Source organism: Haliaeetus leucocephalus, unplaced genomic scaffold (genome assembly GCF_000737465.1).
Source record: "Haliaeetus leucocephalus isolate CR32 unplaced genomic scaffold, Haliaeetus_leucocephalus-4.0 Scaffold233, whole genome shotgun sequence".
NCBI lineage: Eukaryota > Metazoa > Chordata > Aves > Accipitriformes > Accipitridae > Haliaeetus > Haliaeetus leucocephalus.
In genome coordinates this window covers 531,950-604,038 of record NW_010972669.1, presented here as the reverse complement: position 1 = coordinate 604,038, position 72,089 = coordinate 531,950, and the positions used below count along the sequence as shown (strand labels likewise).

At 36.8% G+C, this 72,089-nt stretch overlaps 1 protein-coding gene across 1 annotated transcript; it reads left to right on the top strand.

Annotated features, from left to right (window-relative positions):
• The first annotated feature begins 17,166 nt into the window (after nt 1-17,166).
• On the top strand, nt 17,167-57,118 carry SLC27A6 (solute carrier family 27 (fatty acid transporter), member 6). Its single transcript, XM_010567969.1, has 10 exons — nt 17,167-17,680; nt 26,635-26,841; nt 28,833-28,991; nt 30,142-30,266; nt 41,060-41,254; nt 49,909-49,999; nt 51,816-52,014; nt 52,624-52,721; nt 54,740-54,870; nt 56,942-57,118. Exons 1-10 carry the CDS (start codon nt 17,167-17,169, stop codon nt 57,116-57,118), a joined length of 1,896 nt encoding a protein of 631 aa, XP_010566271.1.
• The last annotated feature ends 14,971 nt before the right edge of the window (nt 57,119-72,089 follow it).

The window sequence follows — 72,089 nt, the reverse complement described above, 5'->3', positions numbered from 1 at the left end:
TCACAGGAGATCATGTATCTTCATATGGTCACAACGATTGGTCACATATGTTGTTCTCATAAGCCATATCTGTTGGTGGGATAAATATCAGGAATACTTTATTTACAGCTGAATTTCTTTTAAAGTGAAGATGTACTACATGACTTCTTGGGGCCCCTCCCCATGCTATGCTTTGTAATTTTTATTCAAAAACAGGAGGAGTTTTATCTCAGGACTAAAAGTAATCTCCTCTGTATGCATCATAAGGTCTAGGTGACCTGCCAAAATTCAAGATCTGTAAGATTACTGTGGTAAGAATAGGAACAGACGGCAGAGTCAGGTATTTTTCCGTACACATTCATCTGCTTCACAGTTCAAAGCCTTTAGTCATCTCTTCCAGCGTTAACCTTTCTTTCATGTTTTTGCTTCTCCTTAGGTACTTTCCATGATCATATCAGACTTCAGCATCTTGTCTGTTTTGTTGCACTGTTTCTTTCTTGTATCAGCAAACACCCAGTTCAAAACAGTATCAGTATCAGTCACATCTCTTCATTTGTTATTTCAAATTCCTGTATGGATGACTTTGCTTTTATTTTGGAGGAAGACATGCATTCAATTTTGAAACTGATATTACCTAAGAAGCTAATTTTCATAAGAGAATTCCACCAGGGACTGCACAACAACCTTAACAAATTACAACAGTTGAAACTCAGTGTTTAAACCAGAGTCAAAACACCATTACAAAAATTAATTTAAAATAATATGGATTTTTAGTATAGAAAAGCTTTTAAATATATAATTTCTTAACCTATGTCACAGACAGGTGTGAAACAACAGTGACCTACAGAATAAGAAGACCCTTAAATAAATTGAAGGACTGAGTATTTCATATGTAGACCAAAATGTTTCTGGCAATAGGAAAAATGTCCTATAAAGACAAAAATCCCTTAACACATTAACAATTTCAAAAATAAATAGAGAGGACACTAATTTCTTTATTCAAAACCTGGAATCCTTTTAGCTGCAAGGATACCAGGACTTTTATTTGCTGGTAATGCTGCCTTTTTTTTAAGATCTGAAGAAAGTAGATGATAGCTACATGCTTTTGCCATGCTAGAAGCAGAAAGAAATCCCTTCTGGAAAGAAGTTCAGAAGAAGATGTGTTTACATATGAATATATACACTACAGCTATATTTACACAGAAGTGTATGTACATACTACAAGCGATTAAGTTTGTATAGGCTTGATGCTGCCTTGTGTTAAGCTTACGTATCAGTAAAAAGGACAGAAAGAGGTATCTATGATTTGTATGCAAGCAAACTATTTGGCAAAGACATGCCTCTTCTCATTTTTGTCAAGAAACTTTTGAGATTTAGAGCTTGTTTTTGTCACTGATCATTTTTTCCAATATAACACTTGAGTGCTGATCAGATTCTGCAGTCTGTTCCATACAGCAGCTGAATACATTTCCTACCATCAAGGCTTCTGCCCATGTTGGAGTCATACACCTAACAGTCCTGCAGTCTCCAGAGAATGCTTCCATCTGGGCTCATGTGCCACACCACAAATTCATCATTCTGCTGTTCCTGTACATGATTTAACTTGCTCAAGAACCATCCCTACCTATGAATAAATCTGGTTTGGGGGGTTGAAAAGCAAGTTAAATATTCAAAATATTCCCTGGGAGACCAACTCAAGGAAAGAATACACAAGGGAGGGAAGGCATTAAAAAGAAAAACCAACACTCCCACTGACTCTTTTGGAAGAAATAAAAGCAGAAGTTTCTTAATATCCAGCCACAAATCTTTGGAGTCTTGACAGCTAAGAAGCACAAAAACTTGGAAACCTCAGATGTCCAGAAACCTTGGAAGTTTTTACCCCTGTACGGATATTGGACAGTGCAGGAGCCCCAAGCCTCAGGCAGGCAGGTAAACAAACTGCCAGAAAGCAGGCTGTTGAGGGGCAACTGAAGTGATGCATGGCATTCTATGTCACGTTCTACATGCTGATTTTAAAATACCCCAATGGTTTTACGTGGCATTGCTAATATTATCTGGCATTGCTAGTGTTCTCCTAGGCTTAAAAGCATTTGTTTGTCTGTTTTCTTTGATAGGACCTGATTAACTATTAAATTTTTACATGTCAAACAAGTTTGACATCTTTGAACATTTTCTACAAATAGGGGTTTTAATTAAAAGAACACTTACAGAAATCAAATGAGAGATCTCTGTAACTGTTAGAGTATTACGCAAAATACCCTGCTTTAAACTGCAACACAAATACAGATCATTTTACAAGCTTAAAAGAAAACATAAATCCCATTAGCAGAAAAATGTATTTATATTGAGAAGGAAAAACTGAAAGGTTCCTTTGCTGCTGGGAAGAACGGCCGGAGTCAAGAATCATACTCAATGTGAGTTAAACATCTTGCTCGTTTATTGTTCAGATGTCTTGACATTTATACAAGACTGACTTGTCCACGCGCCTTATACAATACTCTAATTGGTACAATACCCCGGTTCACGCGACACTATCTTATCCTCTATTAGCTGTGCAAGCTTCTTCACGAGGTGTCCAGCAGTTACTTATCTCATTCTTCAGCATCCAGGAGTTGTTTGTCAGGCTCTTCTTATCTTCTTTTTTCCCAGTGTACAAGGACACAGTGTCCTTGTCTGCTCCAGCACTTTGTAAACTTATGCTTCGTTCCCACGTAATGGCTGGATTGCTCACATGCCTTCGCCCAGCCAAGAAATCCTCAACACTTTGCATCTTGTTCAAAAAAGTTTGTAACTGCTGTTTTGAAATATACAAAGAAGGCACATTTTACCACATGCATGATGGTTAAACTTTGACAGTCAACACCAAAGGAACGTCACAGCTGCTGAAAATATGCCAATATCCTTCACACACAGCAGAGAGGAACAGGGGTGAGCAAAATGCAGTTCAAGTATTCTGATATGTTGATGAGTCCTCATGCAATAAAGCAACATGAAGACCACAGTTTGGTACCTAAACATATTGAAATTAGACAAAAGAAAGAAAAGTTCTAAGATGAGGGATCATCTTTCTTTAATTGCAGGAAAGATAGGCTAATCCCAAATGGACATAAAGAAAAATCTTTCAAAGTGTTTGATATTGCTTTATTTTGCTATGACTTCTATTCAACAATCATATTTATACTATCTTCAGAGATCCTACAGATAAACTAAAATTCTGAGAAGCCTCAAGTCAAGGGAAAGGGAAGGTGCTTACAAAAAAGACTAAATGTGAGTTTTAAACTGTTCCAAGTTTCTGGGGATCTGGACTTAAGTAACGTCTCTCTCAAAAATTAAAAAACATGACAAAATTTTAAATATTGCAGCGTGTTTACTATTGGACAATGCTTGCTTCAGTGTTTGTTTTAAGATGAAAGTATTTGCTTGAATTTTATCAAATTCAATATAACTCACCAAAGATTTCTTTTGAAAGCCTTGAAGGAATGTATCTAAATTAAACAATGTTGGCATGCTGTACTGTAAATAACTACATATACAGTAGTCTTTAAACTAGATCACTCAGGAATTTGGAGCAATGAGTGAAGCAAAGTGTTTATGAAGTAATTCACAGCCTTTTTAATAACAGAAATCTGATAACAACATAGCTCCTGTTACTTTTTACTACCCATGTATATTGACATATGCATTTATCCTTCACATAGCAATTATAAAATTTCCCCCAAACAGTGACTTTCTGAAAGCAACAGTGGTGCCAAATTAAGAAACTCTTCCAAAATAACCAAATTAATTCAATTTTTGTCTTGATCATTATCATAGTAACAATTGCTGTGTGAAATAATGGGCCCATTTAATAACAGGTACTGGTACTGTGCTTTATATTGCCTGCATCTTAGAGGTCATTCATTCCTGCATATGGTGGCAGTTGTAGCTTTTGAACTAAAAGCACTGAAGAAATCTAGATTATGTTCTAAAACAATCTCCAGTGTAGGCTGCTTCTTGCTCTAAGACACATAATATGCTACAGTCCACAACTGAAATTTAAATAACAAATGGAATTGCAAGAATTAGCAGTACAAAAGCCCCTACGTAAAAAAAAAATACTGTTATTTACTTGTACAATGATATAAAATTTTCACCTATTCTCACTCTGTATGTATGTATGCTTAATTTTTGACATACTTTTTTATTTCTGTTAAGTGGACATCTACACTGACAGATAAATACTAACAATACATATGCATTTTATGTGAGTTACAATATAGAGAAACCTTAACCAAAATTCTCTGTACTTTTACTTCAGGACATAGAGAAAAAGAAAGCTAAAGCCATAGGATTGATCAACTCACCTCAATAAGAAAATCAGGAAAATAGGAAAATAATAATGAGGAAAAACATCAGTATGAATAAATTACGAGTCTCAGCTACCTTCCCCCCAAAATGATAAATATATGGTATAGACAAGGACACAGTAAAAATAAACAGTTAGATAATCTTAACACAAGTACCACTTCCAATGTAAAAAACCCTAAGCATTCTATAGTATGCCTTGAGGCCTGAGCCATTTTTCAGCAAGAAGAGCAACAACAATATGACAAAGGTATTAAGGACTTTCAGAGACAGAAATACTTATGCAGCCTTACAGTGGGGTTTGTGAAAGAGCTGAAAGGGGTGGTGATATGTGGGATATTCTGCTTCTGAATATTAGAGACAGTAAATGAACGTTTAGAGTCTGCCTGTTGAGAGGAAGAATGGAAAAAGGTATTGTGTAGCAGTAGGTCTTTATATTAATTATTTTCTGCCAGCCCTGTCAAACAGCTTTTCTAACACATACAGCAGTATTTAGCAATTTCAACTGACAATACTTTTTAAAAATTGCTATGTTCTGTGTTGAAAAAAACAGTTTAAAAGTAACAGAACTCATGATTGTGAAACCCTTAATAGAGAAGCCTATTAAATGGTCATCTTTTACCTAGATTATATTTAGCAATACCTCTCATATAATTTTTCTGATCTGTTTTTGAAACTTCAAGGAGATGATTCTTGAATTTTTACTAAAAATCAGCTATGTCAGTCTTTCTCAAAATACTTCACTAACCAGTAATTTCTCAATATGGCATTTGCAAAACATGCAAATTAAGTAATTTTGTTATTAAATACACACAAATAAATATGGAGTAACCAAATCATAAGTGCACACAACACTCATTCAGAAAAGGATTTCTAGCAACTTCCAGACGGAACCTTTCTCACTTTCCTAGGTAAGAGCCCCAGATGAATAATAAGGCTCTAAAATCTTTCAGAAAAAGTGACACGAATGAAGATTGTATTTCTGAAATATATAGGCATAGCAAAGACTTCTGGACTTCAACTTCAGAAAAACAAATAAATCAGTATTTAAAGTTGGAATAACTATAAAGCCTCAGGACATGTAACTACAGCATGTTGCTTCTCTCCTTACCACCACTCCACTTCCTTGACCTCTGGCAATGCAAAGAGCATCCACCCAACCTTTGGAAGGCAACGTAGTGCTGAGGTACAGGGGACAGGAAGGGGACAAGGTAAGGAGTGCAGCATGTCACTGGCCTCTCTATCCTTACTACTGCCCCCTCCCCTGTGTCTGTCTTCATCCTTTCTTGTCCCATTGTCAGAAGAAGTCTAAGGCAAAGAAAAACCCAACCCTTGCAGTTTTACTGGGGTGCGAGATCTTCACTAAGCTACTTAGAGAAGAGAGTGCATGAGAGAAGTGACTTATTGCCATGCCTGAGCCTGTACTGTCTAGGCAGACTACTGCAGTCACTGCTATCACAAATGTGAAACTCTTCTTTCTGCAATCTGTGCTTTTTCCTCCTCCAGCTAGGCAATTCTCTGCTTTGCTTATTCCACAAGCTAATCGGGCACAAACTTTCCTGCCTTGGCATTCTGCAGCAATTGCAAAAGCAATTCTTAAGCTCATTTCCCCAAGCTGTTATTTTTCAGCTATCATGGTTTACAGACAGATGGAAATGTAGGAAGACATACTAATCACAAATTACTCCAGTCAGATCATGTTGGCTGGTCATCTTTGTACAGCTTTGCATGGACAGCTGACCTTCTGAAAGCTTCCAGAATTCCTTTTGCTTTCAGTTGAAGTGGAGCTGACTACCTCGTGTTAAAGCAATTTTCAGTGTTGTCAACATAGTGGCACCTGAGTGGACAGTGTGCTAGTTGAGAAAATACAAAATGGGATTACCTCAGCATGTATTACTACTTCACTGACCACTAACACTCATGTTGTAAGGTTATTGTTAACACTGCTGAGGCAGGACTATGAAGCTGTGATTAGCCAACAGGCCACTTATTAAGTGGTTAATGGCCTAGTGTACGATACAGGTTACTAATGTTCATTACAGTAAGTCCTTAAAAAAAAATTGGCCACTGCACACAGACATATCCTTGAAAATGACTTTTCCAACACCCTGGCATGAAATTTATATTTTACAAGACCATTCGTATAGATATAAAAAGTTATTAAACTGCATCCAGCTGAAGTTTTTGGCACAAAAGTCCCTCTCAGAAACAAATGCATAGTTATTTGCTCACATAATGCTGATTTTTTGTGTCTATACTTGCCTTGTTGTTACCACTTTCTTTTTTCTTTTATTACCAGGCTAGCATTTGAAGATACCTACGTATTTACTTTCTCATTATTAAGCTAACCACTTAATAACACAGACACACCCCAGGCAGTTAGAAACTAAGAAAATGGCTAATTTGTCTGAACTGTTCATGGCTTATAGCTTAGAAACACCATAAAATGACACATACAAAAAATTCTGTGCATGTAGTACTGACTATATCAAATAAATGCAAAGTTAATGACATTAAAAGATCTGATTGAGTCACCTTTATTTGTTCCTCATTAACATCATAAGGTTTATCAATCAAGGTAGTTCAACAATGTGACAGATCTCTTCTACATTTCATATGACAAGTTACCTGAATGAACATAAAGGATTTTTTTTTTTTTTTCCAGAAGACGGCTGAAGACGTGAAGCTCCAGCTGGAGTCAGAGGGCATTCCAGCTTCTTAGAATCTGTGAGAATCAAGTGCCAGGCAGTGCCACAATGGGCAAGTGCCACTAATTGGCCTTAATGGTGCTGACCAACAATCAGCTGGCATCCCAAAGGCCCCAAGACCTCTATTTAAGCTCAGGCCCAGGCAGCTACTCCTACCTGAACTATGGTGTCCTGTCCTGTGGATGGACCTTGCTGTGTCCTTGTCTCTAGTCCTGCCTTTGGCCTCATCTCCTGTCTGCACTCACTGGATGTACCCTGGAACTGATTCATCCCCGTGCCTTGTCTGGAACTGTCAACAGCCCTTATGTTGAAGTACCCCAGACCCTGGTGTGTTCAGGTGCAGCAGGACTGTGCTTTGGTCAGGGAGGGTACTACTGCCTGTGTTGTGGGCATCCTCAGCACCCATTTGGTCCTCCAGCTTGTTGAGTAGACCTGCTGTTGCTGCTTGGTGACACTGACCATGTGAAATGGAGTCACAGTAATATGAAGTGGGAGTTTTCTCGTCGCCTCTCTGTGTAAGCTGCCTTCTGAAGGGGGAAAGGAGAATACCAGGAAAAAGGGGGAGCACAAAGAGCATGTCAAGCTCTTTGGTTCAAGCAAGCCTGAAATTAATGTGTGCCAGAAACTGTTATTAGGTGTGAAAAAACACACCATAAAAGAACAATTTGCTTTACAATCGCATTTACCAGGATCTAGGTAGTAGATGCTTGAGGAATGCGTCTCTTGCACCACAAAATGACTGTGGTTTCAGGATTCTGAAGAAATGGCCCAAACATGTGCAGAAAAGTACAGGTACCTGTAACTCTTAAGCACCTAAAATTCTTTTCTCCCTTGCCCATTGTATGTTGGTTCTTGGGCTTTCAAGAGTGTTGTTTCCCCTCTTCATTTCCATACAAGAGAAAAGAGGCACGTGAGAAAACTAAGAAAATGAGCAAACATTTTTGCTACTGAATTTAAACAAATCAGTATTTTAGCATATAGCCCAGTTATACCCGATGACAAAGTATTTCTCAAAGTGGTGTTCCATATAGAAGACACAATTTTTTGTAACACAGGGGGACATATTAAAAAATGGGAATACAAGTACAGAGAAGTACTGCTAGGAAGAAGAGGCCACAGTAACAAACTGTTGTATCAGCTAACATTGATAACAATATCTTCAGTGTCATCAGGTAAAATTTCTAATGCAATCAAAGTACAAAATAATGAAAGCACAAATAAGGGACAGATGTTCTCTGGCATACTATTTAACTCTGTGATGGAAACATGAAAGCTCAGAAAATACAGGCAAGTTGAAAACTATCTTAGGCATGCCTGAAAGCATAGGAGGCAAACACCCTGTTCTAATCCTTTGAAGGATGATTCTGGCAGCCCTTTCACCTAGAAATTCAGCAGGATAATAAAAAGACTGAATCCTTCCAACTGGTAGCTATTCAAAACACCCTGATTAGAAATATGGGGGGTTTTTATTTCCTTTTAAATTAACTTTGGTCTCCCTAGCACATACCCACAAAGCAGAAGCAAAATGAATGGAAATGCTAGGCATCTACCTCCAAGATGAATTCTTAGAGCCAGTTTGTTGTATTTAGTCATTGTTGCAGTTTTGCTCAAGATCTTCATGTCTCAGAGGTATTCCATGCTGTTTTGACACAGGCCAACAGGCCAGAAAATTTCCCTCGTGATTACTGGAAGACTTTCTGCTAGACTCCTATGTTATCCTATTCCAAGCCAAGATAAGATTACATAGAAATATGATTTTATTAATTGACATCTCTTAAAAAATTAATTGGGATACTATGCTCTGCATTTGTAGTCTAGAACAAGAATTATAAGAATAACAAAAAATTAAAGCATTGATTGTCTATATATTAAGTACTTTCAAATCACCCATAACTTAAGGAAAGTTAAACTAGCAGTTGATAAAATACCTATTTAAAGGATGTGAAAACGATGGCACTTCATACTGAGAAGAAGTCTGCTTCCTTCTCCATTCAGTTCACATCCTATCTGGGTTTTCCCCATGTTTTAAAGGCTTAGTCTTCTTGCATACCTTATACCTGAGCCTGCACGAGAATATCCCCTCTGAAGGATTTATATTCAGATTCAAATCTTCATCTGATTCTTACTTAAGAGGTGCTTTTGATCTTTCTCTACAAATGTTTACCTACTCTCAAGAGTCAAGTAAAGTAAGTGTCCCTTTGACAGGTCAGTGCCATTTCCTATACTTGATTAGAAAGGCAGGAGCTGTGTAAGGAGTAAAATCAAAAACATTGGCTTGAGTCTATTAGAGTAAAATGTTAAACTCTTCCATATCATTGTTATATTTCATCTGAAATGAATACACTGGCAACTAAAGAAATTTAAAAAAAAAGCAAAAAGCAAAAAGCAGAGTTTGTATTTGCAGATTGCTATCAGTTCTTAATTCAGATCACTTCTGGATGATGGTGAGGCTGAACCCCAACTCTATCTTTCCAGGATCCAAAAAACTCACTGTTGTGAGCTTATTCCATCAGCAGTCAACAAAGTTGTTCAAGGAGTGAGAAAACCTGAGTATTTCAATTCGCTTCTCTGGGAGGTTATGGCTAAATTTTATTGGAGTACTAATACAGTGGCATAACATACAGGCAAATGGCTCCTAGTATGAGCACAGTTTCATTAATTCAGGCAAAACTACAGATTTACCCATACAGTGTATTCAAAGCGAATTAAAAGACAACAATAAAGTGCTTTGGTTTTGTTTTTTTTTAATGGTCTATTACATTGATAGTAAAGCTTTCTGTTAATAAAATTACATCTACCAGAGATGATATTTCTCTACGTCCTTGAAGGGTTGACACAAGTCTGTAGTGTTGACATGCTGTAATGAATGACTCGAGACCAGACACTTCATGTAATGTAAGTATTTTAAATTAACGTCCTCAGAAAATTACAGAATAAAGAAGCACTCTAAAATATTATAAAAATTATTTTTCATTTCCTATGGATTTGAGTCCTAAATGCTTTCCAATGATCAAAAACTTCCATGATGTCCTGTCCCTGTCACCACCACAACTTTAATCTTTACCTCCTCGGGTCCCTGCAATAACTCTAGTATGACTACACTCATTACCCAAATCCTCATGTGACATTATCAGCCAAAAGTTAGTTTTGTGTGTCTGTTTCAGTGCTATGACTTGCTTGCTGGCCACTCAGCCATCCATTCCTGGTTTGCTTATTACTTGTCTAGTTTTAGATTTAAGATTTTAGACTTTGCTAGACATAAGTTTCACAGATAAACTGCGAAAACTAAGACACAATTATTTAGATATAATTATTTTACTTTAATGGGGATGTAGTTGAATAGTGAGATGTGAAGAGCTGGGAATTGCATTTTCAAGGTAAGTTTATTTTTATAGAGATCTTCTAGATGATATGTTTCTATTTTTTAAAATATAGAAAAGGATTCAACAGATGCTTAGGAAGAATTCAATAGTGGGGGACAATCTGCAAGATAATCTTCAGACTGTGAAGCTGTTTTCTTCCTTTTCCATATTACAGCATTCTCTGACAAACTGAAAAGTTAGTTGTATATTTTTAAGTCACAGACACTCTCTTCTACAAATGTCTATTTTACCGTATTCTTCTGTAAAATTCAAAACTTCTATTCCAGAAGAAAAGTCAACACTTTAAAATTACTTTAATAAAAAACTGAGATAAATAGCTGACACTTCAAAATCTATGCTATTATATTCCCTGGGAAAAAAAACTTCATACATATAAAATACCTTATTTAAAACAACTTTTTTTTTTCTTTTTTTCAAAATTGAAGTATTTCACTTTGTTGACACTCATGCTACTAAAATAGCACAAACTAATTCCCTTAGGCATATTAGCCAGGTTCAGAGTTAATGCAAATATACATACAGCACTATATTGTGTTATCTGGATATTAAAAGGCATAATGTGTCAAAATTACAATATTGAAACTACATTTTTTTTACACTACAGAAGCATTTCTGTAATTTGTGTGTATTTTCTTGCTACATTGAGATGTTACAGCAAAACGTTTAATTTAATCACAATTTTCAAAAAGACATTTTTCTTCCATCTGAATTCCCCTAGAAGAAAATTAAACTCCTTTATACTTCATTATTGGGTCATACCATACTCTCAGGCATCAAAATGTTTTCTGTTGAAGGGAACTTGAGCAGAATAATTCTGCTCAGTGCAGAGCAGTGTACTAAATAATTCCGGGCTCAGTGGTTTGTCTGTGGTATGAGTTTATAAGTTCTTCGTAATGTCAAGAGTAAAATAGGTTCCAGTTAATGACATGTAACAAGAAGCCTATTAATGGGTAAATTTCTTGCTGTACTTTTGGTGCTTTATTTACTTAAAAATAAATATCACCACGTTTAATAGAAGAGTTTTTCGAGGTTTTTTGGAGTTAACCTTTGGAATAGCCTTAATTAAGGCTTCTTCACAGTATGAATTTACCACTTGCAAGTATGTGTTATGTTAGTAATTTTAATCTCATAATAACTTACAATTTTTCTCAGACAACTATTGCTATATTCAATGTACATGGCAGCTCGTGTTTACTTAACAACAGGTCAGTAGTTTGTGTTACACTCATTGACCCATGCATGCAGAAAATTTTATCTTCATTGCTATTAACTAGTTAACAATAAATAAAATTATTAATTTCTTTGTAAGCCTTTCAAATTCTATTCTATTTACTTTTAAAAATACTAATAAATGTGCATACATCTCCATCGGATAAAAACCTGAAAATTTAGAAAGTAAAAATACTGAAGGTGAATTTAAGCTGTCTTAATGTATAGTTGTTTGACTAACCACCAAATCAAGAGTCTAAGAGGGTCTGAAAGTCTAAGGTTAGGCATATAGCTTGGCTAAGTCACTCAGTTTGGGGAGGACATAAGTGATTAATCCAGTATCACACAGGAATTCTGGCACAGGCAGGGATCAAATCCAATTCCAGTATTGCTTCACCTGAATTCTGTCTTTCATTGTCTACTGAAATTTCTTGCCTCAGGTTATACATTTTTATAACAAATGAGAAAATTACTGAAAAACAACTCATACACTATAGAAATTTCCTTCCTCCCTTGGAGAGGACAACAATAAGTAAATTAATGTTAACTTTACAAAGACACTTGGATAATGAGTATAGAGGATTGATATAATTTCTCTGCACAGTTGAGAGGAACAGGGACAATTCAGAGATCACAAAACAACAATGTTCCCTTGAAACTAAGTATTTTATAGTATCAGAGTCTTTATGTTAGGATCTTGGTCATCATTTCTGTTCTTTGGGATTAGCAACACTGATAACATCTAAAGCACAAAACTCTTCCTTTTTGTTCTCATGACTAACGTCTTTGGTGATGTGCTAGTCATTAGTCACCTTAGTAAACGCAATCTCCTGCTCACTTGCCTGTCTGATTTTTCAGCTCACAGCACAGTATATTTAAAATACATCTCTCCCATCCACAAGCCATTCTGTATTTATCTTCCTTTTGTGCTCTATCAATTACCTATCACCTATTGCTTTTATTTTCACTTCAATCAGTATACCCAGAGCTTTTCACAGATCTGACTCTTCGAGCATTTTTGTTCTCATTTCTTGTCACGTCTGCACTACACAGCAGAATGCCTCCCCTTCTGCTTTCTTTCTGCCTCCTTCAAAGTAATCCTTGCAAAGAAAGAGTATCTTTCAAGCTGCCTCTTCTTTCAAATCAACATGTAAGTATACAACTTCCTTAAAGCTCACAGTCTTTCCCTTTATTCATTATTTATGCACATTTACGTACCTGTTAACAATGCCAAACTCTAGTCAACCAAATAACTGTACAGTGGGGTTTTTGCATTACTTTAAGCACAGGTTACTGTACCATTTAATTTACTTATTATTTATTTAAAAAAAAAAAAAGAAAAAAAATCCAAACACTGGGCCATTAAGTTACCTTCACCTAAGAAAAGCAAGCAAAAATTCTATCTTCTCACAAAATGTCTTTCTGGAAGAAGTGATGCTCACCAGCAGAAAAACTAAATAATTCTGTCTTTATACATGTGTACATTTACAACATATACAGATACCTCCATTGCACCTTACAAGTAAGGAACACTACTGTATCAATAAAAAACTATTAGCTTACTGCCACTATCACCTTTAAAGAGCCAGGAAATCTATTTGTAATCTAGTTTTGCACTATTTAATTGCTTGTACTCGTTTCCAATGTCCAGACAGCACTTATATAACAAAGCTGGGCCTGTATATTCTTAATCCAATGAGGCCCCAGTCTTAGTGGTAAAACAGACAATAATAGTATTAGAGCCAGCTGAGAACACAACTCAAACCTTCAAGTGTCTGTTCTCCATTCCTTTGGAGCTAAGACAAATGAGTTAGCCTAGACTAAAAACTTTATGACAAAAATTAGTCAAAACCATATAGCTTTGAGCTAAACTGATTGTCTCTGCAGTTGAAGCTGACAAACAGAACCACTCATGATTTGTTATAGTTTGACTACACAATGACCTAAAGGAGTTATGTCCCAGTAGTAACGAGCATTCTAGTATGGAAAAGTGGTGTAAGAAGCTGTTGCCTCCCACTTGTCAATGTGTTTGTTGCTGTCTCAGCCTACCTTTTTCCCTGAACCTCATTCCATTCTCAGTGCATATGGGACCACAGGGAAGACAGTTCATATGATTCCCAGGGTTTTAAGGCAAGAGCTAAAAAGTTTTTTCAAATGACATGAAGAAATGACCACAAAGCTGAGCTTTGGCTTGAGTCAAGTGGCCAGAATTAAATTTCCATTATTCCTTGTGTTTCTCAGTTTCAAGGGCAGAAAAAATAAAATGAGTAAACTGAACTTTTCCTGTTAAAATCAGTGGGGGTTTGGTACAAAATCTACCTTCAAAAGCTCTGGTTAAATCTAGTCTTTTCTCTCAGCAATAAAGTACCAATTCTCCAACTTCATGATGTGGAACATATGCCAAAAAGCCTGAGAAACTGATGATCTACTGTTTCCATTACTAGCCTACTGTAATAATTTTATCAAACATTGAGGAAGGCAGTGTGCACTGTGATTTAGAGTGATTTATATGTTTTTGAGTTTGTAGAACAGAAATCTGTATCACATTTACTGTGGAAGGAAAAGTCTTCTTGTACTAACATGACAATTCGAGGAATCTGTTTGTGGCATTTGAATTACATCTCTTGAGTTCTTTGTAAGTTCCTTGTCCTACCACCTACTGGGGAACAGGAGACCAGGGGCATATGTGATATGCTGTACCCTTGTTGTCATCCTCTTCCGGTGAGAGGGCAGGTTTGCCCCATAATGAGTCATTTGTGCTGTGGTTTAATCAGAGTGTGGGCCTTCTGGGCTTGCCAGCAACAATACATTCCTCAATTTGACTGCCTGAAAACTGCATTCTTCATTATCAGTACAGATCACCCTTTCAGTTCTGTTGCTTCCTCACCCATGAACATTTCCATACACACTTCATTGATAGCAATTTTGTTTAGTCACAAGGCTCTAAAAGAGGCTAAGGAGATCCTTAGACATAAAGAGGAAGACTTGGGCAGAAGAAGAGAAGAAGCTGACAGGAGTTTCTTGCTGAGGTGAACAGGGTTAGCTAAGAAACCCACAGAAGTTAGACAAAGCAAGCTTTGCAGGAAAAATACCATGGTTCAAAGTAAGTCGTAAGTTTTTTAAGGTGGACTCTGGACAAATTTAGGTCATTTGCTTAATGTATGAAATGTTTAAACCGTAACTGTCACATGTATTTCCAATATTTAAACATTTTAAATTGCCATATGCAAACTGCCTCTGCCCTAAAAAGAAAAGCTGTATAGGACAGTTTACAGGCTGAAAGAGTGACTGATATTCAGAGCAGGAGAGAAAAGAAAAGAAGGGGGGAAAAAAGGAAGGGAAAAAAAAAAGAGAAGAAGCTGTAGACTGGTCGCAAAGGAGAATGGCTGGGGGTTTAGCAGAACAGGAGACAGGGCCACTGGGCTAGATACAGGCTGGATGAATGGGATATCAGGTAAGTGTTTTAGAGAAACAAAGGTCTGTCAGGGCTGTTCCACTCTGAGCGTGGAAGCATGAGCAGTGGCCAGAAGACCTGCAGAGCAGAAATTGAGAGATGCTGTCTGGATGTAGTAAGGCAGGATTCTAGAAAGAACTGAGTGACAAGTTGCTTTTACTGTTCAGGCTTTACTACTCTCCTCAGGGTTTCTACTAACACTTGTGCCAGACAGTATCAAGAAGGGTTAGCATATCCTTTCTGATATGCGATTCCCTCCACGCTATTCATAAAATTCAAGATGAGTTCAGAAGAAGTAACCTCTGGTATATAAACTTCTTCTTTGTTCAGAGCAGGAAGACATCCCTCACTGACTCCAAGGTTCATAAATGACATAGCAGGCTGGCTTAGTATCTGAAGAAGACAATGGAAACAAAGGCTACACTGTCAGCTTTCAGATCTCACAGTTAAGACGTACCATTCCGGGGAAGAAAGAGATTTGAATATCAAGTGCCAACTGGACGGATGATAAGTATATTCTTGCAAATATTGCAGAACACTTGGAGCACTAGTCAAGATAAAACCCTGGAGCACTAGCCCAGTACATGAGGCAAACAATAGGATGGGGTGCAGAACGTGACAAAAGGCTAGATTATTCTGCTGTAATATTGGCAACATGCAGACAGAGGTGTTCATACTGTAAACTACCAGTACTTACGGTCTTATGACTTTAGAAAATTCAGAATGACTTAAAAGCACATTCATATCCTGTTAAAAAATGCATTTACTATAGGCTACAAATTTAAAATAAGCCAGTACCTTCCGATTTTTTGTCACAATGCACTAGAGTTATGGATTCCAACTGCTCATGGCCAACAGAAGGGCAGAAAATTCGCCAGTCATAAAATGACCTCAGCTTCCAACGGTCCATGTAACTCCAGACTCAGCTGCACTAAAACACATGAACGCTACATTCTGCGTCTCACCAAGAGCAACGGCAGTGGATGCCTTTGGATGGCAGGGAGCCATCAGTGCGTTGAAGCACTGGGGGTGACAGACAGCAGCAGGATCAGCACCGTGCCCAGGCGTGACTGCTTCTTGCCAGCAGTGTCCCTTCAGCATGAAGACAATCGGATGGTACACTGACCCATGGCCTTGGCCCAGGCCCCAGCTTCACGTGGACTGAACCGGTCCTGAAGGTATTTCCCAGACCTGGGCTAGTTGCAAGGCCGGTCTCCTCGGTCTAAAACCGCTCCTGAGGCCCAGGTGGTGTGTGAGCACAGGCAGCGGGCTGGCCTGGGCCCCTGAGGTGACAGCGGCTGGACGATGAGCCCTGCTCGACACCTCAGCGCAGAGCCGAGCCCCAGGGATCAACGGTGGCAACTGACTTCCCGGGGCCGAACCGCTACAAGTAACGAGGGAACAGCCCAGGGGGGGGGGGGGGGCGCCCGCCCGGCGCGTCCCACCGTCCCCCCAGGGACCAGCGCCCCGGCCTTCGCTCTGCCGCCGCCCGCCGCGGCGAGGGCCATGCCGGGGCGAGGCTTCCTGCGCTCGGCCGCTGCCTTACCCAGGAGCCAACCTCCCGGCCTCCCGCCGCCGGGGGTGGGGTGAGCGGCAGATTGCGCCTTATGCAACGGGCTCAGGGAGCAGCCGCCGCCGGCCGCCAGCAGCTTGGTGCTGTCCGTGAGTCCCGGGCGCCGGGGAGGGGGGCTCTCGCCTCAGCCGTGCGTGGTGAGGGCTGGGCCTCCCGCCCTGCCTGCCCCGGCCTCTCCCGCCGGGGCGTGCCGTCCCGCAGGTGCAGGGCCCGCCGCAGCGGGGGGGGCTGGGGGGGGCTGAGGCAGGCTGTGGGCGGCGGCCGTGCCGGGGCTGAGCCGTGCAGCGGGGCGGAGGTGTGCGACTGGCGGTCGCCGCCGGCTGCTTGCCTGCCCCTGCGCTGCTGGTGCCTGACCGGGGAGTTGGTGCGGCTTCCCAGGGCGGCGGCGCACTTCTCTGGAGGAGGAGAGGGCGGGAAAAGCCTCAGCCCTGACCGGCTTTCTCCTTGAACTCCGCACCCAGCCCCGCTGCTCACCACGTCCCGACTCCGTGCGTCAAGCCGCCTGGCTGCAAGGAAATGAGTGGCTGGGACGACCTTTGTCCACTCCCAATGCTGCCCACCTGGGTACCGGGCGCTGCCGCCGGAATTGTCTCCTTGCATCTCATCCAGAAACTCCTCTTCCCCTACTTCTGGGCTGACCTGAGATACCTGCTGAAAGTTTTGTTGTACGGGCTGAGAGTGGAGATGTACCGGCTGCAAGGGAGGATCGTCACTGTCCTGGACAAGTTTGTGAAGCTGGCTGAGAAGCAGCCCCACAAGCCGTTCCTCATCTATGAAGGGAAGGTGCACACCTACAAGGATGTGGACAGGAGGAGTAACAGGATAGCGCAGGTCTTCCTGCACCACGGGGCTCTGAAGAAGGGCGACACAGTGGCCTTGCTGATGGGCAACGAGCCAGACTTCATCCACGTGTGGTTCGGATTGGCCAAGCTGGGCTGCGTCGTGGCTTTCCTCAACTTCAATGTCCGCTCCAGATCTCTCCTGCACTGTGTCAGTAGCTGTGAGCCCAAGATACTGGTTGTGGGAGCAGGTAGAGTATACACCTGATTCGTACATCCAAAGCTTTTAATGTCACATCTCCCCCATATATGCCTCTCTAGCTCCTTTATTGAAACGTGATTTTCAGATGTTCACAGAATGAAAGAAACCTAGGGCTAGAAGGGGCTTCTAGAGATCATAAAGCTTAAGCCTCTCAGGCAGAATCAAGTATATCCATGCTTTGGGGACATCCATTTAATCTTTTCTTAAAAAATGTGCATTGCAGGAAAGTTTGCAACATCTAAGTACAGCCTGCTCCAAGCGTTTAGTCACTTACGTAGTTGCTTAAGGTGTCTCACAAAAGATTAAAATGATTATTAAGAATAATTTCCCATTCCTTTTTAAATAGTCCATTTTAAACTTATTTAAGTCATGTACTTTATTCTCCTGTACTATCTCCACATCTTTCTAGTGATCAAAACCACTGGAAACTAGAAGGTTTAAGCTCAGACAGTACAACCTTTGCTGTACAACTGTTTGCAGAGGTATGATAGTCTTCCAAGGACTAAAACCGAGGGGTTTTTTTTACAGGTGTAGCACATAGGAGGCTGATTTGTAATAACCAACTTACTGTTGGCATTGATTTGTAGAAGAAATTGCTGTGTTTGAATAGGAGATAATTGTGTTTTGTAAGTTTCCAAAGTATTACATTTTCATTAAGTGCTTCAAAAGAATTTAAAATGGTGATGTAGGCATACTGTACATTGTATATTCAAATTTGGCTTCAATTATAAAGAAGTATAAACTGAAGACGGATCCAAAACCTAAACATGGCTTAGCATTTATGATCAAGTGAAAGCAAACCTGCAATGCTGTAAGATCACACAGAACCTTCACATTTCGTTGGAGGAGGATATTTCAAAAGATAAAAAAATTAATGTTGTCCTGCCTCTCTAAAAGTATTATTTCAAGTCTACTCTGCCTTATTTCTATTTCACAACTTCCTGCCTTATTCCTATTACACAGGTTGTGGTGTTCTGCATCCATGACAGCTAAATGGTGGAATTTCCTTCCATCTGTTCTCTGCTGCTGCAAATTTGTGGTTTCAAAAATGTATTTAAGATTTTTCCCTTGCACGTTTTTTAATTATAAATTTTGTCATTCTGATAGTATATGGTATGCTGGTTTAAGAATGCTTGGTAATTAAAACTAGCTAGTGAAACAAAAGCTAATTTAAATATAATCACAAAACACATGATAATGATGCTTCTGAACTGACAGTTTTTAATTTTGCCTTCTTACTTACTTAATAATAAAAAAATCTCATTTAACACCCTTTCATTAATATGTACTTTTGAGTGTATGAATTGAGGAACAGAATTAATGTTCAGGAAATTCTTGCTCATTGGCTGTGGTGTAGGAGAACTTTGGATCAAGACTTGTATCTAAGAGTAGTCTTTATTAAAATGAAGGGTTAACTAATGAATGAAAAAAGCATTTGCAAAAAAATAACGGGGTCTGTGTTTCTCCACTCTTGTTACCAGCAGCTGATAGTAAGAGTGACTATGTTGAACTAACTTGTTCCAGTAGTCTACCTGTGCTCACAGAAGAGCTACGTGCAGACAGATAATACAACAGAGATGCCCACAAAATTGGTCTCTGAGCTGATCTTTTGTGTGTTGATCTTCTTTCTTTATTAATGGGTTTTAGTCTCTGCATTAAGTTTGTCAGTCCCTTGAGCCTGCAAAACTGCACAATATTCTTCTTTGGGGCTTAGAGGCTTTTTTTTGTCGGTATCTGTGAAAGAAGTTGAAGTTCTGTTATGTTCTTGTTTATTGGCCATGTCATATGGAAAAGGAGCCTCTCCAAAGGAGTCCAAGTTTTGCAAATGAAGGTTCATATACCATTCAGTAACTGTGAGGACTTACTCATACCGCTCTTGAAACAAAAACATACGTAATTATTGTACATAATAATTTCCCCCTAATGTTTATAAAAATTGCAGGGCAGTATTTAACACTGAGGTTACACAGTTAATTAGATAATTCTCAGAGGTCTGTTCATCCAGTGTTAGTGTGTCTTTCAAGGGATTCTTCCTCAAAAGTAGGCATGACTTGAACTTTGTGTGTTTTGTTCTTATGGCACCATTTTCCACAGGATTGTGAGTAGCTTGAACATAGTATTTTTTTTTGCCAATATTTACACTAAAAGCAATCAACCTGTGGTCCAAGATCTATCGCTGTCATAGTCGGGCATCATGTTTGGCAACTAAGATTGTTTTTTTAATCAGAGATTAGTATGTAATGATATTATTTCTGGATAGTGAAATTCTAATTTTCAAAAATACGGAGGTTTTTCACCCTCCACAAACAAATGTAGGCTTGACTTACCAATTCCATTTCTTGTAACCATTACAAAACTATCTTTGCAATATTTTGGATGACCTTCAATCTTGTTCATACACTGCAGCACAGCAGAAATCATCCCCTTAATGATTTGACCATCAACTTTCTGTGCTCAGCAAGACCAAAGTTGCTCTTGAAATTCTTGTCTGTAATGGCACATTAAATCAGGAACCTGTATTCAAATCCACTTAATATTAAGGTTTCATTTGTGCTGAAGGGAGCCTTCCGCTTTCTCCTGATATCTGGAACAGTTCCCACAGATAATTGTTTACTGCTAAATCTTCCCTGCTCAGAACAGTGATGTAGCCTTCCTCTGCGTAAGATGATTGCATCTTGCAGCTTCTTTTGGTACATCTTGTCATTTTTCTGAAATGCTTTTATTTTTTACAAATGTGATACCTCTATCCAAATAAGCTGGGTACTATTTATGGTTGCATTTTCTTCCATGCCTTGTTCAATCTTTCATGCTGCCTCTTGCAAGAAAGATCACTGTCATTTGTGGAATTTGTACTCTTCAGTTTTGTTTTGTGCCTGTGTATTTTCCAGAGGTTGTGGTTTGGTAATCTGGTCCAATTAGTATCATCTTGTCTTTCCTTCAGCACTTGCAGTCAGACTTTCTTCTGGTCTGAAAATTCTCTGATATTTTGATTGCTTTTTCTGACTTTAGATTAGAGTCGTCCAATGGTACTTAAGTTTTGGGGGTTTGGTTTTGACTTCCATATTCTACAAACTCTCTGCAATTAAATGTTTTATTATTAAGCCTCAGATATGTTACAAAAACTTAAAAATTTCTCCCTCTTGCCTGTTTCTTATATGAAATGGCTATCTCTAAAAGGTTGAATTTTTTCCATGACAGCAATGTTTTTTAAAGTTATTTAGCACAATCTAGTAACTTGTTTTATCCCTTCTTATCCAACCACAAGCTGTAAGGCAAATATATATTCTCTGATTTGTGAATATTTAGACTTTGTTTTCCTTTCCAGTATTTCCACTTGCGTCTGTGGCAGAGAGTTTTTGCTTTAGTTGCTTTGATTTGTCTGTGGTGTTCCCAGATCATTTAGCTCTTGCTTTAATTTATTAACGTAACATTCTCACATTTCCATTCCCAGAAACATTGTCTACCACCACTCCCATTCTGGGGAATGTTTGTTGAAAGAGATCCAAAAGTTGCAGTTTAAAACTGCATTTTTAATGAAACAGCAGTTAAATGACATGTAAGTAAATGAGGAACTTGGTAAAGGAGAAAAAAAAGCAGCTGTATGCCCTTTTTCTATCAGACTGCCATCATTAGCTTACTCTAACAGCAATCTGACCTGTTTAAAAGGTATTTGTCGTTACTGCATTTGTTAAAGATTATGCCACCCTTATTCGTTTAAAAACTACTGGTTAAACAGAGTAAGGTACTGCTTAAAATGAAGGCACCTTCTAAGGCACTGTGCCCTTTCTAGGGAATATTTCTATTCATTGGAATCTTGCTTGAATTAAGCATTACATTTTTTGGACAGTACCTTTGTAACAGTAATACTATTAAACAACACTTACGATCTAGTGACCCACCAGAAACGTACAAATGGAATTTGCCAGTGCATTTATAGTGTGTTGCTACTCGGAAGAGTTCAGCTCTTAGTAGGACATGTCAGATTGCCACCATGACTTCTGATGCAAGGATTCAACTGTGAAAGGATTGCGTTACTAAACTTCATGAGATTGGTTTACATCAGTCCTGATAGCAAAGGTTATTCAGGGAGTGTACATGCCACATGGACACAAGTGGGCAGCCTGCTCTATGTGGCCCTGCTTGAGCAGGGGTGTTGGACCAAGATGACCTCCAGAGGTCCCTTCCAGCCACAGCAATTCTGTGATTCTGCAATTCCTCACAGAATTACATCTCCCAGCTGTGCAAGTATTCTTTACTCTTGAGGCATCAGCAGCACTTTCTGCTGCTGCTGTGTGTTTTCTGAACAGCTTGCCATCTAAGCTCAGAACCAGGGTTTATGCTGTCAGGACTAAAGTTCAGACAGAAGTGTGTCTACATTCTGGAGAAAGAGAGTAAACAAAGGGTTTTTTATATGTGTGAATTAAGGTCATATGGTATTATATACAAGTAGCAGTATCATCTCTCATATGTTAGTCACTGAGTGAAAAAAATAATGGATTTTATCAAACCATCTTTTCTTAACTATTTGGAATAAAAAGCTATTTAGACCTGAACATTTAGGACAAGGAAGACCTGCAGAAGACACTCTTATCTGCTTTGTTAGACACCATATCTCTTTGGTTGCTTGCTTTTACATAGTCTGTGCCTCTGTCCCAGACAGCCTGAGTGGAAAACAGTGCCAACTGTGATTCCCAAGCTGGTTTCTGTTTTGCTCCCTTTACTGCCTTCAGTGGCATTTCAAGATACCAACACTGATCCTGAGCCACAACTGGCTTGTAATTTCTATTATTATTACTTAGTGAGAGTAAGAGCTGAGTGTAAGGAGTCACTTGGGACATCAAATACAGTAACAACTGTTTTCTGAGGCCAGACAGTGTGGGGAAGAGTTTGGACTTGCCATAGCTTACTGAGCATATCAGACATGGTACACATCAAAGTTAAGCAAGAACCATTTCATACAGTTCTCCTTCTGAGTAACTCTGTGTTCAGTACAAGTTGATCTCATAATCTGATGTATTCCTTTCATCAGTGTAGAGCTGTGTCCTTGCCAAAAGGGTGCATTGTTTCTTTGCTAGAAAATAACATAAAAAACCTTTTGTGCAACTTGCAGCCAAGCACAGTAGTTCAAAACCAAAACATATTTTTCTTGCTTTCTCTAAAGATGTAACTGAGTTATGTATTCATGTGAATTTAATGTAACAGTTTCACAAACTTTTTATTGAATAATGAAATGCTTTAAGAGCAAGAGGGGGAATAAAAAGCAAAAAAAGTGGAGAAGCCTATTCATCTTGACCAATTACAGTTTTTTTTTTCCCATAGAAGCCAAATAGTTAGCAAATGGTAAATATTCACATACAAATTACGTAAACAACACACACAGAACTGGTGACATTGCCAAACTTTAGATAAATAGTCATTGCTTCCAAAACAGATAAACCAAAACCTGAATATACTTTCATAGTGTAAAAAGCAAACAAGTACTTTAGAGAAACCACAAGTTTAAATAGCTGAACTGTTTTACCATAATTGCTGTCCTATATGGTAAAGTAGACATACCAGGTAGCTCTAGAAATAAACTAGTTCCTCCAAGAGGACTGTTTCTTCCTGACACATGCACAAGAAGATATGTAAAGACAAATGAGCCCTACACAATGTCTGGCACAGAAGTTCTTTGTTCATGGAACAAAACATTAGTTGACTATCATCAGAATTATTCTTTGGAAATATGTTAGTACAACTGAGAGTCTTCTTCAAACACCCGATGCTCCTGTGTGTTCCAGAAGTAATTTTCAGTTTCTGGCACTTTGAATACAGCTGTTTTAAATTACCCTTTCTTATTCAGGAAATCACTTAATGTTTCTGCTGTTCTCTGCTATCTACCTAGAAATTTCTTTCAAGATAATATATAATTACAAGCTGTTCACATATATTGTTCGAAGTACTAGATTCCTGAGCACAGAAGAAAAATCCTATTGTATAATCTATTCATAGTTCAATAGTAGTTAAAAAACCAAGCAAGCCTTATGCAACAGCAAACCCCATAGACTTTATGAGTGAGTGTTTAGAGAAACAATGAACAGTGTGTATGTTTAAAGATCGATCTTAATTATTTAGAGTAAATATGTTTCATTCTACTAAAAGGGAGCTATGGCTTCCTGTCATTCTTGAATCTTAAATGATTGTGTCTAGAGTTGAAATTAATAGTTGCCATCTTTCTTCCTCTGAAAGAAGGAAAGAGGGAAAAAGAAGAGGTAAGTCCTCTTCTTTGTGACAGACTTGCACTTCATGTTACTCAAATACACAACGAACTTGGTGCACGTCTTATCTAGAACTTCTGAATACTAAAAAATTAGAAATATTTGCGAATTTCTTCATGTCGTGAAGTCCTAAACAAAGATGTATTCTGTAGAGAAGTTAAGAGTTGGTAGGTAATACAGCTTCATCTTCATCACTTTCAAAAATGTAAAAAGCAAAACCATTTAAGGAAATGCAAGAAGGAATTGATTTATCTATGGAAAATAAGGAAATGCCGCAATGATCCCTTTGGCATCTGCAGTATTTTAAAAGGGTGATACGCACTGAGGGTTTTTTTGCCAAGCCTTTTGCTTGTTCAGTTAAACAATAGGTGAGATTTCATTTATAATTACACTTCAGTTACATAGCATAATTTTGCATGATGACTTTTACTGGGCAGTTTTTCTCAATGTTTGTACATCACGGTTGTTATCTGGTAAGGATGCTACACAGGATGGACAGCTGAGGCTGGTTCAAATTATTACTGGAAGTTGGAGGAGCCCAGAAATTCTTAACAATCCTTAACAATTAACAATCCTTAATATCTTTGCTGGCACTGTAGTTGAAGCCAGTGCACCAATAAAGAATGACAGAGAATGCTATATTCTTTTACTATTTTTGAGAACAGAAATGGTGGTCTAGCCACTTCTAACACCTGTGTTTCTTTGCTAGGTTCTCAAACTAACCTTATACCTACATAAACTATCATTAGTACATTTAGGAGACATATATGTATATATATGCCTAATAAGAAGACAAAAATCAATATTAGAAGGTAATAAGTATATAGCTATTCTGTCAGACTTGGTTTATTAATAGCCGTTTTTCATTAGAAAGAATGCTGTTATATTTTCATATTTATTACTTGAAAAATACACCCTGATTTTATAATACAACAGCAAAACAGAACTGATATGCTAATGAACCTTGACTTCCAGTGCATTGGGATTTCCTGCAGATAACACTATTGTCCTTAACATTATTTTTTATTCACATTTTTTTCAGTCTGTTGCTGTGTATAGTCTAAGGGGACTGTACTCCAATGATTCAAACAGGAGGCTATCTATCTTTTAGATTTTCATAATTATTTGAGAGATTCCTTCCTGAAATCATTCTACAGTGCAAGGAAGTTAGGACACGAAACTTTTAATGTCACACTCCATCAGATCTATTTGCTAAACATTCATAAAATATATAGAACTTGTACTCTGTAGGCTTTAGGTTTGTAAGACATATGTTTAGTTGGTGACAGTAGGCTATATCTCTGTTATAGTAATAGAGACTAGTATGTCATTCATTAAAATATATAAACCAGCCTGTCATTAGGAAAGTAGTTTTCTGAAAGATTAAAAATCTTCAGTTATTTTGGTGTAAAATTTATGCAAAGGAGTTCTGTTAAGGGTATCCGTATTTAATATTTGCAGAATTAGCTTGGTGCTGACATCAGGATTTCAAATGCTGGCCCTGGCAATGCCTCATTATGAGGTTCTGGGTGAGGCGTGTCAACTTTGTTTGTTTTTTTATTCATTTATAAAAACTGAGATAATAACATAAATTTATACTCACAGGAATATTTGCAAGATTAATTCCATAGGCTGAGATCCAGCAAAGCACTTAAGTGTAAATGAGTCTTTAAGTATATGAATACTTCTATTGAAAGTGATGTTATTCCTATCCTTGAGAGTTTTCCTGGATTAGTACTTTAATGCCTGTGCAGTGTACTGAGAAAGTGACACATTGTAAAAATGCTTAGAAATATAAACATAAATACCAAATGTATTACTCAAGCATTGGCCTCTATTTGTATTTTTTGTTTTTGTTTAACCTGGGACCCTCTCTCATGGTTGCTTTCCTGATAAGCCAACAAAATAGATCTTAGTTATGCTGCTGGTTTTATTTTATAAAAGTGAGTTTGTACTTATATTCGGGTAAAAGCCAATAGAATTAATGGCTTTTAGTGAATGAACATGTGATTATAAGAAAATAAAATATCTGATGTACCTAAAATAAGGTATCTAAACCACTCAAAGCACTATGTAAATAGCCATATGCTTCTTTGGCAGTGTCTGAATAAGCCACGGGCCTGTATCATATTTCTATTCTGTGTAATTCAGGTACCTACATATATGGCACAGGTTTTTTGTTTGTGTATTTGTTTTTAAATTAGTCACTTCTGTGCTTTTGAAAAAAATACTGCTTGATGAGAGATTGCTGTTGAGGGCATCCAGGCAAACCTTCACTGTAATTACCAGCTATGTATATATACACCTTGCATCTTCAGTAGATTTCTTCATGATTTATTTGAAGTTGAAGCTTAACTACACTTCATTCTGGTCTTACCAATGACCAAGGGTTATCCAAAATGAGGTGGGAAGCAGGAGCTAGTAATCAAGGCTCACCATTTTGCCTTGAGGGCTAGTTGACACTTAGACCTTGTGGGGTCAGCAGTGTTTTTCCCACATTATATCCTGTTTTCAGTGAATTTTCATTCTAGTTTGTCATTATTTTATTGAATTTATTAATGTCCATGGAGGTGACTTTCATTCCTCTTTTGATTATAAAAAATAAAACTTTCAGAGGAAAAATACTTTATTTGCTGGTTTTGTGAAGACATAATGTAAGTAACATTATTTTATGTTAATTTTTAAGATTTGCTTGGGACACTAGAAGAAATTCTTCCTAACCTCCAGAAAGACGTTAGTGTTTGGATAATGACCAAAGACTCCACTTTTCCAAGTGTGCATACCCTTTTAGACAAAATAGAGGCTGCATCTGAAGATCCTGTTCCAGTTAATCAACACTCTGCCAACAACCTCAAGTCATCTGTTTTATATATATTTACTTCAGGAACAACAGGTACATGTCTGCTAAAGAGTCTATATTTTCCTTCAGCTTTCATCTAGAAACTTGATTTTCTGAAACACTAATCTTTTGGTTCATCTTTTCATGGTAGAATATCATATTTCTCATCTAGAAGCATTATGGTAGGAAATAGCATGTTTCTTTTCAGTGACTGTTTATATTCAGTGGTTTATGGGCTTCTCTTCTGTTTTTTTCCTGCCACATTATGCAAATACTATGAGAAGCTTTACCTCTTATTACTTCACAGCTAAGGTGTTTATAAAATGTTTTGCTCTTTTGGTGGGTTTACAATGATAATATTATTTTGTGATCACGTACCACTGCCTATCTAATATAGCTAACATTGTATATAGAACTTCAAAAAACAATCTTCAAACAAGCAAATACACATTTGGTTTTTCTTCATTAAATCACGTTCTATGCAGGTCACTGTAAAGACAGAAAATAGGATTAAGTTACTAGCCTTTTAGTTTAGAAACAGATGGCTGAATTTATTACCAGTGCTGCAGGAGCTAGGAAGCTAAGACTTTAAAAAAACTGATCACTGACATGAAAAGCAGCATGATGTTAAGATAAGCAGATTGGCATTCCCATTCAGCTGAACACAACAGTTTTAGTCACAAGAAGATTTAAAATGAAGATGTGTTTTATGGCTTTGTTCCCTCATACAACTAATTATTTAATTTATTTGCTTAGGGTTCTGGGGTAAAATTAGGAAATAAAAATGTCAGTCTAGCACAAAAAAATTTGGAAAGTATAAATATTGTCAAAAGGTCAGGTATGTTTGTAATGTTGCTAATACAAATTTTGTTGAGCTTGCTGGTTAAAAGTAAGGAGTTTTAGCTAAAAAATATAGAATTCACCAGGTAGGAGGATTTTGTTCTTATAACTGCATTCAGAATATCTGTGTGAAGTCTCAAATTTTAGCTATGTAGAATTTAAAATGTTTTTGAATGCTTGTATGTATTACATTAAATTACGTTGGATTTCTTTTATATACTGTGTAACTAAAAGAGTAAGTTTTGTTTAGTCTGAACAGTATGGAATAACTAATTCTAATTTAAAGTAACTGAGCATTTTCACACTTATTTGATAAAATAAGAGCATAATGTTGCTCCTAAAATCAATGACTGGTAAACTTAGTTACAAGGAATAAATATCTTGAATGCTCTGTAGTCAACTGTCTGTACAGGCGGTAGGAAAAAACTTAAGACTCTGTAGAGCACTTCTTGCTATAAGTGGTTCATTGGCAACATAGGCTTATTGCCTTTTCTCTTTAGTGTGAGGGGTTTTGGAATAGCTTTGAAGTGTAGCTAGAATCTCCATAGATTACACTTCCAGTTAACAGCTCTAGTTCAGTCTTCAAATGAATGATAGCTTTGCTAGAATAAGTGAGAAAACTTTCTGAACGTTACATTTTTTTAAATTTTTAACAGTTCTCACTGTTCATCGTCAGGACTCAGCCTGAAATTTGTGTGTGTGTATGAGAATATGTATGAAGCAAGAACACATCCCCTACTCAAAATAATGGGTACCAGAGTAGTAGCCCAAGCTCTTGCATGTGAGTCTCTGTTGCTGAACAGAAATTCTGTGCTGAATCCGAAGAAACTCATTAAGAAAGACCTAACTGGAGTGGACTTTTTGCTGGATTTTTTTTTTTTTAATTCTACAAGTCTTCCTAGCATTCTAAACCAAAAAGGTAGGCTTAGATGTACATATCTTAGACATGCACCCACTTCATGATCTACTTTGTGTAGATCCCATACCTTTCTTAATGATGTTACAGTCACTATGACTCTTGCCTGAAAGAGATCTAGTATGATGCCTCTTAATGTTAAAGGAAGTCCCTATGTACACTAAAACTTTTGGCCCTTTGTTGGCTCTATATGGAAGAAAGAATTGATTCTTTTGTGATTTTAGAGACCTTACACAGGAAAAAAAAAAATTGAATTATCTTTATGCATGGTTTTGTGTTTTCATTACAGGTCTTCCAAAGGCCGCAGTCATCAGTCACATGCAGGTTCTTAAAGGAGCTGCTGGACTGTGGGCTTTTGGTGCTACTGCAGAAGACATCATTTATATCACTCTGCCTCTTTATCACAGTGCAGCATCTCTTCTTGGCATCGGTGGATGCATTGAATTGGGTAGGGCTCATTTCATTTAACTGTGTTGATAATAGAGAATTAATTGTTATAAAAATGTATAAAACACACTTAGGTTCACTGCCATTAGGGAAACTAATGCTTTGCTGAAATCAAATGAAGAGTCTTTTGGGAATAGCTTTGTATTTCTGTATTTTGGGGATAGAGGAGTGTTGTAATTGCAAAGGATCTCTTACAAGCTATCTTTGTGGTACTGGATAAGAATTAGTTATAGTCATTTTTGTCACAAATGTTTTTACTTTCTTTTATATTTAGGTAAAAAGGAGTTTAAGGACATTTGTAATATTTTGGCAGTTTGTATAATGCATTAGTGGATGTACAGACCAAGCATTGTACAGTGGAATAGAACTAAAATGTAGTTTGGTGAACTTAAAAAGACTGACAAATATGTTTATAGTAAACATTCAGCTTTGTCATATATATTTAGATGATGTATAACTTTTTTTTCCATTTAACTTGTATACTGTTTTGGCACGGACAATAAAATACATATTTTACTGAGACAATGTAGGTGTCCTCAATGACTCTCTTATAAAAGATTATTTAGAACTTGATGGCAAATATTTCCTGTTTCTTAAATCATCGAGGACAAGTCAGAGCAAGGGAAAGATCATTCGATTATGGATTAATTCTGTCTGAATGTGCATCAATGAATACTTTGCTGAAAAATGAAGTTTCAGTGATTATTTGCTAATTATATTAGCAAATATAAGATAATATAATTAATTATATTATTATTATTATATTAATAACATTATTATTATATTATTATTATATTATTATAATTAATTATATTATTATTATTTGCTAAATTATTTGCTAATTCAGGCTGACTTTTCTGGATATTTCCAGTTAAACTCTTTTGAATAATGTTACAACACCAACAAAGAGAAGCTGTCTTCTTGCTTGTAACCTCTTCTCTATTGGTTTACTGTCTCACCAAGGAGGAGACTGGGTTCATCTCCCTTCTACCAGGTTTGAATGCATGTCTTCTAATAAATACCATATAGTTCTCTGAACAAGGCTGCTCTTAGTTCCTCTCATTTTCTGTTTTGTAGGAGTAGTGAACATAGCTAGCTAAGCTGCCATATAGAGAAAATGCTTCATTTCCTTCTCTACTGTTTCCATGAAGGTGCAACCTGTGTGTTAAAAAAGAAGTTCTCAGCTAGTCAGTTTTGGAGTGACTGCAAAAAGTACAATGTGACCGTCATCCAGTACATTGGAGAACTTTGTCGTTACCTTTGCAGCCAGCCAGTGGTAAGTGGAACCAAAATGATGGCTATTCATCTGTAAGTGATGTTTAAGTTTATTTTTCTTAATGTGGTTATGTTAAAAGGGAAATTGTACTCAACCTGTCCCTCTGCCGTTCTTTTTATCTGAGGTTCTCCAAATATTTGATGATCTGTAGACTGTAAAAAAAACCAAATGGCTTGATTCAGGAAGATGTTACAGTATTAAAAGAAAATATTTTGAGACTAAAAACTGATTCAGTATCATTTGGTGAAAAAATATTTCACAAGAGTTTCACAATGTAAGTTCAGAAAACCAGGATTACTGTTCAATGTCTTTTCAGAATTTTCAAAACTTTTTTTCTTGGCATGTAAGCATATCAGAGGTCTCAAGTTTTGTAGGTCATGTTTTAGCACTGTTTTGGCTTGTGAAATGTGCTTGTTTTGAGACCATCTAAACCATATTTTAAAATTTGGAAGGGGTTTGGTCTTGGTTAGCAGCTTAAAGGAAGAATGCCTTTTGTTGCAGTTAGAAAGCTATTCCAGACAGCAAAGCCAGTTTTGTTAAAGTGACATTCCTCTCTGAAACTGTGTTAGCCCTAACTTGAAAATACTTCCTTTCCCTTGGCAGTCAGTGGTGTGATGGTCTATCTACATGGTATTGAGTCCTAAGTATGCTGAACCTGTTGTAATTACCAAGTATAGCTGACTCAGGTTAAATGAATTAACTCTTGATCTGGCTATTTGCTGGTATGTTTCTGTATCTACCCATTGATGATAGAGAGAGCCCAAGATGTTTAGGCAAAGCTAAATGACTAAAATTTGTTGGAATTAATTCAAGATGTATAGAATAATATAGACAGAACAGCTAAAACCTGTTGCATAGCAAACCCAACTGACTTTCTATCCTCAAATGCTTGTGCTAAATGTGTCAAAATGAATATGAAACAAACATTCATAGTCCAGTATAAACTAAAATTCATCGTGCTAATGCTGGTAAGTACCATCCATTTATGAGCTGCAGGTTGTCCTACTGTGTTTCAATACTAAATCCTAAATGTTACATCATACATTATCTTATCTGGTTAAGCATTTTAATAAATGGCTTTACACAGTTACTTATGATCATAAACAGCTTTTATTTTGAATACTGAGTAAAAATAAATAACAGCTTCCAAGTACCTGTATAACATTAAGCAAAAAGAACTGTATCCTCTTTTAATTTAACAAAATATTAAGGAGAACACAGAGATTCATGAAAATGTACAGAAGTTGGATGCAATGCAACTGTTATTTCTTTGAACATTCTCTCTTTGCCTCTATCATAATTTCATTTTGTGATTTAAAAAAAATAATCGGTGGTTTATTTCCTTTTCAGTGAATTTTACTGAAATGACTCATCTCTTAGGAAATGGTGCCAATAATTCAAATTAATTAATCTGAAAATTCTTTTCTAATCCAAGTCCTCATTTTATGATTTTCAGAATAACCTCCTCCTTAAGCAATGTGCTAATAAATTGAAGAGAATGCAAATCAGTCTTGTTTTCCAGCAGAATAACAATTTCCATTAATATCTTGAGTTGCTGACCAGTGAATGGAAAAGGTCAGTGTTCATAAGATACTGGATTTTTTTTTTCCTCCTGAAAATTTTCAGAAGTATGTTTAAATAATGTAGCAGTAAGTCCTAGATCCTGCAGCACTATCCATGCATGCCTCAGCAAAGAGGATGTTCTTGAATTAAAGAGGGCATCGCTGATGTCCCAGTGACCACCACTGACTGGGATGTGAAACCAGAATAGTGATACCTTTCTCTCTCTCTTTCTTTTTTTTGGTTTTTTTGTTTGTTTGTTTTTTAACTTTTTAATAAAATAAAAAGTTACAGGATAATGAAAAGTCAAGTTGAAGACCAAAAGGAAAATCAAAACATATGAAGGGCCTAGCTTTTCTAAATTGTGGTTTTTCTTCATTGTTGTCTAACATGATTTCCCCAAAGTCATATCCCTTCTCTCCAACACTTCCCAACTTTTGCTGTGTCTGCAGCCTCACATATTATTTGTTCTCCTTTTCTGTCCTTTAACTGTACAGTTAGAGAATGGCATTTTGTTTTCCCCGTTTTATCCTGTTCAGTGTCTTAACGCAAGAATGATAGATTAATATACTTCATTTTCTAAACCAAACTCACTCATTTTTAAATCTTTACCAAGCCATCGTAAAGTTAAAGGAGCTGGCACGTCTAAACTCTTTGCTCTGTGAGGCTGTGGCAGGGGGGGTTGGTTTTGATTTTTTTTTGCTAGCTGGCTAAAGAGAACCCTAATGTACCTTATCAAGAAAAACTAAAATTACAAAATTAATCATTTTGACAGCTAGGTACTTGAAGAAAAATAGTAAGTATTTGTCAGGTTATAACTGGAAGAGAAGCATGTTCACTCGAATAAGTGGAAGGATTTTAAGTATGTTATGCAATCCATTATTATTTTTCAAGTAGGTGAAATAATTTGCCAAGTTGTTATCTCTCTTTAAGTTTCATTAACTTAGAAGTACTATATATACTGGCAGCATGAGAAAGATATGGCTAATACAAGTTTTAAAGCTCTGTGAAGATATTATGTGGGCAGTGTTCTCAAGGTTAGAGTCCTATAAAGCCCTTCCAATGAACATAGATTAAAACCATAACAATTATCTTAAGTGCTTCATTTGTTTCTTTAACACTAAACTTGAAATAAATGTTATATTTCTAATAGTTGGAGGCCACAGTGTGGCCTCTTATTTCACAGATTTTGAACAGAACTTTTGGCGAGTCTCTGTGGTAGCATATAGACTCTTGGCTTAATTTCCTTATTAGTTTTGTCTTGTTTGAAGTTTCTGCCTCCCACTCACAGCTCTTAAAGAGCTCTTGAAGACTGTTTTGCAGTAGAATTCTTCTGAAACCTGTTCTGCATCCAGTTTGGTTTAGTAACCTGTTGTCTGGAAAGAACATTGGTTAGAAAAGGAAGTTGCCTTTTTTCCTTAAGTGTGAGTACAGGGACCTTAGATTATGTGACGTTCACAGATTTCGCTGGGCTCCTAAGTAAGTGAGTAATCCTTGTGCCTGCCCTCTTTCAAGCTCTTTTTCTGCAGTCTTTTGATCATAGTGAAAGTACAAGAGCCAGCAATGATGGCTAGTAGCCATCAGTAGCTACAACATGGATCCCGCTCTAAAATATTAGTGTGACTACTCCAGTGAAAGAGAATATTCAGCAAATTATAACATGGTCTTGCTGGCTGACATTGCTCAAAATCTCTGTTAACAATGATCTATGAAATTTCAGAAGTATGGCATAGTGTAGCTCCCCATTTCCTCTCTAAGCAAAGGCCTTGACAATACTTCTTTACTAATCTGTGGATATATTTTCCTTAGAGGGTTGCAGCACATTTAAAATTTAACATTTAAAGTGTATACAAAATCTTCCTAATGCACTTGCAGATTTATTTCAAATTTGAAGTAATGAGCTATTTAAATAATACATTGCATCCTGAAGCTTTTGGAAAGATATGAATGGTAATGCCGCATCTCTTTCCTGCTTTTCTGTAAAGGAGACCTGAAACCTGAAGTGGTTTACAAACAGAGGCTAGAAATCGGTTTCATTGACCATTATGTCCTGTTTTCTACTCTTATAAGCTGTCATACATTATGACATTAATTATATGATTTATGATACCTTGTATGAACTTGGTAAGCTCTCTATTAAAACCAGAGTTCACTTCTACTTGTAATCAAAGTCTATTTCACAATTAATTCTGTCATTGCTTAGAAATTTTCTTTCAATATCTGTCCTGTTTTATGTACATTTGGTATTGAGCCAGTGTTATCCTTTGGCATCAGTAATCTTTCCTATTTCCTTGGGGTTACCTCAAGTGTATAAGACCATTCAGGTTTCAGACTTTATTTTGTTAAGATGAAGCAAGCCAATCTCTCTACTAGATCCAGTTTGGCCAAGGTTTCTTTGGATGGGATTAAGCTGTCTGAAGTGACTTTAGAAAAGATGCTTAAGGATTTATTTTATTAAAACTCTTCTGTGTTAGAACAATAGTAATTTAGAAGGAGAAAACAAGGAAGTGAATGCTGCTGGGATAAGCAAACAGAATGAACACTTATTTCCCTGCTGTTGACTCAAGCATTGCAGGAAGGGGTGTAAGAATGGGATTTATGTATGTTGGATAGCACTGTCTGCCACCTAGAAACAGCCTTCTTTGAAGGAAGGGAATTTGATAGTCAGGTAAGGAAGGAAAAATGAGTCAGCAGGCCCCTTTCTACAATGCAGGTTTTACTCGACATCACATTTTATTCCCCGTTAAGGTTTAGCTCAATTTGTGTTCTCTACTGGAAATTGTTATTTCTCTTATCATTAAAATGTAGAGTGGAAATTTGTCAAGCCCCTTGGAGGTTTTCAACATAAACATTTTATTAAATACCCCAAACCAGTAATGTGTCACAGTTACAGATAACCACATCTGTACCATCCATTTGAAGTCTCTGAATAATCTCCATATGTCATTACAATTTTATTTACTGGGGGGAATTTTGCAATATATTTATTATTCTTAGGGTTTGTTTTTTTAAAATCTGCAACCACTTGTGTATGTCATAAGCAGACATCATTCTTAATCGAAGTTGTTACTGACCTACTACAGTATTAACAGTGCCTAAAAGGAGAATCAAACACTGTTTGTATATGCAGTTAGAGAAAATAGAATTTTTAGACTTAAGGACCTATTCAGCCCATCTGAAATGAAGCTTAGAAATGGACCTGGGATTTAGAAGCTTGTATTTTTTGCCTCGAGACTGTATCAGTTGATCTAATAAAAAATATACTGTATATCACAACAAACTTTGTCTGTGCTTTAAACTGCCATGACTACAACAACAGTATTATTTTTAAAAAGTGGGTTTCAAAGCAGATTATAATCCCGTCCATTTTGGCTACTGCCTTTTGATATTTAAATGTACTGGCATACCTCTCTTGGACTCCATCCACACAATGATTCTGTGTCTATTTTCTCATTCTTCCCACTAATAATGGTAATGGTTTTCAGGTTTTCCTTCTGAAAAAGTCTTCTGTAAAGTTTGTAGAATTCCTTTGGCCTTAGGAAGCTGTGGTGGGTTGACCCTGGTTGGATGCCAGGTGCCCACCAAAGCCGCTCTATCACTCCCCCTCCTCAGCTGGATGGGGGGGGAGAAAAATATAACAAAAGGCTCGTGGGTCAAGATAAGGACAGTTTAATAAAGTGATAGCAAAGGTTGCGCGTGTGAAAGCAAAGAAAAAACAAATGATGTTATTCTCTACTTCCCATCAGCAGGCGATGTTTAGCCGCTTCTCGGGAAGCAGGGCTTCAGTAGGCGTAGTGGTTGCTCCGGAAGACAAAATGCCTCCCCTTCCATCTCCCTTAACTTAGCTTTTATATCTGAGCTGACGTCATATGGTATGGAATATCTGTTTGGTTGGTTTAGGCCAGCTGTCCTGGTTGTGTCCCCCCCCAAGATCTTGCCCTGCCCAAGCCTGCCATTGGGGGGGGGGGACAAAAATGTTGGAGAGACAGCCTTGATGCTGTGCCAGCACTGCTCAGCAGTAGCCAAAACACTGGTGTGTTATCAACACCTTTCTAGCTACTGATGCAGAGCACAGTGCTATGAGGGCTGCTATGGGGAGTATTAACTCCATCTCAGAAGCATTGGTTTTCCATACCCAAAACAGCACTGAAGGCTAGTTGTGATGTCAGCTACTGGTTCCAGCATGGTGGCTCAAGCCTTTTCTGAGTCTTTAAGAGGGCATATAACATGACCAATTTCCTTCCAGCTTCTTTTCCTAGATACTCATCTTTTGGGTTAAGCTAGTGGAGATGCAGAAAATGTCATGGTAGTGAAGCCTAGAAATCTCAATCATAATTTCACAAAGTAAAGCTTCATACTGCTCACAGAATACTGTGTGCAATACGGAGCACAAGAAGGAATCTGTGCATGCTTTAATTCTCTGAATTCTTCCTATTAGAAGAGCTAAAGGAAGAAAGCTCCTGTTATAAGCTAATCTATTAGATTATCAGGAGATTGATCAATGAAAGCATGGTGAGAGTGGCTATACTAAATAGCAACCCACCAGTTCTTGAACTGGAAGGATGTGTCCTGTTCTTAGAATTCCTGTTCCTTTCTTATGGTGCCTGTGTTCAGTACTCTTCCTGCTTTCTTGTACTTGTATTTTTAAATTTGGGTATGTATTTTGCTCAAAAAATCTAGTTGCAATTTATAATTAGGCATTACTGAAAAGTGAATGTAAGCATGCATCTTGAATTTATTACATCTGTCATAATCATGGCAGTAGGATATCTCTCATCTTACACTGTCCCTACTAATTCCCTGATGACCATTTTTTCAGGGCTAATGTGTCAACAGAGAACTGGTGAATGTGTTGTTAAACTCATTCCTTTTAAATACAGGAATGTAAATCCTGTGTGGTCTGTCCATCATATTTTATATTTAACAGATGTTTGCATTTCTCAGGCCCTGAGATGGCTTTTAGTTCCATCAAGGCCATAATACAGGAAACATTTCATGCCTCCTTTGTTTGAAGTTGCCTTTGCTTCTTTCCATTTGGCTTTTCCTGCTGCAGAAATGCTAAAAGTAAGACAATGAACCTGTTTTCTTGCATTCTTTTAAAGCAACTGCTAAGTACATTTTTGTATAGCTACAGTCATGAATCCTTCTGCACCAATTAGTTCACTGTTGATGGCCCTTTAAAAGGCATTTCTTTTATCAACAACTTAATCATGTCGATAGTTCACATAGTTTACAAAGAACACTTAAGGAGGAAAGACTGGCAGATGAAAAATCCCAGGTATGTGGTATTTAGTGTAATAAGGCAGATCTTGACTTGTCAATTGATTACTATACAAATGAAACAAGCACTCAAAATGGAGAAACAGTGTGTCAGAAACTGATTTATGATGTATGCAGATATTTAGTATACGGTTCAAAGGTCTTAGCAGAAGGAACTGAAGAAAAGTCCAGGTGTAAACTAAGAACAGTTCTTGCTTATTAATGCTTCAAAAAGGCATTGAAAAAAATATTTAATCTTTACTGTTAGAAATAAGTGGTTATAGACTGAATCCCAATTTTATTTCAGAATCACTCTGTAGGAAAATAAAATCACAGTGCAGGAAAATAAGAAATAGACATTTTTTAAAACCTCAGAAAGATGTTCTAACATTCTGTTATTCTAAATTCTGTCTTCCTAATTATCTATAGAGAACTATTAATCACATTCAGAAACACAAAGCATGAGCAAATTATCACAGGACACACATTATTTGAATTTATTTGTGATAGTTGACCAGGGCAAGGCACTGGAGTCCTTCATAAATGAGATATTGTGAAGAAATACAGCTTTTAGTGAAGGAAGTGTTAATTAAGTAGTATGCTGTTGCAGCAGGCTAAGAATACGCTTGCAGACAATTGCTGCATACCGACTGTTGCAGGGTAACTGGCTGACATGCCACAGCTTGTTCAGGTGTCAGGAACAGCACAGGGATAGCACAGCTTATCTCCCAGAAGAGATGTGTACTAGGTGACTCCTTGGAATTCCTCCTACTCCTATCATTCTATCTACTGTACCGAAGGGAAGCTAGTTGATGAAATGCTGTCTCAATATGGCAGAAATTCAAAGTATGACTGTTTGATACCATAGCCTGTTTAAAGCATAAGTTCCTGCATATTTATTTCCGTTTTCATACATTAGGACACCCTAAGTGTGCATCACTCAACCATGTTTCTAGAATTTGTTGGAATTATCATCCCTTTTCTTTCCCTTCTCTTATTTATTGCATTTTATTTACTGCATAAGTTTTTGGTCATGGTACCCATGGATACCAACATGCCTGCCCTACAGTTGGACTCTGGCAGTGATTGGGACAATAATACAAATGGTGAATACGTAGATCAAGTCATGAAAAAGCTGATAAAATGGCTAACTCCATTTTATTTACTGTGATGACATCATACACCTTCTTTGTATTTTTGCAAAAGGGCTGAATGCCTTAAGAGAATACTTCCTAAAGTGAGATAGTCATACATCGTATTGTTGATAGGTGTTAACATTGCAAGTACAGTAGAATGCTGAGCTGTCAGGTTTACTCTGCGTCTTTTCCACTAGAGAAACAACTTTGTGCTGTAGTAATATAAACCAGCTAAAATCACATGAGGAATTGAAAGTATTGATGTAACTGCACTTATAAATGATGCTGTATTTGTCCTTTTGAAGAAAATCCATAATCCATGTAGGCCATTGTTTTCTAGTTCATCCTAATTTGTGTCTTTTCAGCAAACAGCCATCAATGCTTTTATTTTTCTTGAAGTATAAATAATAGAAGCAAACTGACCTGCTTATTAACTTGGTCCGTAGAGATTTTGAATGTTCCTAGCCTGATGAATGACCCAGTTAATTAGTGTGTGTATATATATGCACATATTTGTCTCTTCTGTTCATTGTGCAACAAAGGATTACTGCGAAAGAATCTCTTGGACTATTTTTCCTATCTTAGCAGAGGCAGTACATTTGAATAATTCAGTGGTGTCAGCAAGGGGTAACTGCAGTTCAGTTACCGACACATTAATTTCAGTTTAACAATGAAACTGTAGGGAAAATAACCTACTTTGAAAAGTTTTAAGTTGAACTGACTGGAATATTATAAAGATGGTGGACAGTTTTCTGGGGGAAGAAAAAGAATTAGAAGCTTCCCTAACAAAGTTCAAAGTAGCACTGAAACACTTTCTCTTAAAAAAAATGAATACTTTTGTTGTTCATTGATGGTATAGTGATTTTGAATGTGTAATATAACAGACCTTATTATTTCAGATATATGAATATCTACACTGTTGCATTGTGATACTGCATCTGAAGTTGAAAAAACAAGCCACACCAAAAATTACATCTATGGGCAATTTTTAGACACTTTGTTGCAGGCTACGGCCACGGGCAGTTTCATTGTACTATGATGTAATGCAGCACTTCTTAATAATGATTTAGCGTGAAGTCAGTGAAGTATGTGCTTGTGTGTTTAGAAATGACTTTTCTATCTAAAGTAAGTAGGAGAGAAGAAGGGAAAAGAGAAGAATTGGGTTGTTGTAAAAACAGAATGGTTAGTGACTGAGGGAGGCTGGTGAGTGATGTAGGTTTGAGGTAAAATAGCAGGATTGTAGTCTGCCAAGAGCTGTCTGCATCTAGTGAAATAGGTGAGTTTCTTGCTGAATCATCCCAGCAAGAGAACTTAATTTCCAGAAGAAAGACTGTGAAAGTCAATAAAGTAATTTATCTTTCTATGAGTTACTGGTTTTGAAGAAGGAAGAAGAAAACTTACTTAGTCTTTGTGATTTAGAGGAGGAACTTAAAACTTCACTGCTTGCAGTTTTTGTTACAGAAGTGAGAATTCATGATCCTCATGAAAAATTGAGTTTGGCCAAAGCATAAGCCTCAGAGGAACACTCCTGTCTATGTACTCAGCAGAAGCTTCACTTGGTTTTAACATCTGAAATATATAAAGATTCCTGTTTCAGTCAGCTGACCAGATCTCTTTGCAGAAATAATTTGCTGTGATTTTATGCCAGATTAAAGGTGCTAAAATGCATTTTCACTATAAAGACATACCTAATTCATACTGGATTATAGTTGGGAGGGGAAAAGAAAACTAGAATAGAAGAACAGAAAATAGAGACTATCTGCTTTCTTTAGTATATGTATGTGGATGTGTGTGTATACATATATATACACACACACACATACCTATATAAAGAGTGTGAATATGTGGATATATGCGCATATGTATAGAGGTTTTTGTATACGTTTGTGTAAGTGTACATATATAGAGGTATATACAGACAGTGTTGCAGTACCAGAGTGCTATGCAGTTTTAAATGTATGGGGTAAGGAACTGTACCTATATTTATTTTGTGCTGTCTCACTCCTGGGGCATTCTGTATTGCTACTTGCAATGATTAAAAAGGGAGTCTTATTTTAATGTCAGTGTAACTAAAAAAAACAAACAACAAAACCAAACAACATTTTAGACTTTTTGCCTTCTGATACTTCAACTTCAATCTGATTGTGTTTTAAAGGTGCTCCATGCAATCACAAGTTTGGGGAATGTATTCATAAAATTAGAGAGTCTCACTGAACTGGATGAACGCATACTATTGTTTTTCTTGTAATGAAACATGGAAGCTGACAACAGTAAAGACTCAAGATCACCAAGAAGTAATGTATTCCAAGTAACATTGAACAAAGCCTTGCAAGTCTTAATATTGAAAGAAATACAGAAGATGACTTGTATGCAGTGTGTGGGAATGAACAGATATTACAAATGTGTGAAATCTGATTGTTTCTTATAACCAGTCTGAAGACACAAGAAAGTAACTATTAATGTCTGCTGACTTTAATCCCTTGACAGAAATAATTCCTGCATTTCTCTGTTCTTCCCAGTTTTCTAATTCCTCTGAGTGGAAACAGGCTGAGATGATACAACTTTTAAAATATGGAAGCATTTATATAAATTAATGCAGCCTTTATTCAGGAAATAACTTGCTTGTTCAACAAGGTAATAGGTTTTTGATTGCAGTTTTCTACACTCTACCTGTAGAAGAGCTATGCAGCTTTCTTCAACTTCTTAACTGTTGGGGGGTTTTTTGTTGTTTATACTTGATGTATTTAAAGAAGGTAGATTTTCCCCACGATATATGCAACAATCAAATACAGTTATCAGTATATTATATTTTAAATTATTTTTTTCTTTTCTTAACAGAAGGAAGGAGAAAAAAATCACAAGGTCCGACTAGCAGTTGGGAATGGAGTAAGAAATGATGTATGGAGAGAATTTTTAAATAGATTTGGTGCTGTTAAAATCTGTGAGTTTTATGGTGCTACTGAAGGAAACATTTGTTTCATGAACCACACAGGAAAAATTGGATCTGTTGGACGCACCAATTTCTTTTATAAGGTGACTATTTATTTACATTGTACTTTGTAAATAGGAGTACTGAAGGTAAATGTGTTTCTCAGTTTGACCACAGGACATGGGGCTGCAGTCGTAAGTCCAAGGTAAATTTTCTAACTTAGTTATTGCAAGTTTAATTGACCCTCTGTAAAGTAGTGGCTGCCAAAGTATTGCAGATAGTGCTTAGCACCCAACCCAGTTATACTTTCAGCAGTAATACTTGGATTTTTCTTGAAGTTCACAAGAGTCAAAAAGACCTTGCCTCTCTTCTGACAGTTGAGTAAGTTCCAAGTATCATTTCAAACCTCTACTATATTAAAGGACAAAAGAGGAAGTTGGATTTGTTTTAATACCTAAGAACTCATAATCTGTGAAATAAACATACAAGTGTCCTGTTCTGACTTACTTAGCGTTCTATGGATTATATTTAGAGCTGTTTTCAAAGAGTGTATTTATATCACATATTACTATGTAAATATTTGGCATAAATAGGAATTAATAGTAATTAAAATAAAGTAACATATAGGCAGATATAACTTTAACAGATATTTTATACCTAGGTGCAATTAAACATAAGCAACTCAAACTACTCTACAGCTAGTCTGTATCATTATTCAGAAATCTCAAAGATAACACAATACAAATATAATCACTGTTGAGTAATTGTGACAGACAATACTTGCCAAGGGCATTTAATTTAAAAATTCTATGCCCTTTTATCTACCAAGTCTGCTATATTTATTTGGTTTGTACTAGGTTACTAAAACTAGAAAAAACATACATTTTTTTCATTGCTTATTCAATAGTCTCTGGTTTTTACTTCACCAGCTTTGACAATGGAGGTTATATGTCTTGGGAAAGAGGAATCCATATTATTTATATCACGTATGGTGGCTTTTCCTTCATCCTTCTGAGTAAATGAAGAAGAATTTATCTCAGCTTGAAATTCACAGATAGGTTTTTCCCTTTGCATCCTATTAATACTATCTCTTAAATGGTTTGAGAAGTCAGTAAGTAACGTGTTCCAAGCTTTAGCTAACAATATGAAAGATTATTTGGCAAGGCTTTCTAGCAAGGAGACTAGATATTTAGCATTTTGTTGTTATTTACACCACTTTTTAATCTTCTTGAAATAAATAGGACTACACACATTGCCTAGAATTTGCAAATTAACTGAGATATGTATCTAAACTGAGATACCTATCTATATATACAAATCCTGCTGACTTAAGTGGCATTTGTCCTCCTGAGGAATAGTAAAATGTCCTGACAAAACTTTTTTTCAGAGAATGATGTAAAAATATTGTTTGGAAATGTATCAGAGCTATCTTCTGATGACATGCAAATAGGTTTCTAGGCAGCATATGTTCCAGGGTCCACTACTTCAATACAGCATCACCCCATTATGATCACTGCAGACTACTTTACAACTTGGGGCCAGAGGAATTCTTCATTTCTGGGATAGGAACCCAGACTGCAGGGAGGAACCTGGAAACACTCAGAAAAACACCACAAGAGCTAGTGTGTTTTTCAGAAACTGTTGAGAGCTCAGGAATTGAAGCAGACCGACTCTGCTAATTCTCTATTCTACATGACTGATGCTCTGTAGCATGCGTGGTGGACATCTGGTGCTGATGGATGGCTCTAGAAGGGTACAGATCCACTACAGGAAATCTGGAATCTGGAATTTAGGGAGCAGAAGGTGAACCAGGAACCTTAGAGCTGATGTTAATTTTTGTTTCAGAGCTTTCTAAGCCACATGCTTTAATTATTTTAAACCATTTTTTTTTAATCTTATGAAATTTTACATTTGTTCCAAACCTGAGTAAACTTGTTTTTTAGTATTTCAGAACTTTTAGACAGAGTTTTGTCATAAGTCATTAACCTTTTGGAAATACCATTTAAAGGTTACAGCAGGTAAAGGATTAGACTTGAAATTACCTATTTATTGGTTTAATTATCTGTGGTTTTAATCAAGTAGTGTGGGGCTTTTGGATGTATTAATAGTGGCACTCCATGTGTCAATAACATATGCTGTTTGTGTTTCCAAAAGGAAGATTAGTATTTTGGGGTTTTTTGCACATGAAATGTGCTACTTTTTCCTCTTTAATGATTGGACTTATGATTTGAGTTAGTCACTGCAGATTAGGAGAAAAAATAGTTCATGCAAACTGCAGTTAAAAACTAAACGCAGTTGTAACTGAATACTTGATCTCACTAGTCTCCTTTTCTATAATTTATATACTATTCCAAGTTGGAACTGTTATTGTCTATGGAAACATCAGTATAGTCTGCTAAGATAATTATGGATTGTCCCTTGCTTACTCAGTATGAATATGGAAAGACCATAAGATATTTTATGAACCGGAAAAAGCCATTCATTCCATTTGGCTTGGCTTGAAATCAATTTTACGCTGTCTTTTTCAATGCTCTCATTTCCCTAGAAATAAATCTACAGTAAGTCTTCAGTTATTTCTGTGGTTTCTGTCATAAGGAAAGTAGCTGAAGCACATTATTTGTGAGCAGGCTCAAGGTTTAGTTACTACTATTCTCCAAGGGGCCTGAGGTGTATTGGCTCCCAACCTTTTCCCCAATTTGGCATTCTATGACTGTAGAGTTTGAGGGAAGAATGAAGGTTGTCACTTGAAAACCAGATTCAGTGCAGAGACCAGCTACCTCGCCTTGGTTACATGGGCATGTTATGTCTAGCCAGGTCAGTGGGTGGATTATATGACCCATTTTATGTGGAAATAGAACTGCCCCAAATCTCTTCCAAATCAAGGAGGTTTCAGAGACTACTCCAAAGCTCCTGTTGGAGCTTTTTTATAAGCAACATGTTTTGATCCAGAGCATTTATGGTTGTGCAACATACACAGTCTCTCTCTCTGAAAGAATTTGTGTCAGTGGAACAACGTGACATAGTAATAATAGTACAGTCATTATATGTCTCAAATTAACAATTCTGCAATCTGTTAACTACTGGGGCTCTGCTTCTATCACCGGTGCAGTTCTGCTGGATGGCAGTTCCATCAGTCTGCTTCATGACATTGTTTGCAGGAGCAGCTAGCTCCCTCGTATGCTGAAGCAGAGTAGTGTTGACATGAACAAGGGTTTAGTTATAGTGCAGTTTCAGAAAAGTCTAGAAGAGATTAAGAGAGAGAAGGAATGTTGAAAATACCATGAGGCATGCATTTTAGTGATGTTCTTTTTTTAAAAAAAAGTACATATTTAAACAAATACTTATGTTTGGGGACCTTTTATATGTGTTTTTGATTAGTCCACTATCTGTGAGTATTGTGACACAAGCCATGTATTTTAATGCCATGGATAAATTAGTTTTGACTTACTTCAGGAATTTGTTGTGTTTTTTTTAAAATACATTTTACAGCTTACAGATTATTAAACAATGCATTCAGAAGTGTAGCTTTTGTGTTTGTTTTACTTCAGTCTGAATGACATCTACTGGACATCTAGCAATATGTAAAGGAGAGCAGCTTTATTTCTCATTTGCTGACCCATGAATGATCTGAAGTTGGAAAGGGAGACTGTCTCCTGGAAAGCAGAAGATGCCACAGACAAGGCCTAGCCATCCAATTCCTAATTTTTTTTGTTTCTTCAAAGAAATGCTACAACAACTTTTGAAACATTATTCTCTTGACACATGGGATGATATGAGGAGATACCCTTAGACATACTCTCTAGGGATTTCCTAAACACCTATTTCTTAAACTGGGAATAGAAAGAAAGAGAACTGAGAAAGGGGAAAAGAGGCTCGTGGGTTCATGTATGTGATACAGTAAAGGAGAAGGAAGAAACTTACGCTCTTTTCACTGACATAATCACACAATTGGAATGAAGTAAATACAGTATAAAACCCCATACATACATATATTGAAAGTATAGTTGGAGTAATAGCAGATAGGTTCAAAGTATAATATTTTTAGCAGGGAAAAAGGAAAAGAAATAGGAAGGCATTTCTGTTGTAGGTAATGGCAATGGCACAGTTTCTAAAGGTGAAATGCAGACAGAAGTTAAAATTTTAAAAGACAAATTGAGGTCTCAGAATGAATAAAGTAACTTTTCTGTCAGTAACTGCCAACGGTTGGGGACAAATACTTGGGATAAATATCAACATTCTACATAACACATTAATTTTCATAAATAATTTGGAAGACGAGTTAATAAACAGATGATTGTTAAAGCAGTTGCCAGACATCCAAGAGGCCACTGTGTGTGAGAATTTAACTCAAAGCAGTGCTCTTGTTTGCACTTTTTTATTTTCACACTATACTCTTTATGTAAGAGGGATTGGTCCATGTGCTTGAATGCATCACTGTGGTATATGAATAAATCCTTCAGTAAGGATGTTCACATAGAGTCAACGAACAGGAAAGTAGAAGTCTCTGAATAGCTTTTTAGCTTGTAAAACTTAAAATGTTTTACAAAGAAAGTAGTGTGTAGATTAACATAGTAATATAATAAATTACTGCTTAATATTTACACCTGGCATATATATGTGTGTAGTTCATGATTGATTTTATTATATATGACATACATTATGTGTGTATTTATGTAAATGTGATATGGGAAAAATCTGTAAGACTCTCAGTTGTGTCTATGAAATATACATATAAATCTCTTTCTTACACTGAAATAAATTCTGAGTGATGGCAGAGAACATGCAATGAGAGAGTGGGACTAATGAGGTCCAAGGAAGCTTGTAAGAAGGGCTAAATATAACCCATGGCAAGTACACCTGAAAAAACAGCATGTAAAAAAAAAATATTCCAAACTTTATTTATAAACGTATTTTTTCATTATTTTAAGCATAAGTATTCCAACTATTACAGAAATCTAAATCTCTCTTACTCAAAACTATATGGATCAAAATCAGCTTTGAGTTGAGAAACACTTAAATGTAATAAAAAATCATAAATAATTTCAACATATAAAATACTTTGTCTTTCACACAGCAACTCAGAATTAGTATTATGCACTTTTTTCATGCAGTCACAGAACTTAAGTGGCAGAAGAGATACTTTTTAGTTTAAAAGTAACCAAAGTTAGGTTTAAGCAAATCTTAAGACCCTGGAAAACTGGATTCACAGGTGGAACATTGGCATGTGTTAATCCAAGCCATGGAAGCTCTTAAATTCATTGGCCAATGAAAATTATTGTTTCTGCTCTTTGGACTAGTTTTGTGCTAAAATAATCTGAGATACTTCAAGTGTATTCCAAGGTGGTTTATTATAATATGTGGTGATTCAGTTAATATCAAGCATAGCTTTAAAAGGGTTTTTTTTTGGTTGTGTTTACTTCGGCTAAACAAAATTATGCAGAGGAATTATACATCTACTATTTATGGCATAAATAAGGCATTACAAGTATAATTTTAAACCATTTATAAGATATGATGATGCTATGCACCAGATTTCTTTTTTCCTTACATTTCACTTTTTTAAGATGCTTGGAACTAAATCTAGTAAATGTAATGCTTTGTTTTATAAACAGATATTCTAGAGAATTCAACACTATCTCTCCCTAAAACAATTAACTAAATAAAAAGCAATAGCTTGTGATCTTTGTTCTCTGATGAAGGTTCTGTGAACATTCACTATAACTTGAAACTTTAGGCATTTCAAAACTACTTGCAAAATAATATTTAAACTCACATATTTCTAGTCAATTAAAAAAAAAGGGTGGTGGAGGGAATGCTGTTATTAGATAACATCCAGGCAGCATAGTAACAGACAATAATGTTGCATTTTAACTCATTTTAAGTTTCAGCTAGATAAATGATGCTTTTTGTTTGGTACATTTATGTGGTGCTTTAGGGAGTAAAATGTAGATTAAAATGATGAATGCTGCATGCAGTACTCTGTGAAAATAATATGGTAATGCTTCAACATCTCAGGCCCTCTTTTCCAATAGATTTTAAATAATGAGATAAAACAAATGTAAGCCTGTACCCAGACTAAATGCTTTTCTCTGGAGCTTTCATTTTCTAGTATTTAATATGAAAAGAAAGCTGTTTGCACTGAATGTATATTGGCATAGTTTCATTATGCATGTCTAATGCACTATGTGGTGTTTTCTCCTTTTAATTGTGTATTTTCATGACATTTCAAAAAGCTAACTGGAATAGGCATAGTTAATACTCTAAAGTTGCAGGCACTGAAAAATGCATGCAGCAACATAAATAGTAGAAGTATCAACAGTTTTTAGATCATCTCAGATACTAAATTAAAGTTTCTGAGTATTTATAACAAAATGATGCATCATACAGACTAATATGTTGATAAGCTACAGCTGTTGAGGTCTGAAGGAATGAACAGATAAAAATGGATCTGAACAGGGTACACTGCTATTCTAATCAAACACAAAAATATCAGAATAACATTTCATTTTATACCATTTCATTCTTATTATTTATATTATTCATTGCATTTGGTCTGTCATATGAAACCTATCAAAGTAGTAAGTGTCAATGTAAAAAAGAAAGTGAAAAAGAAGAGCAATTAAATGTAGATGGCCAAAAGAAAAGAGTCTAAGAAAAAATGACTTGTGTATTATGAATACTTCCCATTCTGTTCATCAAGAATAATACAGTTATTTTCAAATTAAGGTCAACTTTTTGGCTCTCAAATTCTTCACTTTGGTAAATGCTATAGTCTGTAGTTATTAAAAAAATTACCCTTCACTTTATGCAAAAAGTGTCCAATTCTTGGATAATGACTTGCTTTTGCATGCTATTACCTTGTTGCTTTGAACAATTGTTAAAAATATCTTTTTGTTTCAGACTTAGGGTAGAAGGAAAACACAGTGGTGAAAATTGAAAAGACTCAGTGAAATAAGTTTGTACATATGAGGCTGAAATTGTGTGCTTGGTGTTTGATTCAAGTTGCTATTTATTCAGACTTCCTTGAAAACAAAATTATGTGGTGTAGCTACAGCAACATTTCAAATTAGGATAACATAACTGCCGCGCTTTCCCGTCGCGACAATCTAGGAGAAACGACGCATCGCCAGGGTCTCGCCCTGGGGAGAAACGGACCAACACAGATACTGTGGATCAAGCGATTTCTCCATTTATTTGCTGTGTAACACTTGGTTATATACCATAGCCATGCACAAGCCATCTACCGATTGGTTAACATGTGCTGTTCACGCGCCTAAAGCAATAGTTCGATTGGATAAGGTCTTCTGATCACGCGAATGATTCCTCCTGTCTTTGTCTTGCCTGGTGTCCTGCTTTCGGTCACGTAGGCCCATCTTGTTTAGCTTTTTGTGCTTATTTCATCAAACTTTGTAGCAACAGTTAGCCTTCGCTGCGTCCTTGAGGCCTGCTGCTTGCAGGTGCCTCTGGCTCAGACTGAACAGCCCCATCGCGTCTCTTGTTCACTATGTGTCTATTTTTCTAATTATCCCACACATAATTATGCAACTCTTCATTCAGATTAGTTGCAGAACAGCAAAGGGCCTTATGTTTTAGCATCCTACTCTTTACTTCAGTCACTTTCATAACACCAGCCTTAAATTATATTGCATTCTTTATCGTGAAGAGTGCAGGTATATATTCACATGTTTTTTAAAATTGTTTTCTTTGCTTGTCAAGATTTTTCCAGGAGAAGATAGTCATATATCCTTGGCTTGAGTAGTTGTTATATAGATTGCTGATATACTTCTTTATGAAAAGGGAAATCTGAATCCCCATCTGGGCAAACTAAAGCCTTAGGATAATAACTGCACACACAGTGGTCCATGTAGTATCAGGCATATGGTATCTGTCAATGTCTCTCAAAGGTCTAATTTGGATTTGTTTCACAGTAGAAAAATGAAGCGAAATAGGAGTCAGACCCTGTATGTTGGAGAAAAAAAGTATTGCAATTTCTAGTGTTGATAAGAATATCTTGCCTTCTCCTTCAGCTGACTCAGAGCCACATTCTCTTTGATCCTTATACAAGAGGAAGGTTAGTTGTAAAACTTAACTAGGAGGTCAGCTAGGTCAGCAGTGTCAAGACTCAAGGATTCACAGTATTTCAGAAAAATGCAAAACTAACTGTCATATATCCATGGAACATGCACAGCTACATAACCATGTCAAACAACATGGTATCCTTCTGCTGGTGCTCATGATAAGACTTTCCACCATACACCAGCCTGAGAAGGTTTGAGGGAAGAACTGAGGCTAGTTAAACAAGGGTAAAGCCCAACAGGAAGCAGGGTTTCCTTTGCAAGGAGATTTTGGTCTTTGTTTTCCCACTTGTTTTAGGTGCCAGAAGACCCCAAGAACACTTTTCATATCAGCCACCACCCTTAGATGTCAGTTAAATTCCAGATATGCTTCTGTTACCCTGACTCGTGTAGGCTCTTCCACTGGTATGTGGATCCCGTAACTTACTTGTAAGAAAATTTACAAAATTACGGTTCTGTGTCTTCAAGTATTTTTGAAAGTTACAAGATGATAAAAATGTTTTGGTGTTGCTTATCTCCCGGAAATGGTGTAAGTTTACATACAAAGTATTTTCAGTTTTAAATGAAACTACATTCTACTTTTAGATGAGCAAAACTGGAGTAAAGGTTTACCTGCTTATATTTGCTGCCACCAGATGTCACTGTGTAGATGAATAACTGATCACCCTTTTTCCCTTTTTTAGCTTTTTTTCCCATTTGATTTAATTAAGTATGATTTCCAAAAAGATGAACCAATTAGAAATAAGGATGGTTGGTGTGAAAAAGTTAAGAAAGGTAAGTATGTATTTTAATAGGTTATAACAGCCTTTTAATTGTAATACAAATACTCCAGAGAATTCTTTTAAGGAGCCTTGCTATTACATTACTGTACTATGCCAACATCAACTGTTACTCTTTGCTCTGACAAAAGCAGTATAATTTTTTATGTAAGACAGAACATTATTAAACATACCAGTGCTGACACCAGAAGAACTTAGGAGATCCTCGGATATATTCACAGAAGAGCAATGTTCAAAAGTGAGGATGTGATATTATCTCTGAATATGTAGATAATGACATCTGTGTTTTTTAAAGGAAGTTAACATAGTGAGATGGTTGCCTAAGAAATCTACAGGAAAGACTGGGGGATTAGAGCAAATGCTTTTTGGTGAGAAATTAAGTGTTCCTGACTAAGTGAGTTGATTAAGCTTATCAAATTTTTTTTTTTTTAAAGATGTTGCTTGATTATAGCTGTCTTCAAAATACTTATCAAATATCTCGTATCTCTCAATTATACCTATATTCAAAGTGTTTATCAGATACTGAAGCATCTCTGTTGTACTGCAGGAAGGTAACAGCTGTAATTAATGCCTGGAAGCTGAAGCAAGAAACACTTATATCAAAGGTCAGGGAGGCAGCTTTAACAGGGAGCTGAAACAGATTTTTCAAAGGAGTTAAGAGATTCTGTAACAGGTTTTAATCAAAGGTGGGAACTTTTGAGGAAAATATGGTCCCCCAAACATGAAATTTTGTAGGAAGTTATCTGTAGGGATGTCAGACTGACCTGTGAGGGGAACACATGCTCTAATTAGACACGTGGTCTTAATTTTTTTTCAATTATACCAGTCAGTCTAATAAAAAGTATTACATCTATAGACTTTGTCTTAGCCATGCCCTGTATCTTCAGAGCATCGTGGCTGCAGTGACACTACAAGTGAAATAAATGCTGTCACCTAAACCACTACCAATTTATGGAAAAAGGGCACAGCTCTTTCATAAAGAGGCAGTCTTAAATTAAAAATTGTGCATACATTTGGACACATTTTTATTTTTATATATTTTCATATTTATAATTCTTGTCTCTGATACAAAGTAATGTAACTCATAAGCTTTGTTGTTCAGAATGTGCTTCCAGAAAGGTTAGGCGTTCATACAACTATTCTGCTTTCAGCAAACTAACACCCTGATACACTACATGCATAACAGGATAATCCTATCCCCATCTCTCCCTATTTTTTTGAGAAAACAAATTGTATTAAAACTTCTATATTTTACACCAAAAAGAAAGCAATAAGGCTATATCACATTAATGAAAATTCTTAAGAGGTGTTCTCAGAACTTCTGAAAGGAGACTAAATAGGGATTTAATGCCTGGGTTGAACACCTGCTTTTTATTAACACCAGTTTTTCAGTAGGAAGCTGATAAAGTTGAGACTCATCACTGGAAATTCAGTAAGGTGTGGGGAGTGGGACATACTATTCACTTGAAGTCTGCACTTTGAGAGGATAGTAAACCTGCTAGTGAACTCACAATTGATAGATAACAGTTCTGGGAGAAAACAGTTTGATGAGTCATCAGGAAGAAATACAAAAGACTGGGAATTTGAGTGGACAATATTGTACTGTGTCTTTGTGGTCACTTTGCACATAGAGGTGACCACAGGAATTGTAAAGCAGTCGACACAATTAAGTTTTTGGGTCTTATGTACTGAACCCTGCTAAGCTTGGTTCCTGGTCTTGTAAAATCGTATGTACCAAATTGATATTAATGTAAAGTACAGGAAATGTGCATGATACCTTAGGTTTACATTCTTTCAACTTCTCTGTATAGGTGAGGCTGGTCTTCTCATTTCCAAAGTCAATGCGAAGAACCCCTTCTTTGGTTACGCTGGCAATAAGAGACACACAGAAAAGAAATTACTCTGTGAGGTATTTAAGAAGGGAGATCTTTATTTAAATACTGGAGATCTAATGGTTCAAGACCATGAGAATTTTCTGTATTTTTGGGACAGGATTGGAGATACCTTCAGGTATAATCATTGTTTCTTTTCAGATTTTTTCATTTAAAAAAATGGACATGCAGAATAGAATAATACTGTTCTATTTGTTTTCAACCAGAAGTGTTCAGTTTATTACTATTGTGATGTAGTTTATAATGCTCTTGAAGTGGATAACAGGGGCTGAATTTTGTAGAAAGTGTTCCTGTGGAGCTGGATAGCTCATTTCCAGAATGTTTTGTAGGAATTACAGCTCTTTGTACAGTCCTTCCAGTAAGCATAGTAACTAGTGATGGTTTTGCAGTGAGCAAGGAAGTTGGATACTAAGTGGAAAAAAATGTATCAAATAGTAAAGACTGGTCACATTTGATACATTTAGATACATGTCAAAATTTGGAAGACTCATATCAGATTATGATAAGCTTTCATTGTGCTGTATAGTGATAGCTAATATCCAGTACCATTTGAATTGCAAGCGTTGTCTTCTGGTGATCAGATAAATATACCAATGTGACAAGTGTGAGAAAATTTGAGGTGGTGTTAGTCTGAAATGAATGGAGTTCCTACTAAAGTTAATGTTTTTTAAAAGAGGAGGTGTCCATATGTTTTCATGGGATTAAATTATTTTTCCACACGTTTTAGATGGAAAGGGGAGAATGTTGCAACTACAGAAGTTTCTGATGTCATTGTAATGTTGGACTTCATACAAGAAGCAAATGTGTATGGTGTATCTGTGCCAGGTAAAAGAAGCATTAGCTGTGTATTTTTCTTCCCCTAGGTTAGTTGTTAACCCTCATAACTCTTTTATTTCATGTTTTAAACTGATGAATCACTTCTGATTGAGTCATCTGTTTGATACCTAGCTAAAATGTAGATGTAGATAATGAAAATACTACCAGATTGTGAATGAGCCAGTGAATCATGCATTTTTATGTGTATGCAGTGATATGTATTTTTGAAAAGTTACTTTTCATGAATTTGTGATAGCTACATAATCTAAATTAAAGTTTAAAGATTTATTAAATTCACATCTGTGGAAAATCCACACATCCATGTGTCAAAATAAAATGTCAGCAAGCTAAGAATTAAAGCAACTCTAAAGGAAAGTAAGTGTATGATGACATTTTTCTGTCTTATTTCACTTTTCATGTAGCCTCATAAAACATCTGTAAACAGATACATTACAAAACCAAGGACAAGGTGAAAAATAAAATGAAGAGACAAATAAATAAATTATTAAGAAAGAAAATATATTAATTTCTTTTTAATAATTTTTTTTTTGTTAATTTTCATGAGATCATCAGGGCTTGATTCCCACTCACGCTGTCTTTTTTTAAAATGCATACTAGGTGTGGCTGGGATAGAGATAAGTTTCTTTATAGGAGTCTGTATGGTGCTGTATTTTCATTGGTGGTGTTGATAACTGACCAACGCTTGGCTATTGCTGAACAAAGCTTGCACAGTATCCAGGCTTTCTCCCTGCAGCGAGTATGCTGGGGGCGGGCAAGAAGTTGGGAGCACACGTAGACAGGACAGTGGGCCCAAACTGACCAAAGGGATATTCCATGTCATATGATGCCATGCTCAGTAATAAAAGCTTGGGGAAAGGAAGAGGGTGAGATGTTTGTGGTTATAACATTTGTCTTCCCAAGCAACCACCACATGTGCTGAATGAGGCCCTGCCCTGCAGGAAGAAGCTGAACATCTGCCTGCCAATGGGAAATAGTGAATGAAGTCCTGATTTTGCTTTGCTTGTCCATGCAGCTTTTGCTTTCCCTGTTAAACTGCCATTATCTTGATAGATGAGTATTCTTGCTTTCCTTCTATTCCCTTCTCATGCCATGGGAGAAGGGAGTGAGTGAGAAGCTGGCTGGATGTTTGGTTGTTGGCCAGGATGAACCCACCACAAAATGATAAGAGTTTAAAATGTGAAAAAGGTGTCACTTACCTCTAGTTTAAAGCCACACAAGAAGGAAGACTGTAATAAAGAAGACTGACTGAAAATCAGACTCAAAAATATGAGAGCTTCAAATTTCCTGTACAACATTTGCCTGCAGATTCCTATCCAGTTTATGCAACTGTCTTGATAATTGCACTTAAACATAAAGAAATCAAGTTCCTTACATATTTTGTAGCATTAGCAAAAAAAAAAAAAAATGGAACGGAGACAAAAGATAAGGTTGGCAGAATGTCTCTGCTGTTACTACTAACTGATGGTTGAAGTGTGCAGTTATTTTTGATTGCTGGAGTTCATTGCTTTTAGATTTTACCCATTTTGGTCTTTCCCATAGACCCACAGTGCTCTCTTTCCAGACAAACCAGTAAGAACTTTTAATCTCTCTGTTAACAACATTCAGATCCACAGTTTGAGAGAAGATGCTGGCAAGAGAGAAAGACTAAAACTGAAGAGAAGACATAATTGGTTAATCCAGGAAAGAGGCTCAGCACTCTTGTTTTTGAGAGAGGAATGGTGTTGATGTTTTTCCACATTTATTGATTAATATTGAACATGGGACTCCATTTACTCTTACCTGCCAAACTAATTTACAGCATTATTGCTTAAGTGATCACTTGAGTGATCTCCAAATATATGTAATACCATATAAAATATGAATGTAATTTTCCAGCTTTACTGCAACTCAGAAGATGATATATGACTGTCAGTTTATTAATGCACTACAGTTCTTTTTCGTAAGGTTCATCACTAAAATGTCAACTTTATTCATTCAAAATTCTCCTCTCACTTCCTTTCTCCCAGCTCATGAAGGAAAAGCAGGAATGGCCTCTCTTATTTTAAAGCAGAATACATCATTAGACTTGGGGCAAATGTATAAGCAAGTTGTGACCTATCTACCAAGTTATGCTTGTCCTCTTTTTTTAAGACTGCAGGTAAGCTGCATTATTGCGCAGTGCATACAAACATCTACATCATTTGAACACAGAGACGGCTAAATGAATAACAGAGAGTGCTTGTTCATATATCAGTTGATTAGTTTTAGAACTGGTCCTGTTTGCTGTCTTCATTAATGGAGTCCTGGGAAAGGAATTACACAAAAAGTCACTAAATTTGCAGATTATGTTAAAACAGGAGGAATTGTACAAATGAGTAGGGATAGAGATCATACCAAAGGATTTAGGGAGATTAGAAGCATGAACATGGCAAAACAAAAAGATTCAGATTAGTAAAATGTGAACAATTGCATCTGGAGAAAATAATCTAAAATCCATTTTATTCAGTGGAAATGAGAGAAGAGAGAAGTAGAGCTAAAGCAGGAGACACCAATTGTGCACAATAAATGAAATGTTATTTGCTGTGTAATATAATGACAAAAGTTAAAGCATTTGAAAGGGTACTAGGTAAATTGAAAAGGTGAATTAAAAACGTACATTATTATTGTCACCATCATAATCATCAAAGTCATCCCTGTTTGTGTACTAGTACTTTGCTGTAGTAACTGTCGAATTTGGGAAAAAAAAATAGTCCCTCCCCCAAAGAGTTAGAAATGTAAATGTAATACAATGGACTACATATGGCTAGAAAAAATGGGGGTATAGCAAACATAAAATACTGGTCATCACAATAGGTGAAGTCTGAGGAGCATAGTCATTTCTGGTAAGTGTTTTGAAAACATCATGACAAAGGCAAACAGAAAAATGTTTTTGAAGATGCCTATGAAGGAAGTCTCGTAAGTTTGAGGAGAAGATGAAAAAAATAATAATTTTTTGAAAAGAGAAGATGAACTATGGAAAGTTGTTCCCTGGGCCAATCAGAAATTGAATACTGATTCAGAATAAAGGGGGAATAAGGAAAAGGTTATGAAGGACCTTGAAATTGAAATATATGTATATCTATAGATCTCATAAGTCCAGGAAGATAACCTTTTGCAGCAGCTTTACAAGCAAGATTACACTTCAGAATGTTGCAGTAGTCAGTTTAAGAAATTATAAGAACCTAGTCTAGATTTATTGCTATACAGATGTACAAAAAACCTTTATGCTGGGCAGAATGAATCTGAATCTTGGACATAGCCTGGATATTAAGTATCTGGAACTTTGATTAGAATTTAAATGCCTACATTACAGATGAATTGCTGTTGGTACCGCTGTTGTTAACCAAGAAAGAAGGCAGTGGGTGGAAATTCAAGGGAAAAAATTAAAAACCTTATGAGCTTGATCTGACATGTAGTCATACTTCAGAAGATGTCAGCATGTTTCTTAGACCAACCAAAGCAGGTAGATAGAATCTGGAGGTAGATCTGGAGTAGATGAGTTGTTGGAGATAATACTTAATTTTTCATTTTCAGAGATTGTTCGCATATATATAAAAATGTAAAGACAGAAGACAAGATAATGGACAGAGGTCATAAAGTGGGGCAGAAAAGAGGTAGGGAGATAGAGAAAAGACTCTTACTAGAGATGCCTCTCACTACTTTTTCCAAGGGACACAGTGACACTGAAAAGAAGCTTGAAAACATTGTAAATATATATGGTAAAGATCCACCTTTATTTGGACCTGGCTGAGTATGAGTATGGCTGATTTAGTACGTGATTCTTTCAACCCTTTATTTAAGGTGACAATAATCATAGATACAGAGAATCTCCTGGTTTTTTTTAAGTAAGAGTTTCTTGATGATGACAGTTTTTACTTTCAGATTCTTTACAATATGTAGTTTCATAATGCACACAAATGAAGAACCTAGATTGTCTTGGCCAGTCTGGGGCTACACCAGATGAGACACTGTGATGAGACACAGCACAGCGATGCAGAAAGCAATGGGCTGTAACTTTTTTCCACCATGTCTTGAGGTGTTGGTCCATAGCAGCACAAAAGTTCTAGTCTTCCAGCGTAATGAGAACAGTATTAACCTTCTATCAAGTAAGATTTTCAAAAACAAATGTGAATGTGAGTAAAAGAAAAGAAGCTCTTCTATTGAACAATAAATCTTTCTCTCTTCTATAGGAAAAAATGGAAATGACTGGAACATTCAAACAACAAAAATTTCGACTGGTGGATGAAGGTTTTAATCCATCTACGATTACTGATCCTCTTTATTTTTTAGATAATTCTAAGAAAGCATATGTCTTGTTAACCAAAGAAGTACATGAGATGATCTTATCTGGGAAAATGAAACTTTAATTAACCTTATAATAGACTATTAAGGGACAGTCTATACAAGGTACTGTATGAGAAAACAATAACATTAATTACCAGTATTTATATGTAGTTATCCAGAATAATATTTTATATACTTGATATTTATGTTCAGGTATGTCTTTGTATCTTTCCTCACTTGATCATTATTGTTCACTAATCATTTTTTACCTCTTGAGACCAATATCTAAGTAAATGACCTGTAAAACGTAACTGAAATCAATTTTATCTTAATTTTGGAATATAAACGCTGAGTCTGATAGTTTTTCTTAGTACCAAATGAACATGAATGATATGTGGTATGATACATAGTTAAAAAAGATTCAACATATAAATATATTGTGACACAAGTTGTTGTTTCTAGAGAGAGAAAATATGCCAGTAACATTTTTTTAATGTAGTTTACATATCACATATACTTCTGAATATATATTTTAAGAAATAAAGACTTGACAGTGGCTGAAAGAGAAAACAACTGTTCTGCAGAGGACTTTTCTGATGGAACATAAGATGAAAGAAGGTGAAGCAGAAGAAAGCCCTCCAAACAAACCCAAAACTAAGAGGTTTATACTAACATCACTGCTGAGATTTTTTTGTCATAATCCATGCTCTTTCATTTGCTAAACTGGCTGTTTGGATTGTCAAATTCTGAAGACAGGGCAAACTTTTGTGAAATGTTTAGCAGCCAATCAAGAATAGGCAGAGAAAATGTGCACATTTAATGGGGAAAATTGCTTCTATAGCATAAAAAGAATTATTACAGCACTTTATGTCATGCATATTGACTAACAAATAGCTTCCTCACTCTTATTAATGACTGCCAGAGATCGTTATTTTATTAGTATAAAATATATCAGAAAATTTAAAATTGTAAATTGTATGTTCTAACACATTGCTTTTTAAAAGTTTTAAAATAAAGTATAAGGTTATTTAAACCAAATTCTGTACTGTCTTAGTTTGATTTAAGTCTGATCACGTAAAGTCTGTTTTGTAGCCTGTTTTGATACACTGCTTGCAGAGTGTCCTCCTCTAATGAATCGTGATGACAGTGTTGGGCAGCCAGAAGCAGTATCATAGAATACTGAAAGGGTGACTCTCTTCAACGCTGGTCATCATAGGTCTCTCTTCTGTCATAACTGTGGTATGAAACCAGGCTCTTGTAAAAGAGTAGGATGTAATATATGTAAAAAATTAACTATCTTTTCTTATTTCTTTCTACTTTGCTCATCTAACAAGATGGTAGAACTTGCGTTAACTTTTGATTCTTTGATTATCACTTTCATTCATTTTCCTTAAAAACCCAAACCAAGGATGCAGTGAAAAAGTATACAAAGATTCATAGCTTGCTTATATTTCTGATTATCATATTCTTTATGGGACTGCCAATATAAATAAGCAAGTTCATGATTTTGCAATTTACAAAGCAGCAAGACCAAACATTATTTACACCAACATCATGCTTTATGGTAGACATTAATGTAATTCTTAAGTACATAATGGGGAAAGGGGAGGGCTGCTGGGTAAGAATGGACGGGGTCACTATGGTCTAGCACTTCCTGAGCAGTCCCACTTTTTATATCTGTTTCTTTATGTAGTTCCCAAAATGGCTGTCTATGACAGAAAGCTGCGGGGGGAGGAGGGTTGCCACTTATTCAGACAGATAGAAGTACCATTGCTCTGTTCTGCAGATAGTTGCACTTTCCTAGTCAAGAACTGCAAATTTAGGAATCAGGTATTTACCACAAAGTTAAATGCAAATTTGCAAGTTAGGTTATAATTTTGAGCAAAGGATTGGTTGTTGAAACCAAAACTATTTTATCTCTTAGGCCCATCTTACCATAAGTGTATGCTAAGTATACTTCAGGATCCCTTTTCTTTTATTGTAACAGTAAAAATTATGCAGTTCCTATGGCAAATAATACATTTTAAAAATAATTTTCCAAAAAATGTACCCTGAGATCCATGGTAGCATGTTTAATCTTGTAATAGAATATAAATGAATACATTGAAATCAAATGCTTGGCTTTGGTATCAGATTTACCATTTTTTTGATTTATTTTGCTTTACAATATTTGATACTATTTATGACTAGTGAAAACGTTCTAACGCTTAGATGCAACAGAAATGAGAGGGGGAAAAAACTGAAAAAAAAAATAAGGAAACAAGTAAATACCTTTCCACACACACAAAACAAACAAACAAACAAACAAAATGGAAACTGTCGTGGTTTAACCCCAGCCAGCAACTAAGCACCACACAGCCGCTCACTCACTCCCCGCCCACTCAGTGGGATGGGGGAGAAAATCGGGAAAAAGATGTAAAACTCGTGGGTTGAGATAAGAACGGTTTAATAGAACAGAAAAGAAGAAACTAATAATGATAACGATAACACTAACAAAATGACAACAGTAGTAATAAAAGGATTGAAATGTACAAATGATGCGCAGGGCAACTGCTCACCACCCGCCGACCGACACCCAGCCAGTCTCCAAGCAGCGATTCCCCGCCCCCACTTCCCAGTTCCTAAACTTGATGGGACGTCCCATGGTATGGAATACACTGTTGGCCAGTTTGGGTCAGCTGCCCTGGCTGTGTCCTGTGCCATCTTCTTGTGCCCCTCCAGCTTTCTCGCTGGCTGGGCATGAGAAGCTGAAAAATCCTTGACTCTAGTCTAAACACTACTGAGCAACAACTGAAAACATCAGTGTTACCAACATTCTTCTCATACTGAACTCAAAACATAGCACCATACCAGCTACTAGGAAGACAGTTAACTCTATCCCAGCTGAAGCCAGGACAGAAACAAAAACCTGTTTGTGAGTGTCACCATTTGGTGGCTTATTTTGTAAAGTATCTAAGATGAAGAAGATTGTTTCTGTGTGGAGTGGTTAGGTCGGAGAGAGCATTAGAAGAAAAATGCACGTGTGCTAACTTTCATGCTCTGTCCACCACTAGGGCAGCCAGTTGGTGTTTCTGAGCTCTGCAGTACATTTCAGCGGCAGCAGGACTCTTTATTATTTAGCCAGCTTGAGCAGCTTACAGGTGTTTGTTTCCCAGCTGTGACCACTAGAGAAATACCGAATTCCAGCTACCCCCCTGTATTCCTCAGTGTAACCAAGACAGCCTGGGCAGTCTGCCTGTTTTCAAAGGCTAGTAAGAGAGTCCTGTCCCATGCACTATCTCAAGAGATAGGATGATTATGACATCAAGAAAATAATAAAGGGAAAATCTACAGAACCATAGGCTCTGTATTTCCTAAGGGGAAAACAGTGTATTATTTTCAGTCCAGTAGTTTTCTCTCTTTCAGCCAGTAGGTTAGGTGCCAGCAGATGCACTGAAGCATGTTGCAGCAAAAGGTCACATTTCCCATGTATATGTAAGTTGTTGAACTGGCACTGAAGTTAGGCTGAATGATAATGATGTTCATGTCAAACACCAGGAAGGGCCTTCCATTCAGAATGAGAAAATATTCAGACCAACCTGTTCGTTTCCCACCCCATACCCAGATCAACATGTGGAATGCCTGAGGGCTGAGGATTTGACTGCTGCTGCAAAATTATACCCCAGTATTTTCCAGGGAAGTTTCATTTCATGTAGTAGGGGTAAAGAAGCAGCTGAGGGTGGCTGGGGTGTGGATGGAGAGCTGTACTGCTAACCTCACGTATTAAGAAGAGAGAGAGATTAAAATAAATAAACGTAATTATTTTTGAGATTTAGCAGATATATCTTGAAGTTTTCCTCTGCAGCTGGGGATGGTCAATGATGAAAGTAATGTTTATTTTTAAAAAGTGAGGTTGGAATTATCATTTAGGGAAGGTAAAATTCTGCAAGGGTAAACACATCTCCTCTCTTGTCCAAGTGAATCAGGTGCAGTTAATACAGTTATAGTCTGGATTAGTTTTCATAAATCTTTCTCAGGATGAGTTCCTAAGCATATCATGGCCTGAATTTTATACTCCTCGCCCAAGTCACATAAATACAGCTTTTCAAGAGATGAAGCATCTAAACTGTCCTTCACACTCCCACCAGCATTCCCATACCTGTAGCAGCCACCTTAAAGAATGAATTTCAATTGACCTACACATTTCCTGCAGATATTGTAGAGAAAACATCTTCTACTGTTGGTTTTGCACTTTTTTTTTTTTTGTGGAGGAAAAAAGAGGTAAAGGGAGGAGTAGTCTTGTTTGCATTTTTAAAATTAAAAATTACTGGATGGTTATGAGAGGAAAGACAAAAAAGACCCTCTACTTTAAAAAAAAAAAGTGATGACTCATTTTCAGTAGCCTGTCCCCAGCTAACAATACAACTAGTAATCTGATATGCATTCTCACACACAGCAGAAATTGAAAGACACATACCAGTATTTATGAAACTTATTCATTAAGTCATAACTAATTTCAAGCAAATAATGTCCTTCTGTTTAAAATTTGCTATCTTGAAAAATGCTATTTACAGTAAAATTAGATGCAAAGATTTAGCAGACAACCAAATAAAGTTGCACACAAATAGCAGTAATTTTAGAAATAAATTTAGTGTGATGTATATTATTAGCAGTTCTGTCAATAACTGGTAGCATAGTCTGATAATTAAGGGTAACATTAGAAGATCATCAGATTTTGTCCTGGTGTTCAGGACATAACACCTTACATATAATACCTTTAATTAGACAAATAGATTATACGATGTAGATGGCAATACTCATTTTAAATAAATAAGGTCATTATCAGAGTGAAATGAAATTCCTGTATCACTAACAAATCCACAAGTTCTCCACAGTCTGAGAATCTTTTACCAAAATAGTTTCTCCAAAGACTGCATCAGACACAGTTCAAATCAGACAGTCAGGAATTGCTTTTGCAATATAACAAAGCAGTCTTCGTTGCTGCCTTTCAGCAGGACATACACTGACCTATTTCCATCTGGAGCTGCTCCTGGCACCATGAGGTTTGTATAGTACCTGTTATTACATGGTCCTGCATTAGAAGTGTGGGGGGGTTGCATTATGTCAGCCATACCATATACAGGAATAATTCTTACTTATAAAAAGGGCACTTTTAGACTGTCAAAACCCCTCTTTTTGTTGGTGTTGTCTCCTTTTTGTCAACTAACTGATACTGCTATGCTGACAAAACTAATAGTTCTTGCAAGTATATATGGACAGTGTTACCAGTATAAGACTGGCCATGACTGGTAAGTTGCTCTTTGTGGTGGTTCTGGGTTTAGAACTCAACTAAATGGCTCAGTTCACTTAAAAAAAAAACAAGAAAAAAAAAACCACCACAATATAACAAATTGAGTACTGAGTACTCAATTATTTGAAGCATATTTTGCAAGAAAGGACTGAATGCCTTGATGGCAATTCTAATATGAAAAGAGTCCTGTTCATTCAGTGCAACCTGCTGAGTACAGATAAGCAGAGTTGTCAGTCTTCTACAGTGCTTACTGTATGGAAGGACATATCTTTGGTTTTAAAATACTGTCTAAAAAAGCAGATTTGATCCAAACCCAGACAACTTACTTTGTATGGTAAAATTCATTACTCATCTCTTTTGCCAGGTGTTTGTATGTCTGTTAACTATATGTGGCCAAAATACACTCACTGGTTTCCAAATCAGACAAGCTCATTCAATCTAATTTACATGGAAGGTATCCGTAATTGGCAAACTCTGACGTTGACACTATTTATGTTAACAACAGTTAGTCTGATGGTTATATACAGGTACAGAGCTTTACAGTTTTAAAAATGAAAGTGTTCATGGCCATTAAGATAATATTTTTTCTGATTAAAGTTACTCAACCTAAACAAATAGAAATATAAAGAGGAAAAAGTGCCTGTAGGGGATGATGGATGGCAGAGAAACTAACTGATGACTTTGTGAGTCATGCCAACTAGAGTGTTACTTGTGATTCAGGAAAAATATGTTGTAGTGACTAGCACAATTTCCATTCAATTTTCTTTTTATTATTCCTTTCTCATTCATTCTTTTCTCCTTGCTATTAACAAAATATACTTGCATTCTTAATTTTTTAAAAAATTGGTAAAAGTATGTTAGGAACAGAACATACTAATGCTGAAGTTGGTCATGTTACATGAGAATTCTGTTGGACCCAATAATGAGTACTGAGTTTAGTAATCTGGACACATTTTTATACTAGTTATGTGAAAATGTACTCAGGGGTTTTTAAAATAGAGTTGGACTAGTTAGGTTCATGGCCTCATTGAAAGCACAGAAATTAAACACAAAGACTTTACCAGATAGCTTCCTTTGAAAATCCGGTGAATGACTTAAATTTTTCTCCAAACACAGGACATAACCATACTAATTTTAAAAAAATGGCATTGAATGCCAACACAATTAAATAAAATATAGGTAGCTATGAGGTCATTAAACTCTTGCCTAGCTACCTAGGTATTCCAAATTGGTTTGTTTTTTTTTTTTTTCCAAAGTCATTGCTACTAGGCACCTTGAAGTACTTTTCTAAAAATGTATTAAGACACCTGTCTTCTATTATATGCTAATAGTTTTCTCCACTGAGTGGACTGCATTTTAATAGTAAAAGACTTGATCTATACTACTGCCTTTTTTTTTGCCTTTTTTTTTTTCCACCACTGGACATGCTTTTCTACACAGCTTTTCCAGCTCAGGCAGAAACACCTGAGTCCTAGCTCATGAGCAAACTGTGAAGAGGGACTCATTTGTGCCAAATGGTACTCTCCATTTATGAGGATTCATTTTTACTGGTATTGTAGAAGCATAAATTTGAACATAGATCTCTGGAGAGGAATGCCTAAGCATCAGCACATTCTACCAGCTTTTTGTCCTAAAGGTATGTAGGAACCGGATGCTACACGTACACGTTTCCATCAGTAAATAAGAGCCCTCTCAGATCTATATTTCAGTTACATTTGAATGATGACTCTCTAAGTTAGGAATATTCATAGACAGAAAAACTGATATGAACATCAAAATCGTCTTCTGACATTTAACTTTTTTATTATGGAAAACTACCAGCTATCATCTTTACTGGATGCATAAAAAGCTAATGATGCCATTCATTCAAATGTCAAAGTAGAGCTTTAAAATTAAAAGGTATTTATGTGTGTCAGCTTCTAAAAAACAGCATACAGGAACTGTACATTGCTTTCCAGTTCACTAATATTACAATGAAATTCAATACTTCTAGACTATAATTTCATTTTGGTTCTAATTAAATGAACACCATGTGTGTAGCTGAAAAAGACACCTCTTAAATATCTGCATTAGCTGCATTTCATCATGCAAACTTTTGATACCTTTCCTACATTTTTTAAAATAAAGTTGTTAAACTGCAAATTGGCAGTAAACATGGTACATCCCTAATTAGCCACTGCAATTTATGAAACTGTAGGTGATTAAGCCAATCGGATAGAGACACAGGGAGGAAAGAGGAGGTTTCAAACCCCTTACCATTTTCTGGTAGAGACTGGCACTTACTCCTGGCTATGTAAGGTTTCATAAGAAAGTGGGATGAAGTCCTTAGCCTGTGAAAATTCCTTTAAAAAACAAGAATGAAAACATTAGGTATGAAAATTTGGACTGTACTCCAGATTTGTAAGTGGATCATTGTTTCTGTAATAGGCCGAATCAAAATCTTGGATACAAAGAGACTATCATCTTGGCAAAGTCTGGATTAAATTCCAAGGGTGTGGCACACTTTGAAGTCCTACTACTTGGAGCTCTTCCACTTATAACCTTCCACCTTTACCATCTTCTTTATTGTTTTAAACATATCTATATCTTTACATGTATATCTCTCTGTCTTTACTTATATATATATATTTATATATATACACACACACATACAAAACAAGAGAGATCTAAATTCCTGCTTCATTTGAAGCCATCACACTTTGGAGAAAATGCTGCTCATCTTTGAAACTGAGTAGCTGATGGAAACAGAGTTGCTACAGGCATTGTTTCAGTGCCTAGCTCAAGAGCTCAAATGCTTAGTGAAATTCACAGACATTACATTGGATTGACAGCACCTTAAAAAATGTAAGGGGAGAGTTATCTGAGAATAGGATCCACAAAAGTCAGCTCAGAGAGCAAGAACTGCCTAAATCAACTAGAGACGAACAGTGAGAAAAGGATTATATCTTAAATCTGTCTCCTGCCAGCATGTAGAAATCTAATTCTCATTTGCTGGGAGCACAGAAATATTTGAGCGCTCTCTTGGAATTACACAAAACCAAGTTTTTTGCAAATGCTCGTAATTCTACAGATTGTCAGCAAAAAGATAGGCATATGCATTCAGCTCAGTTTCTATCTAAGTGTTTCATTAGAATTATAAATTAAAGATAGGAGAGGAAATTATTTATTGATGGCATGTGAAAGCACTGTAATCAGTCATATATCACTGCAGTAACAAAGGCATATTCTGTCATAATATGAGGAAAACCTTTTTTGGAGTATAAGCAATATGACTCCATTTCCAGTTTGCTGGCCACAAAAATACAATTTTTGTGAAGAGAAGATTACATCTACCCAAATACCTGTAATCCGCCATCAACAAACTGGGTTTGCTGGGAAATTAATAGTTCAAAACAACATTAAGCATGACTCACCACTGGTTTAGGCTGTTTTTATACTGGCATACCTCTGCTACAACGAGGAGTCCCTATGCCATATGCCAGGTATATTCTGACCTAGCTTGAGGTACTAAGTTTTCTCCAGATGTACAGATTATTTTTAAAGACCTTTTGTCTTCCTCTTGTGCTATATTAAAACTAAATTCCTTTAGAGAAATGTGGCATGCAAGAAAGCAAAATATTGTCAAATATTTTTGAGATCACTCCCTTTGTTCAGCTAGCTCTTTCTTGAACCTCTCTATATGATGTTCAGTAGAAGTATTGTTCTTCTTAGACATCATGTGACCCAGTTAAAATAAACTCTTCCTTGCTTTGGTAGACAAAGACCAATGTCAGTTAAGAAGTTTCTTAAAACTGTTTCTAGATTTAAAAAAAGTGTCCAGAACTGAATGAGGACCATCAGTGAATTACCAGTAGCTTTTTCAGATGAGTCTTTATTTACACAGCAGATTACAAATACCCTGGTGTTAGCTGCAATATACAGGTTCTGTTGGCAGTTCCCACAGTTATGTTCAGAACCTGTATATTCAGGGATCTGAAGAATTTAAATGGAAATCATTCTTTCTACATCCCATAAATCACAGTGTCTTGCTTTGTGTCACCACCATCCTGTCCCTGTTTAATAAATAAAGCTGTTACGTATTCTCAGTACAGGAGCTGGCAGGACCTTGAAACTATACAGTGAAATCAACTGAAGCAATGTGCTAGATAGCATAGGGCCTGCTGCATTTAGTAAAATACTAAAACATAAATGTATGACTCATTTTGATGTCATTCTACATAGATGTTTCTTGAGCTGCAAGAGAATTATGTATTTGCTCTGACATTAAGACTGGAGTCGCCCAGAAGCAGTTATTTGAAAAATTTATGTCACGTTTCCAAAACTGCAGGTTTGTTTAATCTTATTACAAGTTTTTTCTGAACAATTAGAATTTGTATTACAACTGCTATTTCACACATCTCTCAGGTGCTGCTCATCACAGAGCTTCTCTCACTGTAAATTCTTACAGATAGGGCATTGTGCCTAGCAACATGGATGGCTCAAAGCCATAATCCTGCAGCCAGCACTGAAGTTCTGCTTTCCCTTTCCTTTTCTAAACCCCAAATAATGCATATGATCATTCCACTTTGAAGTAACCCCCAAGGATTATCAGGAAAAAGGGAAAGGATTTCAGCCATTGAAACTCTTAGTAACACTACCAATGCTATTCAGTTGAACCCACTGAAAACACACAGGGAATAATTTGGGGCCTGCATATTCCATTGTATCATTCTTTATTAATAAAACCCTGTTCAAATTACTGATTTTTTTAGCCATGGCTTTCAAAAACTATTCATTGTAGACCCCATTGTTGAACATTAAGGAAAAGAAAAAGCACCTTTTAAATTTTTTTTGCTTCAGCTTTGTTTTATCTTTCGCTTTTGTTTGGATGCTACAGCACTAAGACCCAATTCAAGAAACAGTTTTGTAACTACTAAATTTCTTAGACACATTTCTGTATTTTTTTGCAAAATGGGTCAATTGCCACACAGCTTCACTGTTATGAATATAAACTATTAATTGTGCAGGTGTCACCAGACCTGGAGTGACGATGAGGCTATTCATTCTGGCCTCTCAAAGATGCTGACAATAGATTCTAGCTAGAAATGTCTGTGCTCTGGACCTCTTCTTTCTCCTGTGTTCTGTTATTCCATTTAAAAAAAAAAAAAGAAAAAAGTTAATTTTAAGGAAACAGGAAGCAAGGGATAATTCTTTAGTTAATGCAAAATCACTCATGGATTAAGGATTCCTGGAACTAAACCTACGAATCTCCTGAGGAATGAAAACCACATTTCATTCAGTAGCTCCTAATGCAGAAGTTTGTCAGGCAGATGTTCCAAATGACAGTAATCAAGTTAGAAAGCTTTTGAAAGAGCTCTTGAGTTAGTAAATTACATCCTCAAAATAAAATATTTATAACTGGAAAACCGAGGACTTGGGTGATTAATTTAAAAATAGACACAATGGAGGTGAATGCTGACAGTGAAAGAGCAGACAGAAGATACTTCTTTTCTCCTTAAAAATATCTAATACTTTCCTTCATGTTACAGTCTGCTGATACACCTGATACAAGTGGAACTACACTTTCCAATGTAGGTCAGAAAGCATGGCAAAGGGAAAGCATGTCAAAAGTAAAAGACAAGGCAAAATGTAATAGAAGCACCTTGTTGATTCAGGTGGCTATTCACACGGAGAAAGCAGCAGAGGGCAAGAATTCGACTGTATTTCAATTAACACTAGAGTTTAGCTCTAAAAAATCTATTTGTATTCTTAAAGGTTAAAGGCTAACTTGTTCACCCGATGATGTATCTGCCAAAGCTAGGCTTCAAGCTCTGTGCTACACAATGACAGACCTCACCTCAAAACCCTGCGTGCACCAGGAGGCTCTGCAAGCTGCCCCCCCCGGGGGGGTCTGCCTGCCTGTGCCGGTGGCCAGCCCTGGCACACTGCAGCCGCCGGGGCTTGCACCACGCTGCTGCGTGGGAAGAGCTGCCAGGTGCCTCGCCAGGGCCCTTCCCGCCTTTGCCAGTGAGCTGCTTCTAACCTCAGGCCTTTCAGCTATGTGACAGGTATCACCGAGCCCAGACAGACACCTTGCCGATCCTAACCCTGACCTGCTGTCCCAGCTTCCCTGGATTGACCTTGGATCTGCCTCGTCACCAGAAACTTGGCTGTTCCTGAACTGCTCTGCTTTTCTGGTCTGACTGCTGCAGGACCACGTCCTTGATGGTGGAAGCGTTGCCTCCGGCTGGCTTGCCGCCACCCCCAGCTCCCGGGCAATACTTCCCTGTTGGAATAGCCCGCGTGTACACAGCTAACTCTTCACACTCGTTCGGTTATTTCTAGGATCCTGAAACAGAGAGCCCAGAGGGTTTTGCAGCCCATAAAGATGGGTGCATTAGGAATAATAGTGTTAGTTACTGTTCCTTGAAGCTTCTTTTAATTTAAATATTGCCGTTGGCTAAATTTAATGTCTTCAAGCTGCTGACTATGAAGAACTATGTAAAACCTCAGAGAAGAAGGACTGTTATTGCAAGCTCAGTTCCATTCTCAGAATGTGACAAAAGGGATGATGTCAACTTGTCTCCGACAGCTGAAGAAGGGTTTCATTGTCCCGACTATTAAAATGCATCAAATGCTTTCCTTTTTAATCAGTACATGAAAACTACTGCTTTAGTCATTACAAGAAGTTCATACAGTTTACAATTAGAAGCAAAGTAGGTCTTAACATTATAAAATAGTGATTGTCTGAGAAAATGAATAGCATTTGTGATCCCATGCACATCAGTTACAAAGAACAAACCAGCCAGTCCAGTTAAAAAATTGAACTACTCCCATTTGTGGAAGAAGTGTCACATCCTACCAAAATGTTCATCTTCCAGTGTGGAAAAGGCCACCACAGTGTACGGATGGGGAGAGGCCAGGTCTTCGGCCCTAAATGTGACCTGGTCTCTCTGCAATCCTTCCTCCTGCCAGGGGAAGCCCTTTCTCCAGGATGATGCTTTAGCACCCCTGCGAGTCACAGGTGAACTTCCATATGCTCATGGCTTGCACGCTCCGCACAAATGACTGCTCAGAACATCTTGCCCATCCTACCACAGCTACAATCAGTGGCTATATATATATATACTATTACATCAAGTGTGTACCATTAGATATTAGTAGTATGAACACACATGTATACCTTTATTACAGCTATCGTGCAAAAAAAGCAAAAGCCATGACAGCTGGGGACAGAGACAGGATGCCAAAGCATGAAGTCAACAAAGCAGAGTGCAACGGCAGAGGTGGCAACAAAACTGGAAAGCAAGCTGAACTTGCAGCCACTCAATCATGAATAAACAGCTCATTTGCAGGAGAAAAAATGTTCAAATTTTGAAAAAACTGGTTACCTGGGGAACCAGGGAACTTGTCTGATAGCTCCCTAGATCTTTGTCCAACCAATTGGACAAACTGGAAAGGTCCATAACTGCTAACAGCATGAATGAAGAGAAAAAGGTGCCACTTTAGACATGTGATTACATGAAAAGATATTGCCTGCTGGCTAATGTATGGACTCTTCCAAGTACGAGCACAAAAGGTTTGTTGAGATTGTGGAAACTCTACAGATCCCCCAAACACAACTGTTCATAAAAGATTTCTGCCTTATAAACAAAATAACAAATGAAGTAACTTCTGAATATACAACAGGATCACAGGAACTAGAAGAGTTCTGAACTGGACAGGAACTACACAATCCAAAGAAGGACTTGCATAGGGAATTTTTTCAAGAGTAGCTTGTGACTAATGCTTATTTGATCCAAAAATGTGCAAGTCATCAAAGATGTAAAAATAAACTGTGGGTCAAGCAAAAGGCGCAGTACAGACAAAGTTCAAAACTATCTTCGCTATGGCAACTGTGTCCCATGTGACCAAACATTATTGATTCAAAGGAAAAATTATGTAGAAACTTTAAATAATCCACAAAACCTAATGCATATAAAGATGATGGAAGACTGACTGCAAGACATGCAGATCAATTATATTATAAAGCAAATGCTGTAAGTATTCAGGTTCATCAACCTTCAGTCAACTAAATGGATTCTACCAGGTACAATTTGACATCTCTCCTACTGTCATTAGCCAGCTTGAAGCCAGGGCACGAAAAAAACCCCTCCTGTTTGGTGAGATTCTGTCTGACTGGCAAAGCATGTTTGTACATTTACATTAATATTTTAAAAGAATTTTTGCCAATAAACCTGTCTGAAAAGGAAATTCAACTGAAATTTTGGACCAAGAGCTGGTGTAATCCCAAGTAATTCTGTGCCCTGAAAAGATATGGTGGCAATACTTGATCTTGAAGAAGTAATTGCTAAATGTTGACAACTTTGTCTGTTGTACTTTGTGATTCAGACGAAGGTAAAAGATAATCAAATCATTAAGAATGTGCTTTAACAGAACTGCCATACCACATCTAATGCCAGTAATGAGGAAGGCTGTAATTATTTATTTGGTAGCAATGTGAGGGCTACAATATCTGAAAAAAGATCTAAGACATTTTATTTTCACATATCACAGTGAAAACAATCATATGATTATTCAGTGAGTAAGCTTTTTTTATATATATATTTTATCTTTCATATTTATATATTTTATCAATATGGTTACTATTGTCACCTTTACTATCCTGTTCCAATTGCTGTCATACATGAAAGGAATTTAGGATAACAAAATACAGCCTAAGTGACATGGTATTGAATTGATTATTAACAGTGGAGCTTTAAAACACCTGTGAAGGTGAAAATCAGATGGTGGACAGAGATTTGTCCCGATAATGAGCTTTTTACTTTAAGGTATCATTATGTAGTGGGCAATCTTAAAAATAAAGAAATAAAATAGTCTGGCAATTCTTGATAAAAGGGGCAACATGGGCAGACGACATTAGAAGTAAAGCTAAAAACAGTATTAACTCATTTCCAAACCTTGCAAGGAATCAAAACCAACCAGGTGAAGAGTGCTTTATTCTTCCAGGAAATTCCAGGAGCTCTTTGCTGGTCACACCCATTTCCATCCATACTGCTGCAAAAACCTGTCTGTCATTCGAACATACAGCATCAACACAGTTGTAAGCTTATTAGCTCACATATTGGCAACGCATGCGTTGTCTGATCTCGGGGTCAGTCTGGCATCCAGAATGCCCAGAGACTCCACTGCTCCATACACAGACTACCATTATAGGTAACTGCAGCAGAAATACAGACGTCTCTTAGAAAGGATTTTGTGCAATGTTAAAATGTTCCTGCAGATGAGATAAATGGCAGTGGCTGTCCCAAGTATGGGGTGCTGAGGCAAGTCCACATTGCAGTTGGCATGAATCTGAAGTGCAAAGTACGCACCTGCAAAGTCCTCCCCCCAGCAGTATCAGCAGAATTACTACAGAGCCAGCGCAAGGGATGCTATCTCAGGTATGTAGCATAGATAGCATGTAAATATGGCTGTAAGCCCAGTGTCAAGGGTAGTTTTAAAATACAGTGCAGATCTAGCCAGATATATTAAAGTCAACAGAGAGTTCAGCTGGGACTGCAAAGCCAGGACTGCAAAACGAAGCTACCTATCTGTGCTGAGCTGTGTGATAACGTGCTTACATTGCTACAAGGAAGCTTAATACAGGTTCGCAGGATAAGATGCGAGATGTAAAGAAGGTTTTTGTGGCAATGCTATTGCTTTAACAATATAATCTGTGACAAGCCCTCATAGGGAATAAAAGCAGTAATTTGGACACAAGATGAAAATAATTCTGAAATATC

Coding starts and splice junctions, on each gene's coding strand:
- SLC27A6 (XM_010567969.1), top strand. CDS start 17,167: ATGAGTGGCTGGGACGACCTTTGTCCACTCCCAATGCTGCCCACCTGG. Junction 26,842..28,832: donor ATTTACTTCAGGAACAACAG/GTACATGTCTGC, acceptor TTTTCATTACAG/GTCTTCCAAAGGCCGCAGTC. Junction 50,000..51,815: donor GTGTGAAAAAGTTAAGAAAG/GTAAGTATGTAT, acceptor TTCTCTGTATAG/GTGAGGCTGGTCTTCTCATT.